This window comes from Argiope bruennichi, chromosome 11 (assembly GCF_947563725.1).
Source record: "Argiope bruennichi chromosome 11, qqArgBrue1.1, whole genome shotgun sequence".
Classification (NCBI taxonomy): Eukaryota; Metazoa; Arthropoda; class Arachnida; order Araneae; family Araneidae; genus Argiope; species Argiope bruennichi.
Window position 1 is genome coordinate 4522830 of NC_079161.1, and position 60948 is coordinate 4583777.

General features: G+C 29.1%; 2 protein-coding genes across 3 annotated transcripts; both read left to right on the forward strand.

Annotated features, from left to right (window-relative positions):
* Window positions 1-17590: 17590 nt before the first annotated feature.
* LOC129957287 (ras-like GTP-binding protein O-RHO) lies at window positions 17591-18175 on the forward strand. The gene has a single exon (XM_056069549.1). It carries the CDS (start codon window positions 17591-17593, stop codon window positions 18173-18175), a length of 585 nt encoding a protein of 194 aa, XP_055925524.1.
* A 6208-nt stretch (window positions 18176-24383) lies between these two features.
* LOC129957216 (WD repeat and FYVE domain-containing protein 2-like) lies at window positions 24384-59328 on the forward strand. Of its 2 annotated transcripts, none has more exons than XM_056069438.1 (13): window positions 24384-24683; window positions 35948-36152; window positions 39831-39898; window positions 40041-40114; window positions 40913-40967; window positions 43560-43710; window positions 44578-44690; window positions 50311-50437; window positions 50870-50975; window positions 53447-53548; window positions 53979-54109; window positions 55671-55779; window positions 56978-59328. In XM_056069438.1, exons 2-13 carry the CDS (start codon window positions 35977-35979, stop codon window positions 57023-57025), a joined length of 1260 nt encoding a protein of 419 aa, XP_055925413.1. In that variant the 5' UTR covers window positions 24384-24683; window positions 35948-35976; the 3' UTR covers window positions 57026-59328. The 2 variants fall into 2 exon arrangements, with proteins under 2 accessions (XP_055925413.1, XP_055925414.1); XM_056069439.1 differs by having other exon boundaries at window positions 24385-24683; window positions 35987-36152.
* The last annotated feature ends 1620 nt before the right edge of the window (window positions 59329-60948 follow it).

Consider the following 60948-nt stretch of genomic DNA (forward strand, 5'->3'; position numbering starts at 1 on the left):
TGAAGAAATAAAACTCTAAATTCGTTCAGAGATTCTGGGCATGCGCAGACACAGTCTTTTTCATATACACATGGCTTTCATGGATGGATTTGCACCATTATAGAACATACACCAATAAATGAACATCTTGCTTTCGAGTCCACTTCCCAAAGACTCGTATGTTGCGTAGTAGTGAGGGTGCCGAGCTCACAACCAGTGGCCGTAGGGTCGGTCCGCGCTATTCACATTCGCCTAATTTTCACTTTTTTTAAATTTTATTTTTTTAATTTTACGTACAGTAAAAATTATTGGCTTTCTTTTCAATTTGCCACCTTTTAACAAGAAATTAAAGAGATTTTAATTTTATTCGAAAAAATACTTCGAACATAAAGAAATTGAAGAAATAAAACTCTAAATTCGTTCAAAGATTCTGGGCATGCGCAGACACAGTCTTTTTGATATACACAGGGCTTTCATGGATGGATTTGCACCATTATATAACATACACCAATAACTGAACATCTTCCTTTCGAGTCCACTTCCCAAAGACTCGTATGTTGCGTAGTAGTGAGGGTGCCGAGCTCACAACCAGTGGCCGTAGGGTCGGTCCGCGCTATTCACATTCGCCTAATTTTCACTTTTTTTAAATTTTATTTTTTAATTTTACGTACAGTAAAAATTATTGGCTTTCTTTTCAATTTGCCACCTTTTAACAAGAAATTAAAGAGATTTTAATTTTATTCGAAAAAATACTTCGAACATAAAGAAATTGAAGAAATAAAACTCTAAATTCGTTCAGAGATTCTGGGCATGCGCAGACACAGTCTTTTTGATATACGTATGGCTTTTATGGATGGATTTGCACCATTATAGAACATACACCAATAACTGAACATGTGGCTTTCGAGTCCACTTCCCAAAGACTCGAATGTTGCGTTGTGGTCAGGGTGACGAGCTCACACCCAGTTTCCGTAGGGACAATCCGCGCTATTCACATTCGCCTTATTTTCACATTTTTTATTTTATTTAATTTTATTTTTAATTTTACTTACAGTAAAAATTATTGACTTTCTTTTCAATTTGCAACATTTTAACAAGAAATTAATGATATTTTAGTCTTATTTTAAAAAATACTTCGAACATAAAGAAATTGAAGAAATAAAATTCTAAATTCGTTCAGAGATTCTGGGCATGCGCAGACACAATCTTTTTGATATGCACATGGCTTTCATGGATGGATTTGCACCATTATAGAACATACACCAATAACTGAACATCTTCCTTTCGAGTCCACTTCCCAAAGCCTCGTATGTTGGCAAGTGGTCTGGGTGCCGAGCTCACAGCGTGCGGCCGTAGGTTCGATCCACGCTATTCACATTCGCCTTATTTTAACTTTTTTTATTTTATTTAATTTTATTTTTAATTTTACGTACAGTAAAAATTATTGACTTTTTTTTCAATTTGCAACATTTTAACAATAAATTAAAGAGATTTTAATCTTATTTTAAGAAATACTTCTAACATAAAGAAATAGAAGAAATAAAATTCTAAATTCGTTCAGAGATTCTGGGCATGCGCAGACACAATCTTTTTGATATACACATGGGTTTCATCGATGGATTTGCACCATTATAGAACATACACCAATAACTGAACATCTTCCTTTCGAGTCCACTTCCCAAAGCCTCGTATGTTGCCTAGTGGTCTGGGTGCTGAGCTCACAGCGTGCGGAAGTAGGTTTGATCAACTTTATTCACATTCGCCTTATTTTCACTTTATTTAATTTTATTTTTAATTTTACGTACAGTAAAAATTATTCACTTTCTTTTCAATTTACAACATTTTAACAATAAATTAAAGAGATTTTATTCTTTTTTTAAAAAATACTTCGATCCTAAAGAACTAGAAAAAATAAAATTCTAAATTCGTTCAGAGATTCTGGGCATGCGCAGACACAATCTTTTTGATATACACATGGCTTTCATGGATGGATTTGCACCATTATAGAACATATACCAATAACTGAACATCTTCCTTTCGAGTCCACTTCCCAAAGCCTCGTATGTTGACTAGTGGTCTGGGTGCCGAGCTCATAGCGTGCGGCCGTAGGTTCGATCAACGTTATTCACATTCGCCTTATTTTCACTTTATTTAATTTTATTTTTAATTTTACGTGCAGTAAAAATTATTCACTTTCTTTTCAATTTGCAACGTTTTAACAAGAAATTAAATTAATTCTTTTTTTAAAAAATACTTCGAACATAAAGAAATAGAAGAAATAAAATTCTAAATTCGTTCAGAGATTCTGTGCATGCGCAGACACAATCTTTTTGATATACACATGGCTTTCATCAATGGATTTGCACCATTATAGAACATACACCAAAAACTGAACATCTTCCTTTCGAGTCCACTTCCTAAAGCCTCGTATGTTGCCAAGTGGTCTGGGTGCCGAGCTCATAGCGTGCGGCCGTAGGTTCGATCAACGTTATTCACATTCGCCTTATTTTCACTTTATTTAATTTTATTTTTAATTTTACGTGCAGTAAAAATTATTCACTTTCTTTTCAATTTGCAACGTTTTAACAAGAAATTAAATTAATTCTTTTTTTAAAAAATACTTCGAACATAAAGAACTAGAAGAAATAAAATTCTAAATTCGTTCAGAGATTCTGTGCATGCGCAGACACAATCTTTTTGATATACACATGGCTTTCATCAATGGATTTGCACCATTATAGAACATACACCAAAAATTGAACATCTTCCTTTCGAGTCCACTTCCTAAAGCCTCGTATGTTGCCAAGTGGTCTGGGTGCCGAGCTCATAGCGTGCGGCCGTGGGTTCGATCAACGCTATTCACGTTCGCTTAATTTTCACTTTTTTTAAATTTTATTTTTTTAATTTTACTTACAGTAAAAATTATTGAAATTCTTTTCAATTTACAACATTTTAAAAAGAAATTAAAGAGATTTTAATCTTATTTTAAAAAATACTTCGAACATAAAGAAATAGAAGAAATAAAATTCTAAATTCGTTCAGAGATTCTGGGCATGCGCAGACACAATCTTTTTGATATACACATGGCTTTCATGGATTTATTTGCACCATTATAGAACATACACCAATAACTGAACATCTTCCTTTCGAGTCCACGTCCCAAAGCCGCGTATGTTGCCTAGTGGTTTGGGTGCCGAGCTCATAGCGTGTGGCCGTAGGTTCGATCAACGCTATTCACATTCGCTTAATTTTCACTTTTTTTCAATTTTATTTTTTTAATTTTACGTACAGTAAAAATTATTGAAATTCTTTTCAATTTACAACATTTTAAAAAGAAATTAAAGAGATTTTAATCTTATTTTAAAAAATACTTCGAACATAAAGAAATAGAAGAAATAAAATTCTTAATTCGTTCCAAGATTCTGGGCATGCGCAGACACAATCTTTTTGATATACACCTGGCTTTCATGGATGGATTTGCACCATTATAGAACATACACCAAGAACTGAACATCTTCCTTTCGAGTCCACTTCCCAAAGCCTCGTATGTTGTCTAGTGGTTTGGGTGCCGAGCTCATAGCGTGTGGCCGTAGGTTCGATCAACGCTATTCACATTCGCTTAATTTTCACTTTTTTTCAATTTTATTTTTTTAATTTTACGTACAGTAAAAATTATTGAAATTCTTTTCAATTTACAACATTTTAAAAAGAAATTAAAGAGATTTTAATCTTATTTTAAAAAATACTTCGAACATAAAGAAATAGAAGAAATAAAATTCTTAATTCGTTCCAAGATTCTGGGCATGCGCAGACACAATCTTTTTGATATACACCTGGCTTTCATGGATGGATTTGCACCATTATAGAACATACACCAATAACTGAACATCTTCCTTTCGAGTCCACTTCCCAAAGCCTCGTATGTTGTCTAGTGGTTTGGGTGCCGAGCTCATAGCGCGCGGACGTAGGTTCGATCAACGCTATTCACATTCGCTTAATTTTCACTTTTTTAAAATTTTATTTTTTTAATTTTACGTACAGTAAAAATTATTGAAATTCTTTTCAATTTGCTACATTTTAAAAAGAAATTAAAGAGATTTTAATCTTATTTTTAAAAATACTTCGAACATAAAGAAATAGAAGAAATAAAATTCAAAATTCGTTCAGAGATTCTGGACATGCGCAGACACAATCTTTTTGATATACACATGGCTTTCATGGATGGATTTGCACCATTATAGAACATAAACCAATAAATGAACATCTTGCTTTCGAGTCCACTTCCCAAAGACTCGTGTGTTGCGTAGTAGTCAGTGTGCCGAGCTCACAACCACTGGCCGTAGGGTCGATCCGCGCTATTCACATTCGCCTTCTTTTCCCTTTTTTAATTTTATTTAATTTAATTTTTAATTTTATGTACAGTAAAAGTTATTGACATTCTTTTCAATTTGCACATTTTAACAAGAAATTAAAGAGAAATTAATCTTATTTTAAAAATTACTTCGAACATAAAGAAATTGAAGAAATAAAACTCTAAATTCGTTCAGAGATTCTGGGCTGGCGCAAACACAATCTTTTTGATATACACATGGCTTTCATGGATGGATTTACACCATTATAGAACATACGCCAATAAATGAACATCTTGCTTTCGAGTCCACTTCCCAAAGACTCGTATGTTGCGTAGTAGTGAGGGTGCCGAGCTTACAACCAGTGGCCGTAGGGTCGGTCCGCGCTATTCACATTCGCCTAATTTTCACTTTTTTTAAATTTTATTTTTTTAATTTTACGTACAGTAAAAATTATTGGCTTTCTTTTCAATTTTCCACCTTTTAACAAGAAATTAAAGAGATTTTAATTTTATTCGAAAAAATACTTCGAACATAAAGAAATTGAAGAAATAAAACTCTAAATTCGTCCAGAGATTCTGGGCATGCGCAGACACAGTCTTTTTGATATACATATGGCTTTTATGGATGGATTTGCACCATTATAGAACATACACCAATAACTGAAATGTGGCTTTCGAGTCCACTTCGAGGAATCTCGTATGGTCCTTAGTAGTCAGGGTGCCGAGCTCACAACAAGTGGCCGTAGGGTCGATCCGCACTATTCACATTAACCTTGTTTCCACTTTTTTTTATTTTATTTAATTTTATTTTTAATTTTACGTACATTAAAAGTTATTGACTTTCTTTTCAATTTGCAACATTTTAACAAGAAATTAAAGAGGTTTTAGTCTTATTTTAAAAAATACTTCGAACATAAAGAAATTGAAGAAATAAAATTCCAAATTCGTTCACAGATTCTGGGCATGCGCAGACACTATCTTTTTGATATATATATGGCTTTCATGGATGGATTTGCACCATTATAGAGCATACACCAATAACTGAACATGTGGCTTTCGAGTCCACTTCGAGGAATATCGTATGGTCCTTAGTAGTCAGGGTGCCGAGCTTACAACCAGTGGCCGTAGGGTCGAACCGCGCTATTCACATTCGCCTTATTTTCACATTTTTTATTTTATTTAATTTTATTTTTAATTTTACGTACAGTAAAAATTATTGACTTTCTTTTCAATTTGCAACATTTTAACAAGAAATTAATGATATTTTAGTCTTATTTTAAAAAATACTTCGAACATAAAGAAATTGAAGAAATAAAATTCCAAATTCGTTCAGAGATTCTGGCCATGCGCAGACATATTCTTTTTGATAAACACATGACTTTCATGGATGGATTTGCACCACTGTAGAACATATACCAACAACTGAACATCTGGCTTTCGAGTCCACTTCGAAGAGACTTGTTTGTTGTCTAGTGATTTGGGTGCTGAGTTGACAACCAGTGGCCGTAGGGTCGATCCGCGCTTTTCACATTCGACTAATTTTCACTTTTTTTTTCATTTTATTTTTAATTTTACGTATAGTAAAAGTTATTGACTTTCTTTCCTATTTGCAACATTTTAACAAGAAATTAAAGAGATTTTAATCTTTTTTTAAAAAATACTTCGAACATAAAGAAATTGAAGAAATAAAATTCTAAATTCGTTCAAGGATTCTTGGCTTGCGTAGACACAATCTTTTTGATATACACATGGTTTTCATGGAAGGATTTGCACCATTATAGAACATACACCAATAACTGAATATCCTGCTTTCGAGTCCACTTCCCAAAGCCTCGTATGTTGCCTAGTAGTCAGGGTGCCGAGCTCACAACCAGTGGCCGTAGGGTCGATCCGCGCTATTCACATTCGCCTTGATTTCACTTTTTTCATTTTATTTTTAATTTTATGTATAGTAAAAATTATTGACTTTCTTTTCAATTTGCAACATTTTAACAAGAAATTAAAGAGATTTTAATCTTATTTAAAAAAATACATCGAACATAAAGGAATTGAAGAACGAAAATTCTAAATTTGTTCAGAGATTCTGGGCATTCGCAGACATAATCTTTTTGATATACACATGGCTTTCATGGATGGATTTGCACCATTATAGAACATACACCAATAACTGAACATCTTTCTTTCGAGTCCATTTCCCAAAGCCTCGTATGTTGCCTAGTAGTCAGGGTGCCGAGCTCACAACCAGTGGCCGTAGGGTCGATCCGCGCTATTCACATTCGCCTTGATTTCACTTTTTTCATTTTATTTTTAATTTCATGTATAGTAAAAATTATTGACTTTTTTTAAAATTTCCAACATTTTAACAAGAAATTAAAGAGATTTTAATCTTATTTTAAAAAATACTTCGAACATAATGAAATAGAAGAAATAAAATTCTAAATTCGTTCAGAGATTCTGGGCATGCGCAGACACAATCTTTTTGATATACACATGGCTTTCATGGATGGATTTGCACCATTATAGAACATACACCGATAACTGAACATCTTTCTTTCGAGTCCACTTCCCAAAGCCTCGTATGTTGCCTAGTAGTCAGGGTGCCGAGCTCACAACCAGTGGCCGTAGGGTCGATCTGCGCTGTTCACATTCGCCTTAATTTCATTTTAATTAATTTTATTTTTAATTTTACATATAGTAAAAATTACACCAGCCTGCAACAATTTCTTGTTTTAAAAGTAATAGGTATATTTTATGTATTTTCGCATGCTTATTTCAAAAATAATATCAGTTTTTACGTATCACGTACAGTTTTTTTGAAAAGTAAATTTTTTAAATCAGTAAAAATACACAGATTTTTTGCGATTTGGATAGGATAAATTAATAAAGTATGTATGTTTATTTGTTTAAATAAATTCTGAAAACCTCTTACGTCATTGAAATTAAATAATACATTTATATTGAATAAATACTTATAATTGTATTTAAAAAAACCCTTTTATTTTAAAATTCAAAACATTGATGGCAGTTGGATTTCACCGTGAAAAATGAAGTACCTAAAAAATTTAATAAAGCCGAATTAAATGACTTAATTCGTGATTATTAATTCGTGATTAACACAAAAGTTATCATAATATTGTAGATGAATAGCATTATTGTGTTTAGTTAATAGTAACTACAGTTGCAACTGTATGCATTATACTGCATTTTGTTAATTTTTTCATCGTCATTTGTAAACAATCCGTACATGTTACATAAAATTTAGTTTCATTTTGGAATGACATCATCATTGCTGATATAAATCAATTAAAATTTTACAAACAAAAAAAAAATTTCTTTTTTTTTGCAGGCTGGTGTTATTGGCTTTCTTTTCAATTTGCAACATATTATATATATATATATATATATATATATATATATATATATATATATATATATATATATATATATAACACTTTTCGAATCCTGTCGGCTCTTTAATATGTCACATTATTTGTTGTGAAGCAGGATGCAGTTTGAAGCCAGTGAAGAGACTTTTTACATTTTTAAATTCTTTTTAATATCCATCGGGAAAGCATAATTATTTACAAGCAAAGACGCGGACATGACGTCCGCCACAGCGCAGTACAAAAGCCGAAGTCGGGAAGAAGGGGCGAAATAAATTATCCCTCGCCTATATACATACATACATATATATCCCTCTAAGGGTTCCACACGCATTTTGACGTAGCCCCATAGATGTCTTTAAAGTGCACTGCACGCATTTTAACGTAGGGTAACGAACGATGCAAATTCGATTTGCACGGAAAATCACGTAGGGGTTATACTGTACCGAAAATGGTGTCGACGTATTTTAACGTATTTCTTTCCCCCTACAATTTCGACATCTTGATGAATTGGAGGGGAGACAACACAATGAAGTTTTATGGCCATTTAAGGATGTCATAGAATCTGAGAGCCCGAAGGTTCCTTTAGGCATTGGGCATTGTGATGGTGCCGGCGTTGTGGAGGAATGAGGGGTGAGAAAGGAAAGGGCTCGCCCAAGAAAAGAGGAACAGGAATTTTTCCACAATTGTGTCTCCCATAATGGCTCTATGTGGACTTAAATTTAAATTGCATTTTGTTTCAATAGTTTTTGTTTGATATCGATAGGGATAGGATTTCTTTGATCTAAGCATTGCCTCAAAGTTCCATTGAGTTATTTTTCCTTAATACAGTTTTATGCTTACTTGTGATTAAACATCACATTGAAGTACTAGCAATTCGAAAGGGATATATTTGAAAAATTGCCATCGATATATAGTTAAAATATTAAATATATTTTTCATTCTTAGTTCAACTATTATTATGATTCAATTTTATATTTTTATGCTAATCTCTACCTCTAATTATTTTTCACAAAGTAAACAGATGCAAATGAATTTTGCGTTTTAAAGCAGTCCAAATTTCGAAGAAATAAATAAATATATTATATTGTTATTATTAATATTAAATAAAATATATTATTAAAAAAATATATTTATTAAATTAATATATAAATAAATTAAATTAATATATTAAAATATATTTATTAAATTAAAAAATAAGTTATTAAATAAAATATATTATATTGTTTCTCTTATCTTGTAAAAATTTGGAATAATATGTCGTTTTTTATAATACGATTCCTTTTTAAAGTTCTTTAACGAACTGAATAAAACAATTTCTATCAACGTCATAAAAGAAACAATAAAAATATCTTTTAAAAAATTATTTTTATTCGGGAAGGGACTAATATTAGTTTAGTTTTTTATACTTAGTTAGTTATTCATATTAGTTTAGTTGTCAATAATTAGTTATTAGTATTTATACCTTGATGCAGAGGAAAACAAATAGCAAAATAAATTGAATTAAGTGTTTGAATAATTTTGTTAGAAACATTAAGAGACTGATAACATCGTAAAAGTCTTTAACACCGCAAATTATCTTAAGATTTTTTTTCCAATAGTTTATCAAAGAAGATATATTTCTTAGATAAAGTAATAGATTTATAAAATCTAAAAAAAATAGGAATTTTAAAAATTCTATATTTATTTTACTGTTCTTTGAAGTATTTTTTTTTTGTTGTTTATATGCTAATGAGAATTCTTCATTAAAGTCTAAAATCTAAGCGGATAAATGAGATAGCTTTTGATGAATCTTGTGTAAAGTGCAGCAAGATTTTTAATTACATGTTTTTAAGGACGTTCTAATGCAAAATAATGCAGATAAATGCTTCAGTGGTGCGCAGACAATAAATTATTTTTGAATATTTAAAAGCGTAACATTCATAGTTATGCCTTGAAATCACAACCTGCTATTTACTCGTGTAAAATAAAGGATTATACATTACTTCACTCAGATTTGTTACTGATGGGCGTGTTACTTATGGACCAAAATTTCATAAACTGCACAGATTGGGGCAGGATCAACCTTAAAAGTTGTGGAGTCCAAACTGGAAAATAATTTTTATCAATACATTATTATTATTATTGTCAAAAGCAATCTAGGGATTTGCAATCAAGGTAAAGATCAATGGTAGTATTTATCTCTCTACTTTCTCCTATTCATATGCTTATGACTGCAGCGGTGTCCGTATTTCTTCGCACATTTGTATAGATTCAAGTATGAATTATGTACGTCTACCTATCCTTTTAGATTGGAGCAAAAATTCAATAATATTTGTAATAATGATGTCAAAGCAAAGAACCAAATTTCATTTACCTATTTTTTTTTCTTGTAATTTTAAATGATTAATCAAACACTTACGAATAGACAGATTCACGGATAATCAATCCTTTTACAAATTATATTCAAAAAAATTAATATAAATCTACATTTTGATAAAATTGCATGATACGTTTAACTGATCTAGTTGCTTTTGTTTTGGGGTATCATGTTCACACATTTACGGTCAGATAGATTTCCTATCAGCCAGTTTCATCTAATATTTGAGATAAGATTATATTTAAGTTAATTGCAATTAATTTAAAAGTTCTCTCAAATACTTTGACTAGAATGATTCCAAGGGTACATGCTCTGCCTTTTTAACCCTAGCTATTGAATTGAGAGGAGGTTGAAAAAGGTTAATAAAAGGGTTTAAGTGGTTGAAAAACGGGGTTAAGCCATATCCAGTATGCCATATTAATCTGAAATTTCAGAAGCAATTGTTTGTTTTTTAAGTCAATTATATAAATAAATACTTGTTATGGAAATTTTCCAAACATTTTAACAAGTTTCTAAAAAAGGCTGAGTTTTTTAATCTACGTTATTACGTTTAAATATTACAAATTTTTAATTCTTAATCTGCTTTTTAATGCTTTTTTAAAGTTGCATTTAATTTCCATGCATGCTTCTTAATACATTTAAAGTCCAGTGTTTATAGCTTTTTGAATCTCAAATGTGTTTAACTTTAAATTCCCAGTTCATATTGCAATATTTTCATAGTTCGGTGTTAATTTTTTTTCGTTAGTTGTTAGAATTTTTTTTAAAATGTTTCTTTTGTATAAAATTCTATTTAATCGGATTTTTTTTCTGTAGTGAAATTTACTTTAAATAAATAAATATATAAAAGTCTACTGACTCTGTTACAAATTTTGGATACTTTCAAATCCGCTTATAACTAGATTTCCGAATGATTATAAAATTTCACCGACGTATATATATAATTCCAATCAGCGCCAACTTCAATCACAAGACCAATTTCATTCATTTTTTCTTTATATGAGAGCTTATAAGCATAGATACATCATCAAAGATCGCATGTCTCTCATCACCTTCTTTCAAGAGAAATATTAAATATATATATATTTCTTCGCTGTATATTCACTAGATATGTCATATGGAGGAAATTTAAAATTATTTCCAAAACCTTTTGGTGCTCAAGCTGCCCCAACCATTCGACCGATTCTGCCAATTTTTATTTCATATTAAAACTTTTGCCCATTAGATATGTCATCAATGATCGCCTTCTCTCTATGATTTCCCAATTTCAAAATAATAATAATGATGATGATGATAAACGTTTGTGGATGATATTGTGGGTGGATATTATTTGTTTCCTTTCAGCATTTCTTTATAATTCCCTTTCTCTGAGTGCTGGGAAATATATGAATACAGAATTTCTGAAACTTGCGAATAAATTTTTTACATCAAATTTTGGTGATAAATCTGCGAAAACCAGTTGTGTGATACGTGCAATTTATAAATATCGTGCAGTAGAAGATATCTTGAATTATTATGTTTAAAACTGCTTAAATGAAAAGTATCAAATTAGTTTTTCAAATTAGACGAAAATTAGAAAAAAAAAATATTTATGTACATTGTATTTTTTAAAAGAAAAAAAGAAAATTTTAAACATTATAAACGTATCGAAATTTATGAGGAATAAAATACTCCTTCTTAATATCTTAAAAGAATTGTTTGTTTGTTTTAGCTGCCTTTGAATGTTTTTGTAGATGACAATTTCATTGAATGTTAACATAAAATGGTGGAAATAGATGAAGGAAAATATTGCAATAAATGTAGATAGTTTTAAATTTCACTAACGCTTTAAAATCACTAGAACAGTATACAACTTCAAAACTAAATTTTAAATAAAAATATTTGATATGCATTTACACTGGTGCAATTCATAAGGTTTTAAATTGTATATTTTATCATTTTGAATCATTTGAAAACGAAGATGTCATTATTTTTCAATAAAAAATAATGATTATAAACAATATTGAATTCTGATAAAACGGCGACGAGATGTTTCAGGGCCTGGATAACTAATACCTAGGTAATCAATTATGTGGCTCTAAAATAATATATTTTTTCAGCTGTCCAACCAGTTTTCTGATTTGCACTCAAAAATTGTATGTTTTATTATAATAGAAGATGATGCCATTTCTTCTAAAATATAATACATCAGTTCTATATTGTTATTTATGCATTTCAGTTAACAGAACTATTTATGATTAACTTTTTAGACATGTTACCGTATTGCAAATGTTGATTACTCGATACAAAAATATTGCAATGATTTATTTAAAAGAATAATAAGGGAATATGAAGACAGTTTTATCCTACATTGGCTGCTCTCTCTCTTTGTATATATATACGTATATATACAGCACACTCCCGATTATCCGCGGAATTGGGTGGCGCGGCCACCGCGGATAACAAAAATCGCGGATAATCCGAAAAAAGCTAAAAACGGGTATAACAAAAGAGAAAACAGTCATTCCAACTTTGAAATATAGTTTTATGTACAATAAAACGTAAAATAAACAGCAGGAAATGTTTAACTAACGCTTAATATTTTAGTATATCACTCAAAACTAACCTAAAATGCATTTTGTTAATGAAGACAGAAAAGTGCTTTGTACTTACGAGAGGCGTCAAGGATACACAGAAAAATTAATACATATGTTCTGTTTTAATACTGTAATGTATTATGTAATTACAAAAGCATAACTGTAAAAACTACACCTTTTTGAAGAAATCAGTCATTTGTGTTTGCTTCTTGCTTTGGAAGCATTTTCTCTTGATCGGAGATTGCATTTTTTGTAGCCTAAGTTTCTCGGATAAATACCCCGCTGCAAGGGTGAGTAAGAAATCATTTGCTCATCAGAGGGGAAGGTTCTGAGAAGGCCTGGGATATTTTTGCCATAAATAAGCACGATGTTAGCAAATTTAGCGTTTCGCTCAGTTTTGTGAACATTTTTATTTTCTTTGCTTTACGCTTGTACAAAAAAAAAACTTTGTGTGGCAGGCGCGGATAACCCGCCAGCTGATAATCGGGAGTCTACTGTATATATATATATATATATATATATATATATATATATAAGTAAAAAATCTAAAGTAAGAAATAGTTTGAAAACGAAACTAAAATGAAAACGAAACAAAACAGTTTCGAAATCGCAACTAAAATTTATAACCTATTCAAACTAAAACCAAAAAAGAACTTCATAGTATTTAGACAGTGCAACTGCAGCTACTTCTAAAACACAGATGAATTGATACAAAAGTATTAGAATCAAGTTAATAAGAAAAAAACCAAATAATAATGAAACCAAAAAAATTATAAAAAATATAAAAAAGATTCCAGCCTGAATAATATATATATATATATATATATATATATATATATATATATATATATATATATATATATATATATATATATATATATATATATATATATATATATATATATATATATATATATATATATATATATATATATATTCATTAATACGGAATATATAATGAAATTTCTGTTCAATGATTCTGCTGTGCAACGATTCGCAAAGTGTTATAACAGCGATCGGGGTTAAAAAGAAGCAGAATAGTCTTCCCATCTTCCTCTTTTCTTAGAAACCTTCTGACTTTTGTAACCGTACAAAATGAACGAAAGCAATAAAATTTGACTTGAATGAGCGATAACTTGTTCCTACCCTTAGGGGCTCTTGACCCCACATGACGTTTGGGGGAAAGCAAAAATTCGGCTAACGCTTTCAGTACATCTCGTTTGGAAAACCGATGCGCTTTTACGACACATTACTAGTCTGACATCTCTCGCTTTTCAGAAGTTTCACACGTAAAATGAAACCACCCAGAGGGATATATATATATATATATATATATATATATATATATATATATATATATATATATATATATATATATATATATATATATATATATATATATATATATATATATATATATATAAAGAATTTTAAGGAGAGAGTCCATTATTTTTGTTTCATTTATCTATAATATATTGCAATGTCTCTTTACAAAATTAATAATTTTTTTGATGTCAGGATCTCGCACATGCAGAAAAATTCGTCCGATCCAATTCTTTTTGCCTTTTGAATGTATATAGAATGAAATATTAAAGGAAGACCTGTTCTCAAATTAGAAATTATATATCCACCGACAGTCTAAAGATGCTAATAGTGGTGGTATGCTACACCGAGTTTTTCCTATATTTTGCTGCGCTTCGGTTCGAATATGAATCCCGTCATTCCGAGTTTTCATTTTTTATTTTAGAGAATTTTTGCATATGATTGTGTATATATTTTCGATAATTTCAATTTTCATTTCAAATATCTGAAACATTCTACAACAAATTCTATACAAAATTAATAATTTAGGGAAGTCAGCATCTCGCACATACGCCAAGCTCACTTGTTTCCCATACATTGTGCTTTTAGAATTGAAATATTAAACGCAGACATATCCTCAAAATAGAAATTATATCTCCGACAGACGCTCGGAGGAAGCTTGATATGGTAGTATTTAAATCTGAAAGGTTTATTTTAAATCTGAATCCCGACATCCAGAGATTCCTTGTCATTTTTTTATATATTTTTTATATTAATGTAGTTACAAATTAATTATTTTCATGAGAATATTTCATTTCAAATATAGGAAATATACTACAAAAATTTTATAAAAAATTAATTATGGATGTTGGCATCTTCGGCAAGCTTATTTCAATCCAATAAATTGTGCTTTTAGAGTAGCTTCAAATTTTGATAGCCAAATAACCATCAACTATTATAGAATCCTTGCACCGTTCTATTTATCATTGTTTGTATCTCCCTAATTTTCGGTAAGGTCTCGTAACTTTTATTTCGTATTTCGTCAAGTGATTGAACTTCAAATAATGCAAGAAAATTTTTGCTGAAATCAAACATGAGTTTTTAATTATGAATATATATATGAATTATGTTTGCCTGAAATATTACAGAATTATTGAATTGATAATATAGGCATTTTATAAATTCATTGAAATCTTTTCCTGAATTTATCTTTTTAGAAAATATTATGCTTCTGTTTATTTCATTTCTTACATACATGTGTTGAAAATTACACTTTCCCAGGTTTAGTTTACAATGAAAGTTAATCGTTTAGTTTGGATTTTTGTCAAAATGATGGCAGCAGGTAGATAAAAGGTTTCCTTCATGCAAGTGTAATATGTTAGTACAGGTTAAATTTTATTTTTATTTTGTAAGAAATAAATTTTTGAGAAATACAATTAATATATTATCCAAATATTGATTAAAAATAGAAATTTAATTTCATTTTTTTCAAGCAGGAAAACTTTATTTCGTATAATTTACAATGAATTGAAATTCTAAAAAAAATCGCTATGAGGTGCACATTCCTATCCTCCAAAATACATATGTGCCAAGTTTAACAGCTCTAGATCAAACGGCTTAACCCGTAAAGTACCAATATATACGCATTCATATTTATTATATTTCATATCTATTATTATTTGGCAACCAGTTATTTCACCAGGATTAATGCTCTCTAAAATTTTCAATTAAAAGTTAATATGGCATAAAGCAAAATATCTTAAAGCTTCAAATTTTGCTATTCATATAACTCATATTATTATATAATACCGTTCTGAATCTAAAAAGTCTTAGAGTTATTCGCTTCTTGACAACTATAATAACGAGGCAGTTCCAGAGAATTTTAGTTTAATTATATTAACGTCCCGTTTTTAAAACAACACTAGGACTGTTTTAGGACGAACCTAGTAATTTTGAACGGCGGTCAGAAGACGAGGGCAACACTTGAGCTAGAACCCATTCTAGCTCAAGTGTTGCTAGAATGCGGGACCAGCGGGACTACACCTATGCGCACTACACCAGCGGGAGGACGTTTGACCCCGCCTGACTTAAAGTGCACCAAAGCCACTTACACGGCCGTTCTTCGGTGGGATCGGATCTCGAACCCGATACCCTCCGGTTCCGAGGCCAACACCTTACCACCAGGCCCCCACCAAAGAGAGAAATCGTGAACTAAGTGGAAATTATATATCAGAGAAAACTTCCGACTGGAAATTGGAGGATCGCAGTTTCGAGATTCGAATCCACTACATCAGCCATGCATGTAGATTAAATGCATATGAAATTTGCCAATAATCAAAAGGTTTTACATTATTGTAGCGGGGTGTCTCCTTAAGTATCATTTTCTGGCGATCTCGGTTCAAAATTACGAAATCAGCCTTAAATAATTTTCCAATAACTTTAAAATTGGAACCTTAATATACATATTCCAAACTAACTAAAACTGTTTCTGAAAATAAAATCCTTCAATATTCAGAAATCGTCGCACCTTTAATTGCAAATATCTTGATTCTGATAAAAGAAACTATCTCGCGTCCTATTTTATTATCCACAAATCATGCTACCACCTCTTAAATGAAATTTCTGATTTGAACCTTGACAATTCTGATGTATTCCTATGAAGTACGATATATTTGTACAGCTATATCAAGGCATTTGCTAAAACAATAATCATTTTCTTGTTTATTTTACATAAAAATCCTTATGATTGTGATTTGGGGGAACTGTGGATTTTATCGGACGTCGTAATGCACTACAACATCTTAGTGGCTGGTATTCTGCAAATGATGAAAGCGTGGTATCTATTCTGCTCAAACTGAGGAAGATCTCTCAGAACCACGACGTTCACCTCCAATGGATCTCATCACACTTAAACATTAATGGTAATGAGGTCGCTGATAGATTGGCCAAAGAGAATAGTGAGAATGAAACGGCCACTGGCTCTTTGCTTACTTATCAAGAACTATACTCAAATTAAAAATCTAAACTCAATTTAATATGGCGTATTCCACCTGCGCATCAAGCGTACACGGAAACATCCCCTGGCACTCTGATGGAAATCAAATGTGACCATGACTCCCAGACTGCTCTGGCTAGATTAAAAAGTGGCCATCTTAAGTGTCTTTCCTTTGCAAGCAAGTGGTAGAAAAATCCACCCTACTTGTAAAAAATACTGAGACCATCCAGTTTCCCCGGATCACATTCTGGGTTGCATCAGATTTTCTAAGGGAGACTTAACATCCGATCCCTTATTATTATAGGATATTTGGTGTTCAACAACCTACTGGAGCTGATCTGACATATGTCAGATCTTTTTAGGATAAGTAACAGCAATATAAAAATCAATTTCTTTATCATAATTTCTTCTATGTCACTGCTTATGATCTGCAATTTATTGTCATTAGTCTTCAAGCATTATTAGTCAGAAGTCGAACTCGAACCTTTATCAAAAGTTGCGAATCCGTTCAAATAAATAGAAGGGTCCAACAAATCAACTAATCAAATTGGACCGAACTCACTATCACGTGACTTCACTCACGCAGAGAGTATATGCCTTGCTAGGTCCATTCACTTTCAGACGAGGAAAATCATGGAGTCTGACAAGATGGAGACCGAAGAGACTGTGAAGGAGTCTTTCGATAAGGAATTCGGTGATGAACAAAAATACGACTGGAATGAAGTGATACAAAATCATGTGAAGATTGTAGTTGTTGGCGAAAGAGGTTGCGGTAAATCTTCTCTGATTTTGGCCGCCAAGAATCAAATTTTTCCTCATCCCGAAGAGAACTTTGTCTCGAAGCAATGCCCTTTGGATGTCGAAGTGGATGGCAAGACAGAAGCATGTATGGTGGTAGAAGCTGACTCTGGGGACGACAGTATCCACAGCAGAAGCAGGATCTATTCGGAAACGGACATCATCTTGCTTTGCTTCGACGATATCAAGACCCTGACGGGTGTCGAGAGGAAGTGGGTTCGGGAGCTCAAAGACCACGTCCCCGGGGTGCCAATCATCTTAGTGAGGATCAAGAAGATGAAGCAAGAAAGCGATATTCTGTCTTCAGAGCTCACAGAGCTGGAATCGTTTTCTGGTCTTCTAGAATGCTGGCCACATGCGAGGAAAGGGGTGCGAGAAGTGTTCCAGGAAGCTGTTAAAAAGGCACATGAATGTGAAATCTGCGAAAAAAAGTGAAAATACGGAATTTCATGAAAAATGTGTGAAGTTCAGAAGGCGTATTTTGCACAAACAATTTTTGATCAATTTTTGAAACAATTTCTTTGATGGATTGTAAGAATATCGTACTGTGCATCCTTTCTACCTTATTTTATTTCGTTCTACCTTGCAATTGCCTGGAATCTGTTTAAATGTTTTAAAATAATAAATAATAACGTTGAAAACTTTTGAGAATGTTAAAACTGTTATTAGAATGGTGCATTTTTCAACAGAGCTATTGAATAACTTTCTGTTATTTTAGTGAAAATTTTATTTATTCATAAATATCAGTTAAAAAGCTTACAAACAATTGAATTTCATGTTCTTTTATCTTCTTTTCACTTTATAATTTAGTTGGTGATAAGTGGATTTTTTTTTTATTCTATCCCATCTATTCATTCATCAAGAGAAGTGCAATAGGCATGTGGAAATTTTCCCAGTTGCACAAAGAGGAGACAGGCTTTTACTAATCAATAAAATATCTATTAATAGGATGACTTGCACGTTTAAAGAACTCAACTAGCATTTTTTTTTTTTTTCCTTCAAGACTCCTTCTATTTCTCAAAATTGGAAGAATACGATTTCCGCCATTTTAAAGTGCACCCGTCTTGATACAGAGCAGTTTTCTTGAATTCCAAAATCTTTTGACTCTATGTCCTAAAGGGGAAAAAAACTTTACGAGGATTTTAACATCGCATTAAAAATTAAGATTACAAAATAAATTGAGATACAAAGATTTTGAAGAAATTGGAAAATAACGGGTAATCCGATGAAATAATTAAAAAAGGAATCGGGAAAAAATATTCGGCATTCATACCTTTGTTACAAGTGGCATTCTTTAACTAGATTAATTCGTTAAAACAAAATTGTCTTTCACCTAGGAATAAAGAGAATTCTGTTGAGAAAATCGAGATTTAACTGAAAAGGCGAATTATTTAAAAATATATCCAAATAACGGAATTTTCGAGCTAACGAGTTTCATTACGATGAAAACCATTCTTTTATATGGATGGAAAAATCGAAATTCTTTTTTAAAAAAATCTATTTTTTTAAAGTTATTTTGACATAAATATCTAACTAAACCTGAGAAATATTTATCAAATTTCTTAAAATTAGCATTTCAATTATCACGAAAATATTGAACTATATTTTGAGGATTTCATTCAATACTCTGAAAACTGTATAATATCGTTAAAATATGATTATCGCATTATTTTGCATCGTAAGTTATTTGGGTATCAACATTATATTTATTGTAATAAAAGCTTTGATTCTCGCTCTCATTCTAGTTCATTACTTGCAGAGTAATGTTTCTTGGTACAAGCTTTCACTCAACAAGTAAAGCTGTCTCTGCATACGAATAACCTTGCTAATTCGAAAACGTTTCATTGACCACATACTGAATAGCTACAACCTAATGACTGTTGCAATGTGAAAGTTTGATAGAGAAAAGGCTCGAATGCTGAAAATCATGAAGTTCAAATCGAAACAGCTCCCGGGTAGCTAAAAAACCAAATATAAATCTAATTGAAATGTAACTAATCATTTTAATCGCTGTAAAAAAAAAAAAGTTGCCAAAAAATTCGTGCTAATAGGATATTTTGATTTTTGGAAGACGAGACTCAAGATTTTAGGAGACAAATATCAATATTTTAACCACAATTTTACCCCTTAAACTTTTTTTTTAAAAATTGCCATGTGCCATGCTAAATTGCTATTATAGCGGATACCGCTTGTAATGATCGTTTTTGGTCGATGCCAAAGTTACCATTGCATCCGAATAATCAGCACATCCAAAATACTTTTAAAATAATAAAATTTGATAACTACACAAGGATAGCATGAAAAACAGATCATTATTGGATGACAGATGCTGTCGAAGACGTCACCAAGAATGTTTTTAAGTGTTTTAAAGTTTGCAATTCTCTTTAGAAATTGTGTAATTTTATGAGTAATTGTGTTGAAGTGACCTATGGATACACGGGCGGAAAAATTTAAATTTGAGAAACCAGTCAGTAATGTGCAATTCATTAAAAAAAAGCCGCCCTCTGCTGGTGTAATGATGAACGATTTTTTTTTTATTTGCTCACACAAATTCTATCCCTTTATTATGACCTACACAAAATTTTGCAGCTTTTCGAACAATAGCTTCATCTATAGAAACTTTAAAACAGAGTCCTTTAATTATAGACACCTATTTATATTTATATATATATATATATATATATATATATATATATATATATATACTAACTATTACCCGCGACTTCGCGTGGAAATTTGGATGTGTATGTATGAGAACTGACGGTCTGATTAGCAGTCGGTAGTGTCTGTCTAAAATCGCCTGCGAGCAAAACGACAACGCCGCCCATCACCGCCTGGTTGCTGCGAATGTCCTGTAGGCTGCGGTTGAACGCCTCTGATGCATGCTTGTGCGTCATTGTGTACTCGTAGCATACTGTTAACTTGCACTGTTGCAAAAGGACCACCCGTCCGCTGTTTTTGGTGAACGTTGCATGTTGGGGTATCAACGCTTGCAAGATTAAGCAGCAATTTGAAAACGGAATGTGCAGTCCGGCCACCGTTAAGCAAAGTTGCAGCAATGCCCAAGGGAGCTACAGCCAGAGCTATATTGCGGTCCTTGCGAAGTTGGCCCACACAAGCATTCATTTTTATTATTTATTGAGAAAATGCCTTTCTGAATCATTTATTATTATTTGGTTATAGATTTTAGAAACTTATGCATATGTGTATTCCCATCACCTATTCAGAAAGAATCTTTTTTGCCTAAATTATTTTTAAAGCATCTAAAACTATTTCCAAAAAATGTTACAGGAAAAATCATAGTTTTGGCTCTGCACTTTGAAAAAAAAAATTGATTCACCCCATCAAGAATTATCAAAATAAACTCTACTTTTTTTTCTTTTTTTTTTTTGTATACAGAGAAAAAGGGTCACTTTAAAACATTGAGATTAACTGTATATGGTAAATGATATGCCACAGCCATCTTATAACATACTATGGTGGTCTTTTCCAAACTTTTTCACAGAACATATCGCGTTGCTTGAGGATGCAGACAGCAAATCCTAGTAGATGATGGTGTTCTTCGCAAGCAGAGCTGTCTTGCACCTGCGATTTCCAGTTGTAGTAACTTAACACGCCGCGTTCTGTATTCAGTTGTATACAGAAAATGTTGATATATATCTACAATTTTGGTCACAAGACCGCATAATACGAAATGTCATTTATTTAAGTTATTACGTTTTTTTAATTATGGCCTTTATAAATGCTCATATGTAGAGACCGACAGATGATCATATCGTTAACAGATTTGATTCAAATTTTGAAACTCATTTAAATATCTGATGGGAAAACGAAGTGACAAATTTTATCTGCTTAGTATTTTTCAGTTATCGTGTTTATATACTCATGGAGAAACAGCCAGAATTCCTTTAAAATTGTTAATCCAAAATTTGATAAAAATCTTCAAATTCGGCTTCAGATATAATAATGTTTTTTTTTCTTCTCCAATTTAAGGAAGTATGAAACGTATTCAATGAAATTTCGAAACTGATTTTTGTATGATTGCAATACCATGTTCATTTAAACTGGATTTTAAAAAAATGTATCCAACTTTGAAAATTAGCTTTATTTAATGTTCTTGCACTTAACGTTTGAAATTTTGAATTTCTTTTTGGAACTAATCATTTTCTATCTGAAGATATTAATTACATATTATAAGTTGGTTTTATTTTTAAACGCCCTAAAAATGTATTATTTTTCTTACAAAGAATTTTTTTTTCAGATTCAATGGCAGATTATTCAAAAAAAATCTTTCGATTTTTAGACATTTTTAAATGCGTAATTCTTATAAAAAGACAGGGAATAATTTTTTTTTTTTTTTTTTTTTTGTATTCTTGCCGCATATGCTGACATTGATTTTTTTTCATGCCACGATCTTACTCCACATAATCATTAACTAGCTGTTTAGTTTTTTATACAAGATTAAGAAAAACTCGGATCCTCTAGCATAAGAGCCTTCCTTTTGATACTTAAAAAAAAGAACAATGTGCTAGAAATTCAGAACTGCCGATCAAATATGTGCAATTTTCATTGCAATACTATGCAATTGCAATTTTCTGTCGATAAATCAATATTATCTGTTTCTAGAAATGAAATATTAAACATTTCAAGTCAAATTTCTAAAAATGCTTGCAAGTAAAATAATAAATAAGTATTTAAGATAAATTTTATAAATTTAAGAACTGTGGCAATACAGAGGCTTGAACTTTATTTTATAATTTTGTATTTAATTTTAAATTCACTTCAAATAATATATTTATTAACCATTTGGGAATATTTCATCAGATATTAAATTTTTTATTTGGAATGTTCATTAGATTTTTAACACTAAATCAGACATGTGTCGTTGGAAAATCCATTAAAATTAAGAATACCAGTTTCGAGTTCAGTTTTCTAAAAATTTGTTTGAATGAAAAATATCACAAAATTATTTAGGTATTTCTTTTAACTTTCATGCCCATTATAAGAAAATATATTAAATTTTCTAGCCTGATCCAAATGCAATAGATTTTTATATATTTGAGCTCTTTTTAATTCCATGTATTTTATATATTCTGAGAAATCTGTAAAACAGAAAAAAAAAAATGGATTTATAAATTGGAGCTACATTTTCGATTTTAAACAAATATAAATCAAGCTTGTCGGAGATTATTCATATTTCTTCCACTTACGAAGGATGAAAATTTAGAATAAAAATTGCATTATTTATTTTTTTATTTTTTCAATACATTTATTTGATTTCTCTTTTATTCATGTATTTCTTTTAACTTTCATATCCAAAATAAGAAAATACATTACGTTTTCTAGCCTAATCCAAATGTAATAGATTTTAATACATTTGAGCTCTTTTTAATTGCAAGATATATCTGGATAATATTTCTTTTGTCCATTTTCTACAGAAATGTAACTAAGCATGAACGAAATTATCCATATACGATACTACAAACTACATAATATACATTCTGTGATTGTTGCTCAATACTTATGAACATGAGAAACATAAAATAAAATTAAATAAAAATTGTCAGTGTGATTACATATGAGATAATTTCAATCGTACCATACCAACGAAGGGTAGCTTGTAGTACATGTAGACAAATTGCTACGACCTAGTTGTGATCAGCAATATCTGGTGATGGAAATAAACAAAAGATTTCGAACGACTTTTAAAAATGTCTCATTAATTATATGTAAGAGATCTTAGAAGAAAAATGAAAATGTTCTCTTTCTTTCTATTTAAGTTTCTTCAAAATATGTGTTTCGAAACTACAAATATAGAAATTAAGTCATTGGCATTACCTGTGCCTTTCGCAGTTTCTAAAATTTCCTACAACATATTACCAATTATAGTGATAATGTGTTTCAATTATACTAATTCTATAATTCGAAAACGAAAATGTATAACTGTTCTCTTATATTTCTTCTTCACCTATGGAATTCACAGTTGCACTTCGCATACTGACAGCCTTTGGAAGTCAAGCGTTTATTATTTTGAAACTGGCATGGAAACTGATTTTAATCGCACTCAGAAGACATTCTGCTTTATTTTTACTACCTTAAGACTTGGTTGCATATGAACATAAGATAATTTGGAAAGTCTTTCCTTGGAATGTCAATCAGCAAGAGTTCGATATTGAAAGGAGTGTTCCTGCATGTATTGATGGATTCCTGCTCTTGAGGTGAACTGGATCGGATAGGCCGAATCTGCCCCTTTATCTTTGACTCAAAAACTATAACTGAAAAATTCACCATCATTTTCATATCAACGAGGATTATATCCTTCCATAAGTAATATTCTTTATTGGTAGCTGTAAACAGAAAAAAAAAAAAAAAAAACAGAATCCTTAATCTCTAACACTGGCCAGCCGGCCAGCCTACAAAATAATATTGCTCTAGGACAATCCTTATCAGAAATCTAGTAAAAACTACTTTTTCTATCCCTGATATGAGCTCCCTAAAAATTTTCTTTGAAAGATAGTGGCTACTGATGTTTGTTTACCCCCCCCCATCACTATTTTTTTTTTTTTTTTCGACAGTCGGCTTGCTGTGTCAAGATTGAGAAATTGTCACGAGATCTAATTAGAGAGCAAGTTGGCATTGCATGACATTTCAACATCAGTCCTTTTTGCTACTTTAATTATATCTGAATACAATTTGGAAATCTCGGTTTACAAACTCAATCATTTACTGTTTTTTTTATATTCGATTATATTTATTTTGATCAGGGTACCTTATTTGATATAACTTGTTTCTCGAACAGGAACTACAGTTATGGTATTTATCAAACTTTGTATAAATATGGCAACAGTGTAATCAATGTTTTTAAGCTTTTTCAATGGCTAAGCTCATGACACTTTAATATTAACAGATAGGTGTTGGTGTACGCCTCATGTATTGTAAATAAGTAAGCAATATCTTTTAGATTTTATTTAATTGATATTAAAATGTTATTTTTGTTCTAACACTGGTTTTTAGCCTCTTAGCATTACCATGGTATGTCAAGCATCACAAATCTTTCTTGTTTTATTTATAATAATTTTTATTAAACATTTTCTTTATTTTTTGGAAAAAAATATTTACAGAATTGTCAAGTTAATTACAAATAACATGTTTTTTTTCAATATCCTAAACTTGATAAATGAAATTGATAAACTTCCCACCCTAGGGCGATGACATTTTTTGTTTCATTTTTCTTTTACCAAACTTAAATTATTTGTGCATGAAATGATCAACAATATTTCACGTTCCTGTTTATGAATTCATTTTTATCGCAATTTTAAATAAAAATGATTAAATAGTGTTCGAAATAAATTAATGATATATTTTAATATCCTTAATTCTTATGCACTTTAATTGTATAGTAATGAAAAATTGCACAAATGCAGTTTAGTAATTTTGCTAGTATTAGTCTATTGCAGTAATTTGTGTAACTTCCAGATTTAGATCTCTTTTGAAAATTGTAATTTGTATTAAAGTGTTATTAAAAATTCATAGCTGAATTTATTAATTGTAAATATGTGTATGTAACTTGTACATGTTGTTGTGTAACTTACTAATCATGTTGCTAAAGATTTAGAATCAGCAAGAATATAATTGAAACATTTTATTATAATTTTGAGGACCCAAAATTACCATATATAAAGCATTTAAAATTAGCGAGTTTGTATTTATTATCAAATCCAATATAATTCCATTTCTTACATAAAAATATTCATGTTGAACACATTTTTTGTAATTGTAGTATTTATTAAAATGATTTGCATAAAAAATTGGTATGTCTTTGGAAAAGTTGTAGAACATTTGATATTCAGGGCTAAAAAATATACCGGATATAACTTATTAACTTGTTTAACCTTTTAACTCCTTTGAAGAGCTGAATTAATTGAAATTCCTTTTACATCAGTAATTTATTAATATTTAGCAAACAAAGATATAGTGTTATTGTTTTTAAAATTTAGTGTGAATTGCGCATCTCTAAATTTTTTTTCCAATATTGATTATACTTTCAATAGTTTTTTAAAATAATCTTTTCATTTTGAAAAACTGCAAATATACAAAATGCTACTATACTTTTCTGATATATGTTGGTTTTTCTATTCATGAAACCTGAATTACTGCTAGTCTTGAAGGTTGACATTTTTCTTTAATGCTGAACTTTTAATCAAATTTAACTCATTTCAGATATATTATTTCTTAGTTTTGTAATTGCTACATAAAGGTTTACAAATGTCTGAACTTAGTGATTAAGTATAAATTTTATTTTATTCTCATTACTGTTATTATGAACAAAAAATGTAATTTTTCACTTACATTATAGCATAACTACAAAAAGTGCTTTTGTAAAACTTTAAAATTTTTTTTTATATACTAAGTAATTTGTAAATACTTATATATATTCTCTTTAAAACTAATAAAACTCATTAATTAAACACACACACTTTTCTCATGTTAAGAAGATATTTCTGAGCTTACATAACTTTTATTGCATTTAAAATTATAAAGGTATTGCAAATGCAGATTTTCAGAAAATTTAAAGTCATTCTCTTTTCAGATGTATAGAATGATTATTGAGTCAATAGTTTTGATTGTATCAGTTTGCACATTGGAAAAAATGTGCAAGCTGTCTGTAAATATTTGCAAGATAATTCCTTATGATAGATTGTTACTGGGAAAATGAGTAAAAATATTAAATTTAAATTTCCCTTGTGTTTATTATATAATAGAGAAGAAAAAATTTGATTGATAAATAAATTTTGAACTATGTTTTCAAAGAAGCTAAATATACACAAAGAAGGAATATCATTAATACCAACTTGTTTTTTTAATACTTGAGAGTTTGTGTTTGATGTCTCTGTAATAATTTAGATGTGTATTGTTTAGTTGAATGGAATCTAGAAAAATTTTATATTCAAGCATGTACTTAGATAATTAAAAATATGTTGATTTTGAAAATTGGTTATATCATTTTCATCTAGACCATAGTTATTAAAATGCATGCAATTTTATAAGATTGTGGTTTTCTCATGTTAAAAAAAAATTATTGAAGTTAACCCATCAGATCTTGGTATATCTTATATATTTTGGGTATTTCTAGTATTTTTTGCAGTTTTCTGTGCCCATTGTAAAGTTAGCAGCTTCTATCCTTGTCTTATTGTATCATGTTTTAAAAATACTTGAGTTTATTACCTTGAGTAACTTTTGATTTTTAATTTGATTGTAAGAACTATTAAATAAGTTATAATTGCACAGATATTTTTTTAAATTGAGCTTTCATTTTCGATTTAAAATATTTTAGGTTTAGTTTGCAGCCTTTGTAATGATCTTTTCAGCAAATCTCACCATTATTTATAGTTTTCTGAACTGGGACATATTCATTTTTAAAATCAATGGTTCTACAACCCATTTTTCAGTCATAACACCTTTTTGCAGATTTTGTCATTTTTGGAATGAATTTTATCATTTTGTCATTAATTTTCTTTTATTTAATATTTCTAATATTTTAAGCACTTTTTTGTTGAAATTAATACATTTTTCTTGCTAAATTAATTATACTTATTTTTCTTCACTGTTTATGTTTGGCACAATTTATTATTTTATGAAGTTCAGCTTCTTTGGTTCGATGCCTGTATTGTGTCTGAAAGTTACAAATTCCGTTTATGAAAAATTGCTGGAATTTTTATCTATATTGTCTTGTATCAATGTTTTTTCTTTTTAACAAATTGATATATAAATCATAACTATGTGAAAAATAAAGAGAGCTACAATTTAATATCTGTGTGATAGGTCAGAAGTCATTCCCTTAATATTTAATTTTCTTTAATCCTGCAGTCTTTTTCTGTACTATTGCAAATTGGAATAACTTTTAATACAAAATATGTTTAATAAAACTGAAATAAGTTGAAAAGAAAGAGGTTGGATTTAGGCAGATTGACACAGCAGAATGTTTGAATATTTCATAAAACTAACTTCCATAGAAAAATTGTTTTATTTGTTATAAAAATTCTTTCCTAACTTTTATTGTTCTTTCATTTTGAAAAATAATATTTATCTTGTTTGAATATTGAAATGCTTAATTTCTTTAGTGTAAGAATTGTTGGCAATTTGCTTATATAAACCTGAGCACGGATCTATATCGTTTTGTTTACTGGAGGAGACTTAGGAAAGCTTGATTTGATTGATTTTATTTTGTCTGCAGAGAGGAAAATAAGTTCTTATTCTGATGTCATTTGTTATGTAATGGAGAGTTGAGAAAATAAATCTAATATTTATTGAGTGTATCCTGTATAATTTGTTTTTCGTATTATAAACTATAAATGATGTAGTATTCTTTGCATATTAATAAATAGGAAGAAATAATTTAGGTTATTTGTGCTTATATATAATTAATAAAAAAAATTATCAGACATGTCATGTTTATTGCAGCCAGCAACTAATTAACCAAAGATATCGTGCCAGACATCCTGAAGTTCACCCATGGTATGCAGTTGTACTGTATACACAAATATTGATCTAAAAAAAGAAAAAAAAATCTAGTCCATTTAGTTTTATAAAACTCTCTTATAATTAAGTGGTTTGCAATAAACCACTATGTAACTTCAATATGCAATTTCACTTAAAACTTTTTAAAAATTTATGCTGTATTTTCACTTTTTGTCAGCTCTTGTTAGCTTGAAAATAATTCTTTAAATATTGAATATGAGTAATAACACTTTCATTTAGGTGTACATTTCTTTTCTTACAAGTGAGAAAGAAAATGTAACTGAAAACAATTTTTAAAAGCTGTTTTTTTTGTGTGTATTGAATTTTTATTTAATTATGTTGCACTTTTTTTTTAATCTTAAGATCAGGGTTTTATATATATACTATTGGGTAGCTGGATTCTTGATATGGAATCAAAATTTAATATATTTAATGATAAATTAATACTTTATCTTGAAAATGAATGTATATATATACTATCATTTAGAACATATGAGTATATAAAATTTTAGAGCCCCTTATACTTTGAAAAGTCTTTTAAAAAAAGATTACTAAGTTGCATCTTTACAAACATAAAACAAGTTAAATAAAGGTTAATGATTAAAAGTTTTCTGTGTCTGAGTATTTAACTTCCTTGTAATTATGATTTTTACTTTTTTAAAGTAATATTTCTAGTTTGAAAAATTGAAAAGGAAAAATGTGATTGTTATATCGTATAATTTACTCTTTCCTTTTCTTTTTTCCCCCCCTGTTAGAAATAAAACAAAATTTTTGTTTCACTTTTTACTATCTTAAGTTTATAAAATTGAAATGGCCCTCTGATCAAATTCATTAGTATGTTTTTTCATTCCTTGAAGCAATTTTTTTTATGCTTTTAAATGTTTAATTTGCATGTTAATGCAGTGCAAAGCCTTCTAACACATTGTAGATACAAGCAGTTTTCTGAATTGTTGAATTTGTAGTGAAGGACTACAGATTCAAAATTTACACTCTAACTAATGTTTGAAGTATAATAATCATGTATAGTATTTAGATACATATAATAATTGCAACTGTAACTATTATGCTTCTGATATTAGTCTTCGGGTTTCATAATTCTTTTTGTACTATTCAACTCTTTCTACTCAAGATGCCTTTCATTCGAAAAAGTTTCATTAAAACCAGCTGATCCCATTGGTAAATGAAGTAAGTAGATGGCAAAGAGGATGAATGATTTTTGGTTTTATTATCTTAATTATTTTTGATCAATTATATTGAACACTTTGATTAGTATAGTTGATTATTCTGCTTCAAAATTGTTCCTATTTACGGTAAAGACTTGCAATTTAAAAGATTTTCATCTTGTATAATATGTTCAGAGTCAGATTGATATCTTATACATAGTACTTTAAATTAGAGTATGTGTATTTAACTTTAAGGAAACTTTTGCTTGAAGAAAAAAAAAACTTTTGATCATAATCATATATTACTTGTGCTGCCTGGCTTTAATTTTGCTTAATTGTAAATTCATATTCACTTCAAAAAATTAAATAAAAAAAATAATAAATTTCATCTGTCTGGAAAAATTGATATCAGCAAGGTTTATATACTTTTAACTAAGAAAAAAAAAATCTTGAGCATATATTCACTTATATTGTGTCAGTTGAAATTTCTGTATATGCATCAAGTATAAAATAAGTGTAACACTAATAAAAATATTTTTTTGGCTTCATTTGCATGACTTATTTCTTTTTTGGCATGGTTGAGAGCTAATTTATTCTAAATTTTTATTTAAAGAATATAAAATTCTATGCTTAAAGTTTTAGATGAAAATTCTAATTTCATCCAGATAATCCACTATTGTTTTCTAAGTCTAATGTGTTTCATTATAATAAAAGTAGTGAATCTAAGTAAAATAAAATGGAAACAAAATATGTTGTATGAAATGCTGCCTAATTTTTTAAAAATTTATTCTATATTTCATTGAAAAATGTTGAATATCACTTCTAAACACCTTAAAAGTGCTTAATTTCGACAAGTGTCCTTAAAAGTCTTAATTTTTTTCGAAAGTTCAAATAAAATATTTATTCCCGGAGACACTGAATGCAATAAATCGAAAATGTAAGCATAAATCTTTGTTTATCGGATGTGTCAAGGAAGAAAACCCACGAAAGGTGAGAATTCGAGGTAGGGATCCAGGAGTTTCAACTAGTAAGATAATGCTTAATGAACTTTTTCTCACTTCTTTCTTCAACAATGAGCATCTGCGTATATTGAAATGATTATTCCCAAGAGGCGAAATAGAAAGAAATGTGTCAAACATGTTGCAACCCTAACTTCTTTAGTATTCTAGATAGCGAAGAATTTATTTTAGAAATATCTGGTAACGTCATGTTTAACCTTATATGTATTTAAAGAATAAGCAGGTTGGTTGCCACTGACAAAAAATAAGAATAAAATAAAATGTGTTTGATGCGTAAAATGAATCGAAAACGGGAGAAACACGCTAATGAAAGATATATATACTAGCTGACCCGGCAAACGTTGTTCTGCCATATAAATTATTTTTAGTGAATATTTTAGTTGTTAATTAAAAAATAACGAATGTATTGTAAGTGTGTGAGGATGGGATCTATGACAGAGGAATGAAGCTCTGTAGACGATTAAAAGCCGATAAAAACAAAAAAACACCAACCATTCATTCTCTCAATACAATGTATTTCATTAACGTAACGAACATATACATTGTTTGATCTCTTAAAAGTTAAATGGAAAAAGTAATATATTTTTTATCCTGAAGTATAAAAATGAAATGAAGAAAATCCATATTCATTTCGAAGAGCAATTGAGTATACGGTATTTTTTGTCAGTCAGTCTTTAGCCAACACAAATAAGCTCGGTGGTTTGCCCACGCGAGGACAGACCACGTATAATTGTCCGTGTGAAAAACGTGGTGTGCCCAAATCTAAGCCTCAAACAGACATCGTTTGGCATTGCGAATACCAATTTAATAGGAAATTGAACGCGTTTGAATTCAGTTGGCACGTCTGTGAGAATCCTTGGAATTCGTGGCAGCAAAATATCTTCGGCTCGGAATTTGTTATTCAAAATAGTGGCTTCGATAACGTTTTCCATCAATTTTTTAATGACCAATCGCGTGCCATTGCACAGGCGTGATGGGTTCAAATTCGGAAGTAAAATAACCGGAGATCCAACTTTCAGTCGTAGAAGGTGTGGTGACATGCCTGGCTAATCCAGTGAGTTCAAAAATTTTGTTGGATAATTTACAGCTTCGTTAGCATCGCAAACTGTATAGATCATTTGAATAATACTAAGTCGCCAGGCAACGACTGCTGAATCTTGAAGTTTTATCGTCGACGTCCACATTTTTTGCTGCCAAAATGGCTCTTTCTGCCAGCCACGCATGATTTATGTATTGTGTGCGTACATCGGGAAATATGCGGTCAATGAGAGCATTTTGCGAATCAACGATAGTGCAGAAATTAGTGGGAAATTTTATGCATCCAGTATTTTCATAGACAGTGACTTTTCCATCCCCGATATCTAACAATTGGTCCGAGAATGTGTCAGCAGATGTAGCATTTGGACGCGCATTTTTATTTTTATCTGGACTTTTTCAACATTACGCCACAGTGGCGATGATTTCAAGCAAGCGTTGATCTCATCAGCATACGTTGAACGTGGAGTGACGAAGTGTTTGTCTGAAATCATATGAAAGGAGTAATAGAGCGCCACCGAATAGTTTGTTGCTGTTTTTTATATCTTTGAGTGTTCTGTTCAACGCCCCATCCAATAAAAGTTGCTGCAATGCCAGATGATGCAACGGCCAGTGCGATGCCATTATTAGATCGTATTTCGGCGAGAATTAGCGAAATGAGAAACGTTTTGCCAGTTCCACCTGATGCATCAAAAAAAAAAAAAAAAAAAAATCCAACTTGTTCGGCCGAAACTGTCAGCATAATGCGGTCGTAAATGATTTTTTGTTCATGCGTCAGTAGTGGGATATTGCTGCTAACATTTGCGAGTGGGACTGCCATTTCTGCAGTATCGTACTGCAATTCACGATTTATTTCGGTGTTCATTAAATCAGATGCACTTCGACTGAATGATTGAGTGTAAATTGGCAATGACAAACCCAAAGATCCTCGATGGCAATCAATGCTTTATTGTACATAGCGTCGCTGAATGTAATCGTTAGATGCTGCACCGTGTACGAATTCGATGCAATATATCGTCAGTGAATGAATCTTTGTGCTTATCCCACAACGTGTCTGCTTGTCCCGGGAAACATGTAGTCAACACTAGCGAATAGTATACGAACCCAGTGCTGCTTCAGCAAGCATATCGTCCCAGTGATTATCGTCTTCGAGCAAGCCGACTGCAAGGCATGCATCTTTATATGTTGGATACTGTTGTCCATTCACTTTGTGTATATCTTGGAATGGCAATCGGCCGGTGACATTAACCAACAACAGTCGCAGATAGAAGCACAACTGCTGGGTCCCGTTCATGAATTAGGAAACTAAAGATACGCCAGACAGCTTCATTGGAGCTGATGTACATTTAGCCAATTTAGGGGCACCCTAATTACCTAGCGTTATGAAATATACTTTATGACCTATTCTCATACCTACGAAATACACATAAAAAAATTTCATAAAAATCGGTCGAGCCGTTTTCGGATGAGTACGAACACAAACACCATAACACGAGATTTTTATATATTAGATTTAGACGTTTTTGTTTCGGTTCCCATTAAATGTTTTAAAACAATCTTTTGAACGGCCTACGAAAAGTATTTTACTATATGGTAAATTACTGAATTATTATTGAATTTAATACTGAATTGGTATCACTCCAGTGCACTGAAATTTTCATTTAAAGCCGTAACATTTCAATAGTACCGATTTCTTTTGTGGTATACTTTTTAAATGTCGCTTAAAGTAGTTGTGAATTATCTTTCGTAAAAAATTGATATTGCAACACAATAGAGTATGCCATAGGAAATACGAGTTAAATTTTCAAAAGTTGCAGGAAAGGTAAACTGAAAAAGATACATAGACATTACCGAGAAAACTCAATGCTGCCCCCCCCCCCCCAAAAAAAATTGACAGCTTGGTTTTGCATAAACTGTGTATTTGCAAATATGTATATAATATTTATTTCAACAATTCCATTCAACATAAATTCAGATGTGTGACATTTCTTACAAATACATCTGCATTTTTTAAAAATTATTTTTTTCATGTGACATATTTTTATTTTACTCATTACAATACATTTTATTCAAATAATATAATTGTTCTTTGGAATAATAATAATAATAAAAAAAAGGTACTTTGAAAAAGAAATTTCTGACATGAAAAGAGAAATTAAAGAATTGTCACAAAAAGCTGGTGAAACAAAGGATTTTTCACTCTTAGCAAAATGCAATAACATTAAAAAAAAAACAGCTGGAGTGAACTTTCCAAAACTTTCTCGCGTACTCTCTAATAAACTTGTCATGTCAGAGAACGCCTTACATGGCATTGGCATACAATCAATATTTACAAAATATTAAATGTTGGTGGAAATGTAACATTTTTACCGAATATATCTCGTCATCCTTGGCGAGTTATATCTGGCATGCGGTTAATAACATCAAAAAAATGGAATGAGTGCTTTTTAGAGACATTTTTCTCAATCGATTGAAATAAAAATTTGACACAAAACTGCACTTGTATTACAAAATCCCATACCTCATTTGATATATTTAAGACATTGCCTATGTGAATTTTCGCATTCACATGTTTCAGAAAATATAGACTTATAAACAGTTCACCTAAACTTTGACATGTGTCTGCACTATAGATGTTAAATCTATGTTGTGAATATGATCTATTTAGCTCTCTTCGATTTATAGTTATTGTATTCATTAATATTCGAACAGAGGACTTTCACAGAACGGATTTTAATTAAAATGTGATAGAAATCCGCAAATCTAGTGTAAAAATGGTATACCACATTTCAGCAGTCTAGCTCAAAGCGTTTTCTGGTTTCTTTGTCATAGATAGACAAACGCACATTTTTCAAAACTGTGTTTTTCGAACTCAGGGAGGCCTAAATGTAGAAATGTGTAAACATCTCGAGTTAAAATTTTTCAACTATGACTATACTTTCTCTGTACTGCGTATACGTGCAAATAATTATTGAGCGAAACAAACTTGTACAAGGTATAGAATCTAAAATTGCCAATGAGAAATTAAAAAAAACAAAAAAAAAAAAAAATTAAAGTCATCTGTAATAACAGTGTTTTTCTGCTTATTATTTCTGTTCTTGTAAATATTTATGTAACGTAGTTTTTTCTATATAAAAACAAAGGCAAAGCAAAAGCGATATGTATGAGTTCATTAAATTAAATGTATAAATATCAGATAATTCTGTCAGATTTTTGCCATTTTAATTTTAAATGGAAGATTAGGAAAAAAACTAGTCGGTTATTTCTTATGAGTCAATTTTTTAAAATCTGTACACATAAAAAAAAAATATATTAAATTATATATATATATAATATTATTCTGAGCTTAAATTTATAGTTATAAAACTCTGTCAGCATTATCTGATATTACATTTTCTTAACTAATTCAAAATTCCTAACTGATTATGTTTGCCAGCAATGAACATAAACGTTTGTGTTAGGAAATGGTAGAGGACCTTTTCCCTTATGACTTGTACAAATACCCCCCCCCCCCCTTTTCCATTATGTATTTACTTTAGCTATTATTTAAATTTCCATCCATTAAAAATCTTATACAGATTTAAATCTCTAATATTAATTCTATTCAGTTTGCTCATAAATTTTAAAAATTTCCTTGTTTTATTTATTTTTGAAGATAATGTTGCCAGTCTAAATAAGTGATTAAGTTCGATTCGATCTCTAAACAAAGTGAGGACTAAAATAGGCAAAATTAAAATTTTAAAAATACATATTTAAAACTTCCAAAAATATTTTTTTAAATTTTTTTTAATAAAAGCTATTATTTATTATATAACAGAAAAAAATCTTATGTGTAGAAAATAGGTAGGTTTATATACCCATGTGTAGACAAAGGTGCTTCATTTTTGCATCCATTTCTCGCTATGCACCTTGATTTCGTGTGCTTAAGTTTTTTATAAATCATAATGTACTATATTTCCCATTTTGAATAAGCAAATGTGTGAATCTTCAAATTGTAAAATTTTCAAGATTTACTTTTGAAATGGGTGAATTTGGAATAATTTTATGGGGTGAATTTGAAAAAAAATTTTTATAGGTGAATTTTATATCTAATGATGTTTCTTAGAGATAAAAGAATGGAAATTAATTTTACTGAATTTAGTTTTCTTGAGTGTAAATGCATGTGCAATTCTCAATAACTGTGGAACCTATATAGGAAAACCTTGAAGATATGTGTTTAGCAATTCAGTTTTAATTCTACTGAATTCATGTGTGTGATGTATTCTTAATTTAAAATACGGTCTTTTGACTTCTTTAATATTTTGATTAATTTTGAAAAGAATTATGAGTATACAATGTCTCAACTACGATGGAATGCAATATGCATATTAATTTAAATTTTTATTATATATCTTGACTTCTTTAATTTTTTTTAACTTCTAATGACCAGCAATACTTTTTAAAACTAAAGTGGTTATTTTAATATTTCTCAGTTTATGAAGACTTACACAAGTGTTTTCTAATGAATGTAGAACTAGTCATGGCTGCAGAAATCAAACCTGTTCCTGGGACGAGCACTCAATTTGCCAATACTCGCAAACCTCAACTGATCAGCAAGTTGGAGGGACATCAGGATGTTGTCAACATGGCTGTTATTGTACCTAATGCTGAAGGCATCATCAGTGTAAGCGATGATAGGTGAGTTAAGTTTGCCTGATTCAAATATTGTCGAAAATAAATTTTATTTTCAATTATCATGCGGTGTTTACACATTTTCTGAGAAAATTCTGTATTTTTTTCCTCCCCATGAAAAGAAGTATTTTAGTCTTTTCTTTTAGAATAAAATCATGCTTGTTTATCCTTTTAGAGTCTGAAAGCTTTTTTTTTTTTTTTTTTTGGAGTGCCAGCCTACTTAAAAATAGTCTTCATTAAAGCTTAGCTTTTACTTCTGTGCTCTCAATTTTAATCAACTTTAACCCATTTAATTTGCTTTGTCTTTTTCAAATACCATTATGCTTTTACTCTGTTATCATTCTTGTAAATTTTCATATATCTATACTGCTTCAGTAACTCAAACTACTATTATGCAAACTGCTGTATTCGATTACTTGAATTCCCCAAATAACATAATATTTGTTCAAAATTATCATTTTTTAAAATATGTGAATAAAAACAATACGAAAATTAAAATTTTTATTAATTTTCTTGTTTTACAAATATATAGCATTTGAATGTCAACTCTTCTCAATCCAAAAGAATATTCTGTGTAATCTCCAAGTAATAATAAGCTATACATTACTCCAATTTAATGCACAAGACCTAATTTTCAAAAATGAAGCAAACGTGGCTCATTTTTGTGAAAATGTGGATTTCATTATTTTTAGAGTTGAATGTTATCTTAATATTTCTCAGAGTAATATTAGAAAGGGAGTGAATTCATGCTAATTTTGACATATGTTAAACATTCTTTCTTTGATGTAATATAGGAGTTGGGAGAGTGGGTATCTTTCTCACATCTTGGTTTTGTCTGCTGATCATAATTATAAAATTCATCCTAAAAAAATTCCATATGAAAATTGGGATGAATAATGAATTGTTACAATATATTATGTGAATTTTTGTGGAGGTTTTAAAATATCGTAGAGAATCAGCTAAATACAGTACACTCTCAAGTATCCAGTTTACAATTATCCAGCTTCTGTACTATCCAGCCTAGTTTTCTTTTATTGTAATTAAGTGGGGAAGGAAGAATTGCATTAGCAATATTACCAAGACACTGGAAGCGTGCATATGCTATGATCCTCCTACATGCCGTGTGCAAAATGTCGCGTGTGTGTTGCGAGCAGTATTCTGCTCATTGTTTCGTCAGTGTATAATGATTCTCAGTTGTTGCCACTGCTCCTGATTATAACTACACATTATGTACAGTATTAGTAAATTATTCATTCATGCATTTCATTCACTCATCCACAGATCATAATTTAGACCTGAATCGGGAAACGATCACCTCTGAACCAGTACCCCCAGTTATATTGTCTTGAATTGGAGGACTTTGTGGTTATGACAGATTTATATGCACATCAGCCACCACACACATGGGGAATCTTCGGCCGGCAAGGTTCAGACTCGCAACCCAAGGGACGCAAATCGAATGCCCTACCAACCAGGCTATCCTGGCCTAAAAAAAGTTGTAGTGACTATGGAGGAAAAATTACATGCAATACAGCAATTAGATTCTGGTGTAACAGCAAAAATCGGCAACTGCTTCTATGATTCTCTGGGCCATGTTCACATTCTATTTGCCTTGAGATAGACGGAGGACTTAGTACCTAATAAGAAGTGAAAAAACTTGTAATATAACAGTGAGTTTTGGCAATAAAAACTTTGTTTTCTGTTATTGGTGGACATAGAAATGAGTTCATAGAACTCTGGCCTATCAGTGTTTTTATTATCCGACCTACACTTCCGCCACCTTTGGCCAGATATTTGGGAGTGTACTGTATAATTTTAATGCATTATATTGTACTTTTCCAATTTATTTGTTACTTGTGATTGTTTAATAAATATAACTATTTAAGGCTTTTCAGAAACAGCAATTTTACATATACATACAAAGTAGGTATAACCATTCTATTATAAACAGTGAGATTTGCTCTTCTAAAGTATGGTATGCAGAAAGTTATGAGATACTGCATAGATAGTGTTGATATAGTTTGTGCTCATCTCGGATAAATTATCTTCACAAACTTAACCAAATCAGACACCAGTTATATTAATGCTAAGGAATGCAATGTGTGTGAATGATATGAATACTAAGATTATAGCTCCTCCCCATACTTTTTTAATGCATTTTGCAGAAAGGACATTTCATGCAAGATTTATTTTCTGCCCATTCAGATGTATATTTATGAATTTTCCTGGCTAATGTGCATGAATTTTATGCACAGATTTTGAATTTTAAGCCTCTAATTGTTGCCTCTTGATGTTGATTTTAATTCACTTTTATTGATATTGTTAAATATAAATTATGAATGAAATTTAACCTGAATAAATTTAAATGAATAAATTTTTAAATTAACTAGATCATATGTAACTTAACTAAAAATTATTTGCTATAATTTTACATTTGCCACAGCAATTAATTTGTTCTGTTTTTCTTTTTTTCTTCTTTCTTTCTGTGTGTGTATGTGTGTGTGTGTTCATGCTTGTGTTAATCAAAATTATTGCAGGCCACTGCAATGTGATTTTTAACTATATCTTACAAAACTTACACCTGCTAATGATGATTATTGGTTGTAGGGAGTAATAAGTAAAAATGCTAATATTCTTAATTAGAGAACATTTATTATAGGGAAAAAAATTAGGTAAAAATTGTAACTTACTTAATTTTAATTAATTCTTTATACAAATGTGCTCCGTATTATTTAATATCATTTCTTTTTTCATTAATATTTCCCACTTTGGTTCAGAATGGTCATTCAAGACAAAAAATTAACTTGGCACCATTATATTGAAAAGGAAAGTTCATTTTTATTCTGTTTATCTTCTGCGGCACATTATGTTTTGAAATGAAATTGTTCCTTAATAAAATAAGTGATTTCCATTGTGATATATTGCTGCTTTAGATCCAATCTATAATTAAGTACAACATTTGTACACTTCAGTAGAAATCAGTGACATTTTCATTTTGTTTTCAGTCATATATATTTGTTAAAGCCTTAATAAGTTAGTCTTATTTGCTTTCTATTTGATTTTTGCAAAATTTACTATGCAACCATTTGTATTGCATTAGATGTATATATGTGTCATGGCTTCGTTTTAAAAGGGGGGGGACTTGAGAGACTTAGCAGTAAATTCCACAGTTTAACTGTTTATGGTTTAAATTCTTTTTTCATGTCATATCTGAATTTTTAAATTTTATGGTTTTAACCTAACATTAGTCTCAAATGTTTGGTCAATAGCTTTTAGAATGCTACTTCTCTCCTTAACACTAGATTTAAATTGTTTGATTATAATTAACTGGTGAAAATATTTGAAAAACTTATTAAAAGAGTTTTAAAAAATGCAGGTGATTGTTTTACTTTAATTAAATATAAAGTGATGCAACTGCCTTTTGTGTGTGTGCGTGTGTGTGTGTGCGTGTGCGTGTGTGTGTGTGCGTGTGTGTGTGCGTGCGTGCGTGTTAATGATTCTTACTTTTTGAGAGAATTCACAATTTATATATATTTTCTGCCAAAGTCAAGTATAATGGCTCTTTTTTGACATATCATAACACCATTATCACATTGGGCTAAATTCAAGAAATATATTTCCAGTTAACATGCTATATCACTATTCAAATTTTTTGTATCTTTAAATTGGTTTCTTTTATTTTAGGACTGTGAGGGTCTGGTTGAAGCGAGACACTGGGCAGTATTGGCCTAGTATTTGTCATTATATGCCTTGTAAGTACCTGTAGAACTATTTTGAATCTGAATTATTTGGCATAACAATTTTTATTATATGCCGTGTGAGTGTTTTTAAAAATATTTTAAATTTAATTTATTTTTTAGAGTAATAAAATTTAAAAAAAATTTTTTCTCTTAGCTCCTGCAACTTGTGTTGTATATAGTGAAGAAACGAAGCGTCTTTTTGTTGGTATGGATAATGGTACAATATCTGTAAGTACCTGTTAAAATTAGTATGCGTAATTTTGAAACACTATAATGTTATTTTTTATGGTTATATTTTCTTAATGACAATATTTTAATATTTTAAAAACCTATTAATCAATTCCATTAATATTTTCAAAACTTATTTATCAAACTTATTAATCTTTAAATAAATCTAAGAGGCAGACTCTTATATTGAATTTACAAATGTTGAGAACCAGGTTTCATAATTATCAATATGAATTATGAAATAAATTTCAAGACTTAATTGAAGAAAAAAATAAGTAAATAAAAAAAGTTTGATCCTTTAAATGAAAAATACCCCCCCCCCCTAAAAAAATTAAAAATGCACGAGGGGAAAAAAGTGTAAATGCATGAGACACTGAGAACAATATAAGGTAATGAAAATTTTTTTAAAAAGATATCTAAACATTCATTTTTAAAAAATCAAATGTATTGTGATTTCTATCGACTTAGAGTATTTTACAAATACTTTGCAGTTTTTATTTTGACTTTCAGATATTTTATTAGAGAAAATATTTTCTTTTTTTAATATATTAATAAAAATGTTTCTTTTTTTTTTTTCAATTTCAATTATTTGATTTTATTTATTATATAATATAAATGTATTTTATTAATCAATATTGTGTTAACATTTAATATTAAGACCATTGATCATTTAATTCAATCTCTGAACTGTATTCATAAGTGATAGTTTAAAAAAACTAAATTTTCAATATCTTTATTGTTTATTGGCATTTAATAAATAATTTTTCTCTATTTATTTAATAATTTTTTTATTCTTAGGAATTTTTATTATCAGAGGATTATAACAGGATGAATCATCAAAGAAATTATTTAGGTAAAAAATATACTATATGTCTTTATTCTTCATATTGTTTTATTGTTGACAATGTGTTTGTTTTATAGCATGAAATTTTTGTTCTTATTCTGCTCTATTCTATGATTTTTTTCTTTTTTTTCCAAAGAGACTTCATTTTTAAACTCTACTTTGAGTCATCATATTTGTCATTGGTCATGTTTAAATATTTTTTCACATATCTCTGTAGTATTCATATTGTTTCTAGTTGTTTTTATGTATCTTCTGAATTTTTCCTTCTAATATGGGAATGATTAAACTTTAAACTTTTGAATTGCCAAATTTTGTATTATAATTTTTGAGTTGTAAATTTGTATTGGAATGGTTTAAAGAAATAAGCATCTAAGCATCTACAGCATTCTATGATTAGAAGAATTTTACTAACAAATTGGAGTAACATAAATATAAATATAAAAATGCAATAAGAGAGATATTGATTGATTGATAAGAGAGATCTGAATTTTTTTTGAAAGAAAAATTTTGATGCTTTTTTGATGGTTATTTATCTGAGTTTGTTGGTAGTAAATTCACTCAGGTACATAATTACGTTTTACTGTGCAGGACTCATTTTTCTGGAATAATATTGTATCGTAATAAATGTTAAAAAATCATCCCTAATAATGTTTAACTTATTGATGTAAAAAAAATATTTATAAATAAAAGCAAAGGAGATGCTAGAAGGTAATTGAGTTGTTGTACTAATGCATGCCAAACTATTAAACCTGGTGATTTTATTTCTGTTGTAATGATAATCAAAAATTGCGTCATTATTTATTCACGAAGCTTGGTCTTATCTAGTTTTTATTTGGTTAATCCTCATCTTGTGCTTACTTATTGAAAATAACAGCCTTTGCTTGGATGAAAAAGTGTAAATAAATTTCTTCACTTTCATTAGAAACTGAGCTTTCATGCATTTTTTGTCTGTGTAGTAATACATAAACAGTGTGGAATACAGTTCAGATCACCTTTTTCTAAATAATTTGATTCAAAATTAACTTCATTTGCTTAATTTTTCTAAAGATGAGAAGAATATCTTTTCATATGCAAATTTGTTGATTATCTGACATTAGGTAAATCTTGTTGCTGTAAGTCTTGATGAAATCAAACTAATTAAATTAGCAATTAAGGATTTTCTAATTAACTGAATGATATAGGCTAGTTGCAATTGGCTTTATAATACTGATATGTAAGTAAATGTGTTTGACGATTTTTCAAATTAACTACAATAACGATGCTAAATAAAATGTTAATTTCTACATTGTCCTTTGTAAACTATGGGAGTGATCTTAATTTGTAGGATTATAGGTCTAAATAATGTGGAAAAACAGGCACTTAATAGGCACACCAAAAGAGGAAAACATACAGGATTGTGTGTTAGTTCAAAAGAGTTATCATTGTTTTTGAATTAAATATGTAAGAAGAATACAGGAAAAGATAATACGTCAAATCTGAAAATGTTAAATTTAATGTCTGAAAATAAACGAATTTTAAACTTTTTAAAGAGCAATCATTTAAGGTTGAATTTTTATGGGCATTAAAACTTATTATATCACATTAATCTTTTAATACATTCAATAATATATCAGAAATATTTTCATGTTTGTTCACTGAAAGTGAAACCGCTAAAAATTGTGCGTAAATATGTCATACCTTATTTATTAAACATTATCTTCATGAAACTGATAGCTGAAAAATATGCAGAAGTTGCAGAAATTGATGCCCAAATACTTGAATTGGCAAAAATGAATAAAAAAAGTAATCTTGCTTTTGTATTTGTATAATGATAACAAAAATGCCTTTTTTTTTTATGAAAATATAAATACTCTTTTAATATGTTGTTATTTTGAATGATGTTAAAGTGGTGCTTCTTTTCCTATGCTTTTTCCACTCCTTAAAATCATATTGCATTATAATTAGCTCGAATGCTATTCTTGCATTTCCTTTATCTTAAATATACGTACAGGAAACACACAGGGATTTTTTTCTTTTTTTCAGTTTTGAGTACCAACCCTATTATATAAAGGGTTTTTTTTTTTAATTGAATTGTTTAGATAAGTAAATTTAAAAAAATTAGCTTTTCTAAAACATTTACTGAGAGTTTGATGGAAATTGATAGTGAAGGTATTCATATCCTATTTTAAATCTTGTTTAATCTTATTTTTACAACTTTTAATTTAATGGACTTTTAATGCAACCTTTTTAAAACTTCTTCAGATAAATTATAGGTTATTTCTAATTGTTCTGATTACGTTTGAGGTAGACTGAGGCATTATTAATTTCCTCTTATTTAGCTTATACCATGTGCATATATATATATATATATATATATAATATTCAATGCAAAATGTCCTCCTACATATGTGTTGCAGAAGATTGGTGAAATTTGTATCATCGTGGATGGCATTTTTTTCATTTAACTAGTACAGAATCGAAAAAATAAAATCTGATAAAAGATCCATCTAAATTGTCATATATTAATATTCACACAGAAGGTTAATTGTAAATTTCAAATATTTCAGTTGGAAAATGTTACTGATTTTAATATTACAATAAGGAAGAATATTTTTCTTTCAGCTCATCAAGGTCGAGTTGCCGACTTAGTCTTTTCCTTGTGGTCAGAGTGGGTGTTGAGTGTTGGTCGTGACAAGTATTTTCAGTGGCATTGCTCAGAGACTGGACAAAGGTTAGGTGGATTTCAATGCAATGCCTGGTGCACAGCTGTGCAGTATCCTTTTGTGCCTTGCTATTTAGATATGCTCATTTAATTTGCTAATGAAATTTTGTTTCTTCTTCTCTGTATTAATTTAATGCTATCTCAAAATTTTCACTATGCAACAGTTGTGCAAGGTTTTCAGTTTCCTTGATGCAGAGATATGAGAGCGGATTAGATGCATGATTGTAATTCAAATGATATTCTAAAATAATGATAGGGATAACTGAAATTTATGAATATAAGAACTGTTGTTTAAACAAATTGCTATAGTTTCATGTGGATATGTGGGCCGCATAGCTTTTTAAAATAAAATACCTTTATCGATTTTTAATAAAATGAATTTTTTGTGAAATGTTTACAAATATTCATTATTTTAATGAAATATTTATAAAATAGTTGTAAAATTCGTAAGGATTTAAAAAATAAAATAATTGCTGACTTTATAAAATCTGAGAATTTGATGCAAGTCGTATTGGATGTTTCTGAATTTGTATAAAACTAGCTTGTGCATATTTCGGTTTATCTTTCTGATGAAATAAGATTCGTGAAAGAAAATATTTAAATAAATAAAAAATATGAAGGACATTTATGTTTTTCAGGTTAAAATGTAATAGAGTTGGTTACTTTTTTAATGTTAAACTCTCTGTTTTTAGATTGTTATTAAATAATTTCTGTGGTAATTACATTGCAAAAATTTGTTGTGCATATAGTGACTTGCGTCATAAAATTAATTCAGAATAAAACTCTGTTGTTTATATAATCCTCTTTTGCAATTGCTACATCTTTATTGTTTCATAAAATATTCTGAAACACGGTCCTTAAAATTTATCTATTATTTTGTATATATAATTTGTTATGTATAGTCCTTCATTGTATAAGATTTGACGCACAGTCTAAACATGTTTTTATTGGTGATTATTCCGGCCAAATTACCATGTTGAAAATAGAGGAATCTGGTTATAAACCAATAACCACTTTAAAAGGTCATTCAGGTAATGTGAAATGTTTTTTGTTGTTTAACTAAACTTAATCATATTTTAAATTCTCATAAATTCATGATTTATAGAAAAATATATATTTGGAGAATTTAATTTTAAGAATTAAAAAATGTGCTTTAATTTTTCAAATATTATTGAAAATAATTTATTTAAATTACTTCTGAATTAAATTTTTCCTTTAAAAAGCCAGAATCATGAGGTATACGTTTAAAAAAATGATTTCATAGAAATAGCAATATCATATAATTATAGATAATAATGTAGCAAAAATATAATGACAGTAAAATCATTGTGTGATGTTTAAAATTTCAATTCCTAAATTTTCACTGTCTATGATAATGAAAAGAACAATGGAAACTGCTTCCTACTATAATTTTTAAAGCTTGCGAGTGTCGTAAAATTATCAGGAAATTTCCTTACTTGTAAAATAAGAAAAATGAAGAGATGCTATCAATTTTTTTTAAAATTCAAACTGTTCCATTATCGGACTTGATAGAAAGGACTAAAAGTATCCTGTAGACATTTTAACTCTTAGAGCCCAAATAATTATAAAAGTAACATTTTTCTTCTAATAATAAAGAGGAATGTGTTTGCATTTGAACTCTATAGGCCAGTCTATTTGACCTACAGCTACCAAATTTGTTGCATATGTACCTTGGATAGTGGAATGTGCATCGCAGGATCTTTTTGAAATTTTAAAGAATTTTTATTAATTGAAAATTAAACTGAATTTCATTGCTTTTCCACAATAACTTTAAAAAAATTGTATTGCTTAAAAATAAATTTTACACCTTTTCAAAATTAATATTAGTACAAATTTTTCCTGAATTTTGACAGTTTTTAAACTTAATACAGATACTAGCTGTGCTTAAATTTATGTGCCGAACCTTTTAGCATGGACTAAAAGTACATGTAAGGAATTTTTTTTTTTTTTTTTTTTTTTTTTTAAATATGGGATCAAAAATTTTAAATGTATGTGGGGAAAAAAACATATACTGAGGAAATGGGGTGGGGTGGGGGTGTAAATAGTCTTTATTGACATAATATGCAAGCTTAGTAATGCAACTTAAATAACGAATTTTTTTGGGGAAAAAAATTATTAAATAGCTATGGAGCTTTATTTAGTTTAAATTAGCAAATCTTCTGCAAAAAAATTTTATTCAGTTTGTATGGTATTACACAAACCTCAAACGATTCTTTGCCTTTAGAGAATATTTTTGTGTGATGGAGTGATTTACACTGTCTGAGAAAGCAAACATGCATCTTAAGTATGGGGTTGTGAATTGTTACCAAAAAGAGATGTTGGACTTGTAACATGAGTTCCTCAATAGAGCTATAACAGATAACAAAATTGTTCTGTATTTACACCACCAACTTTGCATGAGTGATTCATTTCGTATGAAACAACTTGATGCAATCCTCACATTTGCCTTTTTTCTTCTCACTATATTTTTTATTTCCAATTCCATATTGTTAAGTAACAAAAAAAAAAAAGTTTCTTTAAATATTTACCTAATCTTTACGTATGAATTCAGGGACATGTATAGACTGTGTGTGTGTGTAAAATACTTTCTAATTTCCAACTAAAGATTACATAATTGCATTGATATTTCAAATTTTTTCATTATCAGATATTTGATTGCACGAATTTCTTCCATTGTTGAAAGCAAAGGAAGAAGGATTCTGTTTAATATCTGAATATTTACATATTACAAGACAAATAAAAAACAAATGGTTACAATATCATGAAATTTAGAAATAAGATGAACTGCATATTTGCACTTTTAATGATGTTTGATGTCATGGGATTGGCCTCCATTAGATAAGTTCGAATTAACAATGAACAGAACATATGTAAACCAATTAAAATAATGTAGCTTTAATGTTTTTATATCTATATTAATTGAAATTAAACATAACCAATAACCCTAGCTAACCAACTTTTCAGCAGAAGCAATTTATGTAGAAGGAATACAATTTCTATTATAAAAACAATATGATTATTCGTTGAGTGATTTATAGAAGTGTTATGTTCTTTGTCCCTGAAAGTTTTTGCAGTTATGTCTTGTGAAGTGAAAATTTTTGTTATAAAATAGCTTATCTTAAAAATATAGCTTATAAACATACAAAAATTTATTTATATTTTTTATTAAAAAATCTTCCATCTGAAGTTGTTCTTTTTTATGAAGTTGTCTTCGAATAGCCATTACAGTTCTACTTTGACAAATTTGCTAAATGCTTTACTGTGCTTTAATATTTTCTTTTTAAACAATTTTGTTCATCAGTAGGTAATTCTGATTTCATTCTTCTTATAGCTCTTATCAATTGAATCTCTTACCACCTTATAATTAGTAATAATCCCTTTTCCTCTAGTGTGTGTTGGAAAGGCATGTTGTTAAACAGAAAAATTCAAGACAAACAGCCTTATAGGTACTCTAAAAGGATCACACCTGTTCATTTTCCACTGACTTGAAAAGAAGGCAAAAAATAGTCTTATGCCTTTTCTCTTAAAATCCTTTTCATCTTAGATTTCAGATTTTTAGACTTAGATTTTTCTTAACCCTAGTCCAAAGAGTAAACAATTTTCATGGATTGCTATCTCTTTTTATTGTTGGATTTGGTTTGAGGCTTAATGGTGTAGAAACCACTTTTGGCCATTCTACTTTAGACTCATTATTAAAAGATGTAAATGCAAGGTAATTAAAAATAAAATTCTGAAATGATAACTTTAGAATTAGCATATAAATAATCTATCTGGAACAACAAAAGAACTTGAAGCTATGAGAAATAGTTAATTAATTAAACTTTAAATTTTTTATTTTATGATTTTTTTTAATATAATATTTTAATTTTTAAGTATTTTCTTGCATTGGTTTACTACATCCAAAAATGATTCGGGTATAGAAATTGTGTAATGATAGCACACCCCTCCCAGTTTTTTAGCATATAAATTTATTCATTTATTTGATTTTATATTCAATATTTAAATTCATTAACAATTTTTCTTAATTTTTATCTTAAATTGAATGATTTTTTTTGTGATGTTAAATTTAAAAATAAATAATAAAGGACAATGAAAAATAAAAAATATATAAATTAATCCATCTAATATATAAAAATGATTTGTAGTTTATGCATTGCCATATCGTTCATCCAAATGCAATGAAACTTTGCCAACTTACTGCTTGCACTTGCACAAAGGTTATAAGCATAGTACAAATATTAGCATTTATTTTGAACGCAATAAAATTTACAAAAAAATCGTTTCTATTATTCAACATTCTTTTAAAAGACAAACAGTAAATGGCACATGTCATTCAGGGTTAATCACACATACATCCAACAAAATAAAATTATCATCATGAATGTGAGTGAAATGAAATCAAAAATATTTAGTGCAAACACTAGATTTTTATTTTCCTTCACATTCTTGAATAGACATCTACACAATATACTGTCATTCAGCGTGCACAATATTTTGGCCCCGACAAACCACACTCATATTGTTCAGAGTTTTTCAGACTTAGAAAATAGAATTATTATTATCAATGCTGACCAAGATAAATTATATATAATGGAAATTTTCCAGTCAAACAGTAATTTTTCTATTTATCGATAAAAGATATTTCAGTTCTACCAGCACGTATCGTGTTAATTGCTTAGTCAAAAGATATTCTTTCCAAATGTTTGTCACTTAATAGATCTACCAGCGCAGCACATAGAAATAAGTAAATTCAAGCTTCTCAAATGAGTGAGCATATCTTTTATTCCCATAATAAGCAGATCATTTACGAATTGCAAAATCATGTGCTTTAGAATCTCAAGATCAACATGTGGCAAGAATCGAAAGAAATCGTGTTTTCTGATCACACACATCAAAATCGGAATCCTGATCACATGCAAGAATTAAAGCAACTATTCTTAATGGAAAGTTGAATGAAGAAGATGTACTGATTCCCATAATTCCCCCAGGCCTGCTTTTTATTTCAAATGACTGCAGATCCCCATTTGACTTGCATTCTTAATTGATAGTCAATAAGATGCAAGGGCAGTCACTTCAAGTGTGCGGATTGAATCTAGAAAATCTATATTTTTCACATGGCTATTTAAATATGTTGGATGCTCGCGAGTCAGACTTCCAAGAAATTTATTTGTTTTTGCTGAAAACGAAGCAACAAGAAAAGTATTGTCTACACTAAAGCACTTGAATAATAAAGTTTAAAAAAAATAGAATAAATATTATTTATATTTCTTATATATATATATATATATATATATACATATATATATATATATATATATATATATATATATATATATATATATATATATATATATATCATTCCATTTCACTGAATTTATTCATTTTCAACACAAAAATGAGTATCGTTCTTTCTCTCAGTCTTAGTTAAACAAGATAGCTATCTCAAATTTCAAAAATTATTTCTTTTGAGGCAATGCATAAGGTACCAGCTAGTTGAACATGAATTTTATTTTATTTGTATGCATTCAAAATTATTTTTCAACAGTTCTTGCAGATGTTGAAAAGTCAGAAATTAGTTGCCTATAAAATTCTTATTACCCAAATGTCATCATGTACAATCCTATTTAAATTTATGGAACAAAATGTCTGATTTTAGGAAGGGAAGGATACTAGAGTGCTCAAGGAACAATTTTTAAAGAATATCAAATGCCTCTATTGTCACATGTGTAATGTATCAGATTAAATAGTGACAAATTTAAATGAATATAACTTCTTAACTTAATGATTGTATTTACGTTGAAAGCATTACAATACACCTGTAATACCATAAATTCTTTCCCAGATTCAAAATATGTAAAGGTGAACTATTGCTAACATTCGTGACTTTTTTAAAAATCAATTTTAAAGAATCTCCATGCTTTGTGGTTCCTCTTTACACTATTCAGTTTTTTGTAATTACATGTTTTTTTCAATGTGTTTGAAAACATAATTAAAAGGTTGAAACAGCTAGAAGAAATAAATTTGCTATGATGCCTTAAGTAGAATTACTTCAAATTTCAGACAAACTCTTTTGAAAGGAATCCTATTTGTATGCAATCTGTGGTCTTAATACAATTTGGTAATCTTTCGAATGTTAAGGGGAAAATTGTTGATCTTTTCTTTTAAAATACCTGAAGAGATAATTTTTATTAAAGCTTAAAAATAATCTTAGTATTTATTTCAACATATGACTTTCAATGAATTCTTATTGTTCAATTGTAATTATCTAAATCCTTTTAAATTAATAAAAGGAATGTAGCAAAAATAATTGAGAAAATTATTTTTAAGTTAAATTCTTAATTGAATTAAAAATTAATGATGTGTTGATACACATTATTTTCTTAAAAATTCAGTTAAAAATATAATAATAATTGTTTACTATTAAACTATACAAAATTAATTGAAAAGAGCGTAATTTAAAATATGCCAAAATCATTGCTACACAATTTTGAACTTTTAGTTATGGCACCTGTTTGACTTAGAAAAAGTTACTGACTGCATCAGCATGTCAAATGACATCTTAGACTGAAGATTAGAAATGAATTATGATTAAGATGCCCTGATCATTGAATTTTCACTTTTATTTTGCAGGTAGTATCCGTTGCTTAGAATGGGATCCTGACAGAAAGCTTTTGTTTTCTGGTAGCTTTGATCAATCTATAATTGTTTGGGATATTGGAGGTCAACAAGGCACAGCATATGAGCTGCAAGGACATCAGTATGAATTTCACTTGTTTGTCTTTAAATGTTTATTAGCGAATGTATATTTAAGATGAAACCAAAAGTATTCTGCTTCTAGAGGCAAAGAGCAAAAGCTACAAGGGGCAATTCTTATGCTTATTTTAGCATAATTATAATTATTTTTTGAATTATTGACAAATTTCAACTTATTGTCAATCAACTTATCTTTGTCAAATTTCTTGGATCCAGTTCATTTCAAAACGTTTTAATGAATAGCTGAATGCAAGTAATTAACAATTGTATTATGCCTCCTATTTCAATAATTTGTCTTCTTTTAATGAAATAAAATTTGAAAAGTGTAAAAAAAGTAATGAAAAATTGAAAATTTTTAAATAATTTTTTTAATGCTATTGTTTTTTTTCTATGTTTTAAGTTTTCTTTCCTAATGAATAATGTGTATACTTTTTAGTAATAAAGTTTCAGCTCTTTGTTTTGCAAATGCATCAAGACAGTTAATATCTGGATCTGAAGACAGTACCATTGTGTTTTGGAACATGAATGTGAAGAGATTAGAGGTAAGGAAGATTAATCTTTATAGCCTCTTTAAATCTCCAAATGTTTTTGAGGTCTGTGGATTAAAAGTATTATTTGATTATCTGTATCTTGTAGAATTGTGCAGTTATTAAGTGCCTTTTCTCTACCAGAGATTCTTTTATTTAACTTTTTTATATTTTATATTATCTATCTAAAAATTTGTATTATAGCTTATAATTCTTAGAGCTTATTGTAATAGTGGAATGGACATTCAACGAGTTATATAATTTCTTGTGACATTTTTAAATGCAGCCATATTCTGTCAGCCTTCACTTTGAAACTTTTTAATACTTTGTAAGTTGCCCCCCCCCCCCTCCCACACACACACAAATGTGAATTCATAGCACATGAGGGCCAATTTTTACACGATAAAACTTATATGTAGTACCTCTTTTAATATTTAAAAAAATTATTATTCAGATAAATGCAATTATTTTTAAATAATTAAAAATTAAATTTACATATGCACATAGATACACTCATCATCATCATATTTGGCTAGTGTGGGCCAATGCCTTCCTCTGAATTCTGTTCTACCGCATTCTAATTTTGACACTTGTGCACCAGTTTCTTTCTTCGATAGCCAGGAAGTGTCTCTCTACTAACTCCATCCATCTCATTTTGGGTCTATCCCTTTTTCTACTTCTTAGAGGTTTATGTAAAAGAATTTTTTTTTTTAATATGGAATCATCATCCATTCTAAATATATGAGCTGCCCAGTACATCCGATTTATTTTTCTGAACTTCATAATATCTGGTTCCCTATGCATTTTATATAGCTCAAAGTTATATCTTCTCCAAACATTGATTTCTATCCCACCAAGAATGGCTCTCAGAATTTTTCTTTCAAAAGTGGCTATTTTAACATATATACACTTTGTATAATTTTCAGTTAAAAAGAAGATATGAATAAAAGTATATCTATATATAACGTTAATGTATGTAGCACAGAAATGGAGCATATTATTAATTGTCGAATGTCAACAGTCAAATATAAACAAAAACATCATGGGAATTTCAGATTGCTATATTCATTAAATAATTTTACAACTGTACTGCATGAAACATTTCGCTTAACTAATTAATGGAGCAACAAAATATTATTAGAAGCTTTCCGGAGATAGTTCGTCATGTCACCAAAGAGAACACTCAGTCAGAGGAAAGAAGTTATAAAAGAAATCAAGAAAAACATTCAAACAAAAAGTTCAATCAGGTGCAAAAATAGGCTTAATCATTACCAGATAAGTAATTGTGGTATAAGACAAGATTAATGTAGGGTTTCTAGCCAAGCACATCAAAATCACACCAATCATTCAAAAACTCTCTAAAAGTTTGAAATCCGGAATGTATGACAGAAATGCTAACAAATGGCTTTTAAAGTTGCAATAAAAAAAAAAATTGTCACAATTATATTTACCGAGTAATTTTTCCAAAATGTTTAAATTTTTTTGTATTCGTATGAAATTTCTGTTCATTCTCCTAATAATTATACAATTTAATTTTGACTTATTAAATGTTCTAGAATCTTTGACATTCTTCTATCATATCAATTACTCAGTGACCTGCATTGCATGATTATCTTACAGATAAGAGATTTTCCATTCTTCTCTATTCAGTTCCCTCTCATGTCGATATATCTGACATGAACTGGTTAATAATATTAAAAACCTGCCTCTTCTGGTTTAAATTTTTTGTCATTGTCGATGATATAAAGCGTATTATTAAGCGCAAGCATATATGCTCTTATTCACTCAAGCTAGTAAACACAATAAAACCAGGAACAATTCAAATAAATTTCACTTGATTAGGCATCTAGTCAGCTGACCCAGACTGCCTATCATAAAGTGTGATACATGAATGGGCTACATTCAACTCATGCAAGGCATTTGTTGTGGGAACTTCTCATTGTGCAGTCTGTCAATACATTGTGTCATTTCACATTTGAACAGAATACCCACATTTTAATTAGCATATCTGCTATTTTAAGTCATTTTAATCTTTTTAAAATGTTTTTTTAAGTATTTGATGTCATTATATATATATATATATATATATATATATATATATATATATATATATATATATATATATATATATATAATGTATTTTCCACATGGCTAATTTTTTTTTACAGAGCATAAGGCCCATTTGTCTTGTTCTGAACAAGTTTTTAAACCATGGCATTAGTCAATATTATGGTTAGCTCAGCATAATCAAGAAAGATTTCAGTTCTCTGTCAAATCAAATAAATATTATATTAAGAAAAAAAATTGTGGATGAAAATCATTATTTCTTTTAGCAGTTTTTTTTTAATGTAATTTAAATAAAATTTTAATGCCATTCCTGGGTTATGTATCAATCATATTAATTTTTATGAAAGAAATTTATTATATAAATTCATTTCTCTAATGTTATTTGTTTTGATTGGTTAAAAAAAACAGATTTTTTACAGACGCCCGAATGGGCAGACAGTGATTACTGTCAGCGATGTACAAAGCCTTTTTTCTGGAATATAAAAGCTATGGTTGATCAAAAGACAATAGGTATTCGTCAGGTAAGAAAGTTATTTGTGCTCTGTCATTTTAATCTTTTACTTTTTATTATATATAAAAGAATAATGGCAAAGTAATTAACTTTTATTTAAATTAATGTAAAAAAGTGATGGTTGTAGCTTTTAAAGATATAATTATTCGCATGGCATCTATAATAAACATCAAATTAAGAATAATTTAAAATGTACATAATGCGCTTGGAGATTTTATTATATATATGTTATGGTGCAGTATATAAATTAACTTACTTTTTTTCTATAAATGAATTAATGTAAGAATTTGGAAAATTATAGTATTACAACTAGTTTGATTTTACATTTTACTATTGATTCAATGATGTTTCAAAATTAGTTGATAAAGCTTAAAATTTCTTTTAAAAATATAATGGCACTTTGAGCTAGATAAAGATTATGATTTTCTTTTGTGTTACAGCATCATTGCCGAAGATGTGGCAAAGCAGTTTGTGACAAATGTAGTGGGAACACAAGCAAGATCCCCATTATGGGTTATGAATTTGATGTCCGAGTTTGTGACGAGTGCCATACTGTCATAACAGATGCAGAGTAAGAAAGTCATAAGTAATTTTTTATAGTGTTATTATATTTGTGCTAAAATAGATTGTAAGTTTTGGTTGTATACAAAACTAACATTTGAACAAACACCATTGCATTTCCTTTAAATTAAGTCCTAAATGGAAATTAAATCCTTATATAAGTGAATTAAATGTACTTATTTAAAATACTTGTAAGTGGATTAAAGAATATTTTTAAATCAATAAGCTGTTCAAAATCCTTATGTAATATGAAATGGATGAATAAAATTCAATCGCGATTTTTCTGAATGGGTTGATGAAGTTCCACAAAATCAATTTGTTGCTTACTGCTCGTTTTGTAAGTAAATAATTAGCCTAAGTAATATGGGAAAATGGGGATTTACTAGTAATGCTGAAAGAGGAAAACATAACAAGTCTATGTGCCAATTCAAAAGAGTTATCATCATTGCTGGACTTATTATTTAAATGGAATGGCAATCCAAAAACATCAGATTTAATGTCTGAAAACAAGCCGATTTCGAACTTTTTGGTTCAAGAACAATAACTTAAAGCTGAATTTTTATGAGCATTAAAACTTAGTGCATCACATTTGTCCTTCAATTCATTCTATGATATGGCAGAAATATTTTCACATACGTTCACTGAAAATAGACAAAAAATTTATCTTGGGTCATACAGAAATGTTATGCTTTACTTGTTATGGGTTAGGTCTGTTAGCTCCATGAAATTAATGGCTGAAAAATCTGCAGAAATTGATTGTCAAATACAACAATTGACAAAAATGAATAAATAAAAAAATGTAATCACTTTGTAATGTTTTTTGTTAGATAATCATTAAATAATTTGTATAATAATATCAAAAATGTTTTGTGTTTTATTTCACTTGAGTCCTTAATTTTGTGCGACTTAAATTAAAGAGCATGAGAGGTAATATATCCACCATAATATATAAATTTTATCTAGCTAAATTCTAGATAATAAATTGGGTTTTTTTTTTTTCTTCTGTATGTAAATATCCATCTTTTTATGTGCTATTATTTAGAATGATATTAAATTGTTGCTTCATTTCATTGCTTTCCCATTCCTTAAAACCATATTCTATTATAACCAGTAAGAGTGCTATTTATGCATTTTCTCATATCTTGAACATGTGTACAGGAAAAACTCAGGGAATTTTTTTTTTGCCTGATTTGAGTGACAACCCTGTTATAATTAATGTTTGAGTTTAAAAAATATTAATTTTTATTTATTTGTGACTATTTTATTTGACATTCTTTTAATGAATCTTATTCCTGAAAATCTGAATAACATGCGCTGTTATATTTTTAAATTGAAAAAAAAAATTAATAAACCTTTTGTAATATCAACATGTGAAATTATTTAAGACAAATTTTAAATTCTTTATATTGGGGATAAGTTCTTCCAAAATTTGTTTTTTCTTAATTCATGAAAGCTGGGTCTGCTATCAAAATGAGTAATTTGTTGTATTGATTCAGAATAAATACAATTATTATTGTATTTGTTTTCCTTGTGAGCCTTTTTAAGAATCGATTGTAATGTCTTCTTTTTAGCCGAGTATCTTTAGCTTCTTTTCATGATGGTCGTCATAGCATTATTCATATGGATCTGGACGAAACTCGTTCACATTTACTGACAGTTGGCGCTGACAAAATCATAAAGGTATTTACAGCCCTGCATGTAACTGAAATTTTATTAAAAACTTGTATAGTGATGATATTTTAATATTAAACTATATAAATATAAAATATCTCTATAGAATTAAGATTATATTTTTTGCAATATTTTTGAAATGTCTTCTCTTAAAAGGTGGAAAATTTTAAATATATTTCTTTTTCTTTAAATCAACATTCATTGAATCTGCTGTCAAAACATTAATGACTGAATTCTGTTTTACATATTTCAATTCATGATTTCTTTGCAAGTGCTACTTCTAAATGATATATCAGTTTCACATGAATTGTGCCAGAATCCCCTTCTCATCATCTAATCGTAATTTGAAATTATTTGGTCTGTCTGTGGATGCCTGGAGTGTCATTTCAGTAGAACTTCATCTTAATGCATTGAGTACTGGTTCAGTTTTTAAGTATAACAGTTAGTTAATCATCAGTGCTATATTATGGAATGTCTAAACCTCTTACTTGTGGACAAAATTTTAAGTGATTTCTTATTATTGCTATAGAAACATATTGATGTGATATATTGGCAGAAAAGCAGCGATACAGTTTGTAGAAAAATACTGTCACAATGAAGTATCACAAAATGTAATTTTGAGCTATTGCGAAAGATTTATTATTATTATCATCTGAATTCTTTTTATATGACATATTGGATTCCAATACATCTGATACTGAACCTGGTCAATAATAATTATCTAATTCACCACCAGATATATTTACTGTCTTTCAATAGCAACTTTTTCCTCTATTTTAAAATATGAGCTTTTTCTGTTTAAGGTCAATTTACTGAACTCCAAAGTTGGATGGCTAACCACAAATTAAATAGCTATGTATTTTTATAAATACATAATAGTGCATAGATTTTTGTTCAAGATTTTGATCCTTGGTCTTTATATAGGGAACAGGGAAAAGTTTTTAAATTTTTATTTTACTTTCTTTACGCAACAATTGTGCTTAAAAAATATTTACTTGAATTGGAGGAAGACTTTTCAGTCATGACTACTTTTAGAACTGAAAAATTGTTAGTAAATTAAATACTTGCTTCATGAAATTTGTGATTTGCTTTATTATAGGATTTTGTCATTGAATGAAAGAAATAAGTGAATTACTATTGATAACTGAAACGTTTCTATATAGAGATGTAAAAGTCCTATTACAAATGTGGTATTTCAATTTTTCAGCTATGGGATGTTAGTAGTCTATTGCAACCTCTTCCAGAGCAAGCATGACATTCTTCAAACCCTTTCATTTGAAGTATTCATGCCTTGTGGGAAAGTGAAGAACACCCCTGTCTGAAGCAGTAGCGAGTGGTTAAAACAGACCGGGTCACAGATGTAACACTGGCTTTAAAGGAAAATTGTGTTGTTGGCTGTGCTTTGGACAAATATGTGTTGTGTATTGTTTTCTTGTTAAGTGTCTACTCAATATCATTCCAACCTTTACTAGAGATATCTGTTTATAAGTGTTATTTTGGATCAATCTTTTTTTCTTAGATCAATTTATTATTATGGCTGTTAAAAAGCGATTCTGTTTAAGTCATGAACTGTAAATTGCTTCGATGATTTCTGCATCATATCATATATTGTTGGATTTATTGAATATTTTAACTGTCAATTTCAGTCTAATTCTGTATGGATGTGCTGATGAAATTTTAGTGTCTAAGGTTTGGAGGTACTTAGCATTCATTTAAAAAGAGATGGGGAGGGCATTTAATATTCAGTTTTTATATTCATTAATCCCTTATTGCTTTTGGTATTGATTTTTGCAGCCAAACTTGATTTCACTGCTTAGATCATGTCTGCGTTCCTAGAGGGAACAGTTTCTGCTGTTAGCAAGTATCCTGTTACTAATTAATTGCAGTATAGTTTGCTAATCATACTGCATGTTAATGTTATTCGCAAATTTCAAATAAAATAGTTTATGTGATTAAAAATGCATATTTGATTTAAACAACTTGTAAATAATAAAATTAAAAAATATATAATTCATTCAATTAATTTTTAAATCTAAAAATATTTGATTTTATAACTATGACAATTTAAACTTGAAAAAAAAATTGCACTTTTAGGAAATTAAGGATATGTTTTGAAGAAAAATGTTTAAGCCTTTTTTTTTTTTTTTTTTTTTTTTTTTTTGTGTGTGTGTGTGTGCATTGAATTGGAATTTCTGTATTATGAGTTTTCCCCTTTTTCTTTGTTATAAATTAAAATTGAACATTTCTTAAGTGCTAGTGTTTTAAATACTTCATTGAAAATATGTTATATGAATTAAAACTTTATTCGGCAAAAATTTTAGTATTTATTTTTTTTGAGATATTTATAAGAATTCTAGAATATCAACAGTTGAAAAGAGAACTTAAATGATAAGATTTTTGTCATTCAGTATTTTCATTTAAAATTCTAGATTATGTAGAGCTTTTTTCTTTCTGGCTTTTTATAGCTTTTAAAACCAAGAATTTTATTAAAAATGCTTTCAAATCAATAATTTTTTAGCTTAGTTCTTAAACTAATATCTTTTGATAAAGTAAGATGTGAAAATTGTAAGTTATTTGCAGACAATTTGTTTCTTTTCCCTTGATGAATTTAAGAGATTCAGACTTTAAACTCAGCAGTTATAATCTTAAAATTTAGAACAGAGTCATTCATTAAGTCAATTGGCATAGACTGAGTGCACTAAGTTGATCTAAGCTAGATTGAAGTCAAATCTGGCTGTAGTATTTTATTGAAGTCTTCTTGTGATATTTGCGTTCCTACCGTGGTGTGATTTTATGATCACTTGAACTAAAATGTACATATCAAGTCAATTTTCAGCGATTCTCTGCTGTTAAATGAGTAAATCATTCAGTTTGTTGAAATCAAATGAGTCTTTTCTTGATAAACTCATATTCAAATCTTTTAATTGCTGTATTGATTTATAAAACAGAAGCTTTTGTTCATTTTTGAAAGCAAAAATTTTAAACGAAAATTATTCACTTTGATAAGCTTTCAGTTATCTTTCAATTGATGCAGATAAGCTGTTTAAAATGTAAGCATTTGAATTTGTGTTTCAGTATATAAAAATATTTATGTATTTTTGTTTGGTTCTAGTGATCATCACACTTTAATCTAATTTCCAAATTCTTTTTCATTTATAGTTTGAATCTCAATATCCCGATTCCTCCCTTTTTTTTATTGTTAAATGTGCCAAATATTATTTAATTCGTGTATTGTAGTAGTGAAAAAGTTCAGTGGATGAATACTGACCAGCAGAAATCCAATAATTATAGTTCAGTATCAAATTTTTTTTCTGATTATTAACATTTTTGAGGTTTTCTATTTATGTGAGTCCTATGCAGATATTAAGAAAATATATGTGTTTACAAATGTATGAAAGAAATGTTGATTCCAATTTTTCCAATTCATATACACTAATATTTTGTTTAGTTTTGAAATAGCTTTTATAAAAGAGGATAAATAATTTTAAAAAAAGTATTTATCATAATTTAATTGCTTTAATATGTTACTTTTTTGCGTAAAACAGGTTGTTAAATAAATGTATTTTTCATTACTTGTCTGTGATTTTGTTTTTAGATCATAGAATATATATATATTTTTTTTTTTTCATTTGACTTTCACTTGTTTTTGTTAAAATGACTTTATTTAAGCATTAACATTGGAAATTATAAAATCTTTTTTTTTTAATGCATACTATGTCAAAAGTCTTCATTCAATTTCAAAATTCTTATTTTTTCATTTAATGAACAAAAGTCAACTTGCAAAATGTGTAGGATATATGCATGTTTTGAAATGATCATTTATAAGTATTGATTTGATTGTTGTAGCTGCATGGTATTCATCCTTTAAATCTGATTTCTTCCATATTGATTGGAGTATGTTTGTGTTGACTGCATTCCAGATAGCAAGTGATCTAGATGAAAACAGTCATCACATTTGAGTTCTTTTCCAAGGATTCATTTACACTTTCTTGCACAGTGAAAGAAAAGATTTGAAGATCATTTACCAGTACTCAGTTGCTATGGAATAACACATTGATTTCGAATGGAGACTTCTGATATACGCTGCATTTATTTTGAAACTAGTGCTGATGAAGGTGTGTAGTTTCGTTCTTGCCTAGGATGAATAAAATTTTTCATACAATTCCTTGTTATATAGAAATTACATTTTCCATACTACTATCAAGCTTTGAAAAAGTTATTGAAAGCATTTTGATATAAAACAATGTTGAATACAAAGCATCAAATAAATATCTTTTCTTAAAAAAATATTTTCAAATATTTAAATAAAAAAGAACTTTTCCATGAAATTCTTAGCAATTATATATCTTTTGCTGTTTCATTCAGAATGATTCATTCAGTATTAATATATTTTTGAATATTAATAGATAGAAATGCAATTTATTTTTTTGTGTGCTGTTTTTACCGAGTATGTGAAATTCTCAGGATTATTCCAATCCATCTGTATGATTGAAAATGGATTTAAAAAAACTATTTGAAAGAAGAATTTGCAAATCTGGCAGTATGTGAATGTCATGAATTGTACATAATGATAATTTATTCTAAAAATCATTCCCTTGCTCCATTCCAATTTCATTGCCGAGAGAATTTATCCATAAAATACAAAAATGCAAACTATTGGGATTGATATTGATCATCAGTTTGTTTCAAGCGAATGAGCCTTAGTGAGATGGGACAAAACTATCATTGTAAATCATTTTTTTTTCATGTCATTATTATGATGTATTTGGTATGATATTAGTTTTGCTTGAACTTTATTCCAAAACTATAGACTTTTGTTTTAAAATTTTGTATTGATTTCAGAAATGACTTTCAGTTTATGAATAAAAATATTATCAGTACTTAAATAAGGTGTTATTCTAAATGGTTTGTAAAATGGCTCATGGACAGTCTTTGAAATACAGAAATTGAAATGGCACACTTCATAATACTGCCAGTTTTGGAAAATCATCCTTTTATATTTTAATGGACATCTTAAAATGTCTTAATGGAAGCATCAAGAAACAAAGTGGACTTGCCGGCAAGACTTCCTTAATCAAGGAAAGCATTTCTCTTTTTGAATCTAGAGACAAACTAAAGAATTTTAACTGTCCTGTAGTTGAGAGAACTCCTGTGAAATGGTTCGTTTTCAATGTTTAT

Excerpts from the sequence above, each read along its gene's own strand:
- LOC129957287 (XM_056069549.1), top strand. The coding sequence starts at position 17,591 with ATGGAGACCGAAGAGACTGTGAAGGAGTCTTTCGATAAGGAATTCGGT.
- LOC129957216 (XM_056069438.1), top strand. The coding sequence starts at position 35,977 with ATGAATGTAGAACTAGTCATGGCTGCAGAAATCAAACCTGTTCCTGGG. Across the intron at positions 40,968-43,559 it reads TCATCAAAGAAATTATTTAG|CTCATCAAGGTCGAGTTGCC; the intron begins GTAAAAAATATA and ends TTTTTCTTTCAG. Across the intron at positions 50,976-53,446 it reads TGAATGTGAAGAGATTAGAG|ACGCCCGAATGGGCAGACAG; the intron begins GTAAGGAAGATT and ends GATTTTTTACAG.